Source organism: Benincasa hispida, chromosome 10 (assembly GCF_009727055.1).
Source record: "Benincasa hispida cultivar B227 chromosome 10, ASM972705v1, whole genome shotgun sequence".
Lineage (NCBI taxonomy): Eukaryota > Viridiplantae > Streptophyta > Magnoliopsida > Cucurbitales > Cucurbitaceae > Benincasa > Benincasa hispida.
Genome location: NC_052358.1, coordinates 17,673,732 through 17,745,820, shown reverse-complemented (window position 1 = coordinate 17,745,820; position 72,089 = coordinate 17,673,732). Strand labels below are relative to the sequence as shown.

The following is a 72,089-nucleotide window of genomic DNA, read 5'->3' as shown; positions in this document are numbered from 1 at the left end:
TACGCACTTTAAATATCATTATTGATGAAAATTCGACACTAAATATTAGATTTCTCGTAGTGATTCAACATCTTTGTAAATGTAAGATGCATGAGACAAGCTTAACATCATGGACATTTAATATACAAAAACATTTCAAATAAAAAAATTGTTTAAGTAGTCAAACTTTCATATTGATTTTTACTTTATTCATAATGAGTAAATATCAATATAAAATAGATAAATACCCACTTTTCGTTTTCTTGTCATTGTCATCGTTCACAGTCATGGGTTATGATACTATATCAAACTCTTGTTCTCAAAGATCCTAATTGTAAAATTTATTTCTTAAATGGACATCACAATTTTGCAAACCTTTTGCAATTCAATCTTTGAAAATTGGCTTGAATTTATGCAGATGCATTGAACTTCTTTTCATAAAAGAATTTATTTTTTACATATCTCATATCCAACAATGAATCAAATAATGTATAAAGAGTCTATTTTAGTAACTAGTGAGAAAATTGACTCATAGTCTATTTTCACCCACCCGTCCCAACGATGGTTTTCACCTTACGCCAAGAGTCTTACTTTGAAGATCTCTATCTCCAAGTTCTACACTTTCAAGTCTCTTTTCTATAGATCCATTTATATCCTCTGGGCTTTATCCCATCAAGAAAATCTACAAAAACAAATTGAGATTAAGTACAAATACTTTATCTCAAGTTTTATGGCTTTGACATAATTTCTTTTATCAATCTCCTTCAATTCTTGTCATCTAGTATGATAACTTTGACTTCTAATAAGTTATAGCAAAGGTTAAGTTATCTCATAACTCTCTCACTACTTTTGAGGTTTATAAGTTTTTATCTTGTCACTAAAATGACAATGTAGACTTCAAGTAAGCCTTTGTAAATGTTGAGTTATCTCATAACTCTCCAACTACGATGAAGACTTACCTGATTGAAAATTAGAATTTGACTTTCAAATGAAAATAATGGTAAACAACACTTGTTAACTATTAAGTGGTTTTACTTGGAACTAGTTCATCAACACAAATTAACCTTTCTACATGTTCGTAGTCTTTTATATGACATTCCTAATAAAATCAGTATTTGTCACACAAATACATTTTTTTTTATTTGAAGTGTACAAAAGGTCATTTTATAACTCCTTAAGGACTACCTACATTTAGGTGTATTTGCAAACATTTTTTTTGCCAAGTGTATTTGTTAAGGTTTGTATTGACACAAATATCTCAACTTACCCAAATACTGAAATATCGTAAATCAGTTTTACAACACTTTCATAATCCAAAATTGTTTCTCAAACCTTTTTTTTGGAGGAAACAATGTTCGAAAATTGCAATCTCTATTGCATGTCCTTAGTGGATTCTGTCATAAGTATAATGAATATGTTTAACAAAGTACTTAACATGTACTAAGTTTAACAAGACCTTCTCCTATACAGCACGATTTCATCCAAATTATACATAATGCTTGAAGTTGAGATCTTATCATATCTCTATCAATTAATCATCAATAAAATTTATTGTACTGATCATTATGATATGATCATAATGTCACAATAGACTTGCCTAATGACTTAAATTTTAGTTTAATTTCTTTTAAACATTTCAAAGAAAATAAGACTTAAGTTGCATTAGATCAGGATACATTAATTCATAAATACTCATCAATCATATTAATGACTTATTTATAAAGTCAGATTTAGTCTTTCAATTACTAGATCATCTGGGTCAAAATGCATAAGGCCAATAGATTCTTTGGCCATGTAGCTTTATCTAATAAGGTTCAATGACACCCATTACAACAAATATCACATACGATATCATTAAAAAAATGCTATCGTAGACTTTCTATAGCGTTTTTGAAATGTTGGTGTAGTTCATGTTATTGAAAATCCCTGTCTTTCCATAGCGTTTTTAACACTATTATAAATGCTATTAAAAATTCATTTTTGATTGATTAAATTTAATGCTATGAAAATTTTTCCTAGCGTTATCGGAAAACACTATAAAAAAAAAAATCTGCTATAGCAATTTTTATAGCAATAAAGAAATGGCTATAAAAAGTCTTTTATAGCATTTTTTTATAGTGGTAAACAAATGCTATAAAAACGTTCTATAGTATTTTAGGCATGTTGTCGTAGCCCATGTTATTAAAAGCCCCCAACATTCCATAGCATTTTTCTAACACTATAAAAAGTGCTATTAAAGACTTTTTATTGTATAATTTTAATGTTATGATTGTTGTTCAATAGCACTATTTATAAAAATAAACTTGTACTATGCTTGTTTCTATAGCATTTTTTTGTGTTTTCAATATTATATATGTTCTATAGCTTTTTAAAATACTATAGTAGATTTTATAACAATTTCTTGCTACTATTTATTATTAATAATAGCTATAATTATAAACTGTTATAACTTTAGTGTCACAAATAATTTCACTTGCATTCTTTAAAATATCATATAAAACTATTTAATTTCTAGCAAACTTAGTACAACAATAAAATAAATTCAACAAGTAAATTTCAACAAAAGATAGTTACAATATAAAATACACAATTTACTGAGTATAGAAGTATATATATAAAATACAGAAAGTTAGGTGAGTTATTATCCCCACTTGACATATTTAGTTGATTCTAATTTTGATTTGTCGGCTACTAGTTCATAACTGAAATTTGAGATTCTACTTTGGAGACGACAATACCCACGAATAATGCTCCAATTTTCATATTACTTTGGAATCCTTGAAAACCTACATTTCCATTCCAACATAGTTAAAAGTATACATTTATGCACGAGAGAACAATTTTTAAAATTTCAAACACAATGGAAAATCTAAAAAATTAGCCAAATTATAGGAAATGTAACCTAAAAACTCATAAATACATAAAACAAGGATATCCATTAAATGAGTTTATGAGAACAAGAACAAAGTGAAACTTAAATTAAGAAAGTTACACATGGTTTACTTATGTTCCATTAGAGATAATTAAACAAGAAAACTAAGTATTTATTACTAAAAATGCAAAAAAGAACATTACAAATAAAAGCAAACGCAAAATAGAACCTTACAACTTATTTTAATAGAACAACAAAAACCACAATTATACAAGAAAAATAAAAAGAAGGTTTCTCGAAGATCAAACAAATTCAAATTAGAACTAATCAAAACAAAATTACTAAAAAATAATTAAAAAGGGTGTCCTCTCTCTTACTTCTTGAAGAAAATTTCGTTAAAAATTATTGAAACTCAAATAACATTCCTAAATAAATAATATGAAATGACCTCATAGGGTTCACATCCTTAACTTATATATTTTTTAATTTTTAACAGAGTTAATATAATTCCACAAATAAAAAAGGGCAAGAAGTTGCATCAATAAAAACTCCAAAACTACTTAAATAAGTACCTAAACTAAATGAGATTCCTCAATAGCAAGTATTAGGCAGGACAAGAGCTATCTAAAATGTATGTCTTCTACAAGATCAAATACACAATGACATCACTTTTCACTATATTTCAACAATTTATATATCACAACCATTGGTCATTAGCTGATGAAATAGCTCCTATTGTTAACTATACAACATAGTGCTATGAAAGGGGAAAGAAAGTCGCTGGAACTATTTCAGTATCATTCCCAAACATGAAACATATAACTAGTCTTTAAGGACACTATAGCTCTAATGATAATATATCAGTAACAATAAATAATCATTATGGAGTGTTTATATAAATTATGTACCAAAATCTACAGCTTATAAATTGTGTACCAAATCTCAAAGAATCAATTCAAGATATTAGTTAACAGAAATAGTGAAAAAAAGATTCAAACTAGAACCATAAACAAAGAAATGACATAAAACAAATCAAATGATTGTTTACCTGAGGAGCAAGAACACTTCTTGAAAAAAGCTTGATAGGATCCCTTGCCTTAGCAATTGCAGTGAGAATAACTAAAAAAAAAAAAAAGAAAATCTTAAACAGCAGCATCGAAACCATCCATTCAGTATGATTATAAACTTTAATTCTTCTACTAGGAGTTTGCTTACCAAATAGAGTTCTAGAGGCAAAAATCAATAATGCTGGTTCTAGAGGAAAACTAGCAGAAACCAATATAACCACCATCTTAAGGGCTAGATAAAGATTCATAAGCAAACCTACATGATGTAAGTTTGGATAAAATAAGCAAACATTAGTTAGCATTTTGAGTTTATTATGAAAACTAGGTAAAAAGCCAAAGCAATAATCAAACACAGGACACTCCACAGTCAATCCAATAAAGATTTTGGACATACCTCCTCATACACAAAGGTCATTTTTAGCAGAAGATCAAGGGTCAACCCATCTTATCGAAGTGATCAGAGATTATAGTTATTGTTTAGGGATGCTTCTTCTCATTTTATCCAATAATACAACAACAAAAACAATCATTGATTCCCGGAGCTGTCTATTTCTTATTCATTCAGAGCGTTCGGCCGGTGCTCCTTTCTCAAACCAGAACAACAAAGTTCCTTTATCGTTAGGTCGAAGATCTCTACTAGGTTTAATACACTTTGGTAGTTGCGAATGTTGCCGTGGGCATGACCTTTTCGTCTGCAATGCGTGCAGAACCCACGGAGCGACTTCCTGAATATTGATCAACGTTCTCTCGATATTCAGGAATTGTCGGGACAATTCGTCGTTGGAAATAACGAAAGAGAAATCCGTCACATATCCAGTTTTTGACCGCTACGCCCTCTTTCTATAAAAAAGATTGATTAGGAAAAACGAACCGAACCATCTTTATTCCATTTCATATATGTCCGAGGACCTATGAACGAAACAAAACAAAAAATATGAAAGAATTCCGCAGAATGAACGGAAGGCGTCGGAGGAAGGACTGACGAACAGACCGAAGCAAGGGAGTTCCAAATTTGAGTAGTGATAGAAAACAATGAAAATGAAGAACTAGAGAAAAATGTTAGCAAGTAAAAGTGGGTTTCCATAGGGAAAATAGAAGTAGAAAGAGGTAAGTGAGGCAGAAATTTGCACCTTTCTCTAACCTCATTGTGTGCTTCAAAATTCAATATATGATTACCATGTTAGTTTTTGCAAACCAACTTCACTTTGATTGAAAATTTCACATTGGCATAAAAATACCTCATTTCCTTATAGGTTTGTGCATTAATTGGGAAACTAGAAAACAAGTTAACTTGATCCAAATCTCAAAAGAAACTGCAGGCAAAAAAAGTAAAAGGAATTGTCATTACCATCATCTCCCAAGGCATATAGTGGAAAAATGACAGAAAAATCCTAAATAAAATATGAAAGGACAATCTAAATTTGGATGAAAATTTTCTATTTGGAGACCTAAAATCATGCATGTATATTCAAGGGAGATGTGAAATCTCTAGTAAATAAAATAATGTGATTATCAACTTATTAATCAAGCAAATTATCAAAAGGCTTCACCACATGCAACATAACCTATGATTATCACTTCAAAATTTCACTCAGTATGCAATCTTTTAAATCTCAGTGTTTCTTTAGTTATTACCTTGACTTAAACTAGCACCTGACATATATGTTGTATAATAGTTCACAATAGAAATCGAAATGATATAAAAAAGAATAACCAGATAACACATTGACATCGACGAACAGACATCACGCCAATAAACAACTACATTCACCCACTTTAAGCTTAAGCTTTTCTTACTTGAAACCAAATTTCACAAATGAGAACATATAGAAGCTTCCTCAGATAGTAGTCTCTCAGAACTTCAAGCTGTTAAGTTTATAAAGTTGAAGAAATTTAACTAGAATTAACTTACCGATAATGTTTGGTTCATATTCACCTTTTGCTTTTCCAAGCCAATATTGTCAATGGATTCTATGGATCAACACAATACTTTTTGCAAAAATCAGTAGAAGAAATCCAATACAAATGATGAAAATAAAAGATGAAGGAGAAGAACATAAATGGTTTACATGGAAAACCCTAGAACTAGGGAGAAAAAAACCACGATAGAGACTTATTTTTATTATTGAAGTGATCCAAAATACAAGAAGACTTGCTCAAATAAATAGACAGATGGAAACCCTAGGCCCATAAGAAAATTACAAAAATACCCCTAGGGCAAAGTAACTATTTTCGACACTCCCCTCAAGTTGAAGCGTAGATATCAGTAAGACCCAACTTGCTGATACAATAATCAAAACTCTATCTCAACATGTTGGTTTAAAAACCAGAGATCTGCACCAAAAAAAATCTCACGCACTCTGATATATATTTGAAGAAATAGTCAAGACAAAATATTCTGGAAGCAAAATATATTAGCGAGAGAAAGAAAAGTAATGAAACTCCTATATTTTATTCAATTGATGGACTTACATTTATAGTCTAATAAAAAAAAAAAAAACCACAAACCACTAACTTAATGCTTATTAAAAATAGCAACGTGTGGACTTCTTCTTCCACACGATCCGGAAGATTCGGTCTTGAATCATGACCGGATTATTAGCTCACACTACTCCCCCCTAATCCTGACATGATTCTAAATCAAGCACACCTAGTAGCTGACGCATAGCAGCTAACTTCACTCCTGTCAATGCTTTGGTCAGTGCGTCGGCTCGTTGTTCTCCGGTGTTGACAAATTCAACGACAATTTTCCCCTTCTCGACACACTCTTGAATGAAATGAAAAGGTGTATCTATGTGCTTACTGCGGCCATGAAATACGGGATTCTTCATGAGAGCTATCGCGGATTTGTTGTCCACGAACAATGTTATCGGTCTTGGCTCCATTCCAGTTAACTCGCTAACAAGCCTTCTTAACCACAACGCTTGGCAAGCTGCGGTAGTGGCTGCCATGAACTCGGCTTCGCAAGATGAGAGTGCCACCGTCTTTTGCTTTTGCGAATTCCACGTAACCAAGCTTTCATTTAAGTAGAATGCCATTCCACTTGTGCTTTTCCTCCCGTCGAGATTACCGGCTAAATCACTGTCAGAGTAGCAAAATATATCGACTTCTTGGGGACCTTTCACATAAGTGAGCCCAAAGTGAATTGTCCCTCTCAAATACCTAAGTATTTGCTTGACCACCATGTGATGCATGGCCGTAGGCCTTTCCATATACCTGCTCGCCATCCCAACAGCATATGAAAGATCCGGTCTTGTGTTCAGCAAGTATTTAAAACAACCAAGGATGCTTTTGTACTCCGTAGCATCAATTGGTGCTCCTTCCATGTCTTTGTGAAGTTGTGCCTTGGGTTCCATCGGGTACTTCGTGGCATTGCAGTCAACCATTCCGAACTGGGACAAGATTATTTTGGCATAAGTTGGTTGTTTGAGCAAGATTCAACCCTTCTGTTGTTCCACTTCAATCCCTAAGTAGTAAAAGAGAAGACCCAAATCGCTCATTTCAAAATTTTCCATCATTTGTTACTTAAACTTGTTGACTTTTTCGGTGCTACTTCCTGTTACAATGAGATCGTCAACGTACACTCCAACAAGAACACTTTCTTCTCCTTCTCTTCTTGTGTAAACTGCTTGCTCTTGAGTGTATTTCCCAAAGCCAAGCTCTTTGAGACTCTTATCAAGTCGAATGTTCCAAGCTCGTGGAGCTTGTCTCAATCCGTAAAGAGCCTTCGACAACCTATACACCTTGTGTTTCTGGTTTGGAACCTCAAATCCCTCCGGTTGAGTAACATATAATTCCTCTTCCAATTCCCCATTTAGAAACGCCGACTTCACATCTAGATCGTGTACCTCCCAATTTCGGTTTGCAGCGAGTGCAAGAATGACTCGAATGGTGTTAATTCTTGCAATCGATGCAAAAACTTCTTCAAAGTCGATGCCTTGTCTTTGTACATAGCCTTTAACAACCAATCTTACTTTGTGCTTGACAACTTCTCCATTAGAGTCTTTCTTCAATCTGAACACCCATTTTAGACCAATGGGTTTGTGTCCCGGTGGAAGCTCGGTTAGACTCCATGTGTTGTTCTTTTCAATGGATTTCAGCTTGTTCTCCATTGCTTCGTAGTAGTGGGCCTCAGTCGTAGCTTCTTGGTAGCAAGTCAATTCTTCGGACACCACCATCATCACCACATTTTCTTGTTCTTCACCGCCTACAACTTCCTCTATGTTGGTGTAGATGTCAGCAAGATATCTTAGGCGGACTGGTGTGTTAGTCGATTGAGTAGATGGACTAGTCTCTCCAATTTCGGGTATCTTGGCTACTTGTGGTGCGGCATTTTTGACCCCGGTTTCTATGTCCTCCAAATTATCGGCCTCATTGGAATAAAATTGGTCCATCATCTGAAACTCCGGAATCTCCTTGTCGTCATTAACGCCTTCGTTCCAAACCCATTCAAGATTCTCTTGAAAAATGACATCTCTACTAATTTGTAGTTTTCCACGACTCGGGTCATATAAGCGATGAGCTTTGCATCCTTCTTCAACACCGAAATATACCATCGGCGAGCTTCGGTCGTCGAGTTTCTTGAGGTGAGGGGTTGTGTTTTTTACATATGCCACACAACCAAACACTCTCAAGTATGCAAGATGTGGCTTTCTCCCCATCCAAGTTTCAAAAATGGTGTGCGTTTTCCAAGGGCCTTCGTTGGAAGACGGTTTAACACATAAACCGCGTGTCTCTCCGCCTCTCCCCAAAACCTTGCTGGCACGTGCATGCTTTTAAGGAGTGATCTCGTCATCGCCATTACGGTTCGGTTACGACGTTCTATGACGCCATTCTGTTGCGGTGAATATAGAGCAGTGAGGTGTCACTTGATTCCTTCTTTTTCGCAAAATTGAGTGAACTCCATAGATAAGAACTCGCCACCTCGATCCGTCTGGAGCGTTCCAATCTTGTACTCCATCAAGAGTTTGAATTTCTTGAATGATTCGAGTGCGTCACTTTTTGCCTCCAACATGTACAGCCGTATCCATCTTGTGGAATCGTCAACGATCAGCAGAAAATACTTGTTGCCAGCGAGAGTACACGGTGAAATTGGTCCGCAAATATCAGCATGGAGGAGTTCTAGCGGCTTCTCTACTCTATAAGTTGATTGGCACGGGAACGACAACCTTGCTAGTTTGGTAATCACGCATGCTTCACATAACTTGTTCGGTTGAGTCACTAGTGGTACTCCAACTGCCAATTTCTTTTCGCCCATGAGCTTTAAGTCATGAAAGTTGACATGGCCAAGTCCCGCGTGCCACAACCATGCTGGATCTTCTAGGCACGTTAGAAGGCAGACTTTCTTGAACGTTTTCAAGGTTATCTTGTACAAGCGATTTTGTGTTCGCTTCACCGACATCAAGAGCTTCCCACTCCTGTCAGACACACTTTCATGGCATCTCCCACCATTTACACCTTGTTCCTATCTTCTGTCATTTGCCCGAGGCTTATGATGTTGCTACGTAGCTTTGGAATGTAGTACACCTCTTGGAGAGTCTTCTAATCACTGTTTTTGCACTCGAACATGACCGTTCCTTTTCCCATGATCTGAATGGTTGATCCATCACCGAACTTCACCCTCCTAGTGATGCTTTCATCCAATTCTTGGAACTTCTTGTGATGGCTAGTCATGTGGTTGCTAGCACCGTTGTCAAGGTACCAAACATCATTATTTTCTCCATTCTTGTCATTGTGATACATCTCTGGCAACAACCGCTCTTTGCTGAGTAGTACGACATCCTCTTGATCACGTCTAGTGCGTGTCCCCTCCTAGGACACGACCATTATCAAAGCCGGTTCTTCATCAGCAGTGCAAGTTAGATGAGCTTCGTCGTCACGACCTTTTCCACGGCATTCCGACGTGTAATGTCCCATCTTGTTGCAAGTGAAGCACTTTATGTGACTTTTGTCACGAGTGCCATTTCTGGTGTTGCTAGTACCTCCCGCACTATTTTGACGCTCCGCGCCACGACCTCGTCCTTGTCCTTGCCATCTTCCGCGATCTCTACCACCGGATCCGCGCCCTCTGTTTACCGAAGAGTTTTCACCACTATTCCCTTTTTGTCTTGCTTGCCACTCGGCATGGGTAAGTAGGAGTTTTCCATCGAAGTTATTGTTGTTTCATCGGAGCCGCGCCGTCCGTTCCTCGTACACCTTCATTCATCCGATCGCCTCTTCAAACGGCATGGTTTCGAGATCTAAGAATTGCTCGATTCCGGCGACGACGGGGAAATATTTTTCAATGATGAATTCTCAAGTGTAACACCGAGGGTGGAGAACTTGCTTGCTAATCTGCTGATTTTTCCCGTGAACTCATCGATTGTCTCGGTCTCCTTCATCCAAAGAACATCAAACTCGTTCTTCAAGGTTTGAACTCGCGCCATCTTGACCCACTCGCTGCCTAAGTACCTTGTCTTGAGACTATCCCATATTTCATTTGCGATCTTCTTCTTTGCGATTTGTAGAAGCACGTCTTCCAGGATGCATTGGAGAATGTACGCATGCGCCTTTTTGTCCTTCTTCACATCCACTTTGGCTCCTCTCGCCGGCTCTATCGCCTCCCAAACTCCTTGGGTGTCGAGGATTTCTTCCGCCTTTATCGCCCACATCATGTAGTTGTGAGGAGTCAACATCGGGTAGAGAATTAGCATTCCGTCGTTCTCCTTCGCTTGCTGCGAGATGCTCGACATCTTCGTTGGATGGTGGAAACTGCGATGAGAAGACAACCTAGAAGCTCTGATACCAAATGTTGGTTTAAAAACCAGGGATCTGCACCAAAAAAAATCTCACGCACTTTGATATATATTTGAAGAAACAGACAAAACAAAATATATTAGCGAGAAAAAGAAAAGTAATGGAACTCCTATATTTTATTCAATTGATGGACTTACATTTATAGTCTAATAACAACAAAATAACCACAAACCACTAACTTAATGCTTACTAAAAATAGCAACGTGTGGACTTCTTCTTCCACACGATCCGGAAGATTCGATCTTGAATCATGACTAGATTATTAGCTCACAAACAACCCCTTTGTAAGGACATCTGCAACCTGCTGATTAGAAGGAATGTAGGGAATGCATATGCTTCCATTGTCCAATCTCTCCTTGAAAAATGTCTGTCGATTTCGACGTATTTGGTTCTATCATGTTGGACCAGATTGTTTGTAATACTTATTGCTGCTTTATTGTCAAAGAAAAATTTCATCGAAAACTTACTGTCTTGATGAAGATCTGTCAACACTTTCTTTAACCAGATTTCTTCACATATCCTTAAACTCATGGCCCTGTACGCAGCTTCTACACTACTTCTGGCAACTATCCCCTGTTTTTTTACTTCTCCAAGTGACTAGATTACCCTAGACAAAAGTGCAATACCTAGACGTTGACTTTCTATCAACAACAGACCCAACCCAATCTGAATCAGTATATGCTTCAATGCGACATTTATTTGACTTCCTGAACAGTAGGCCCTTACTAGGAGTAGCCTTCAGATATCGTAAAATGCATTCAACAGCTGTCATATGTTCCTCATAGGGAGCCTGCATGAACGGACTGACAACACTCACTGCATATGATATATCAGGTCTAGTATGAGATAAATAGATCAACTTCCCGACTAATCGCTGATATCTCTCTTTACTGACAAGAGCTCCATTGTTAGTATTGATTAGTTTTGCATTATACTCCACAGGGGTGTCCACTGGTTTACACCTAGTCATTCCAGTTTCCTTGAGAAGATCAAGAGTGTACTTTTGTTGAGAGATTGAGATACCTTTCTTCGACCGAGCCACTTCCATCCCAAGAAAGTACCGCAATTTTTCCAGATCTTTAATTTCAAATTCTTCGGCTATCTTTGTTTTAATTCTCATAATTTCAACATTATCGTCACCGGAAAACATGATGTCATCGACATAAACAATAAGCACTGCGATCTTTCCTGAACCAGACTTCTTTGTGAACAATGTGTGGTCTGAGTGCCCCTGATTATACCCCTGTGCTTTAACAAATGTGGTGAGTCTGTCAAACCAGGCTCTTGGAGCCTGTTTCAACCCATATAACGACTTCTTTAATCTACAAACCCAGTGCTTAAACTGGTTCTCGAAGCCGGGTGGAGGGCTCATATAGACTTCTTCTTCAAGTTCTCCATTAAGAAACACATTCTTTACATCTAATTGATAAAGAGGCCAATCTTTATTAACAACAACAGATAACAAAACTCGGATCGTATTGAGTTTGGCTATAGGGGAGAATGTCTTAGAGTAATCTATACCAAATGTTTGAGTAAAGTCTTTAACAACCAGTCTAGCCTTGTATTTGTCAATCATGCCATCAGACTTGTACTTAACAGTAAAAACCCATTTGCATCCAACCGTCTTGTACCTTTCAGGAAGAACAACTTGTTCTCATGTCCCATTTTTCTCTATAGCTCTCATTTCTTCCATAATTGTAGCCTTCCACTCAGGAGTTTCCATGGCAACATGTATACTATTTGAAACCACCATTGTATCTAGGCTGGTAGTGAAAGCCTTGAACTTGGGAGATAAGTTACTGTACGTCATATAACTATGCATAGGGAACTTTGTATATGATCTAGTCCTTTTTCTCAGAGCAATGGGAAAATCGAGAGACGCATCACGACTTTCCTCCTTTCTAAGTTTCCTACTAAAATCAATCGTCTATTCCATAGGCCTTTCTTTAGAAGGAACTTCCACACAATCACCTTCCTTTGCACTGTTTTCATTTTTTGGAGCTTTTTCCTCAGTATTGTTCTTTCCAGCAGTCTTTTCATTCTTCTCAGTTCCTTCTATTTTCTCAGCACTGTCACCCCTTTCTGTATCCTTATCCACTCTGCAAAGTATTAGTCTCAATACAATCATCAATATTACAAGCAGGAATGCACATACCTGGAGCTGAGACCGAGTCAGACTCATGAATTGGAGCTGGAGAAATGACATGTGGCACTGTTTCCTTAGTGAGATTCTTTCTATAGTATGTCATCCACGGGACTTGATTGGTAGGAAGGACAGGATCAACATGTTCAGGTTCGACTGATAATTCTAAGGGAACGGAATACGTGGACTAATTAGCCTCTTCATTAATACTCTCCCCCCTGAAGAGGACTAATGGGAAAGAAAGACTGATCCTTAAGAAAGGTGATATCCATAGAAACAAAGTATTTTTGAGACGATGGATGATAACATTTATATCCACGTTGATGGAGAGGATACCCAATAAAGAAACATCTCTGGGCACGAGGGGTAAATTTCGTACGATTTGGACCGTGGGTATGAACAAAGACAACACAACCAAACACTCGGAGCAGTACGTCTGGGATTAGCTGGGTGTTGGGATATGACTCTTTGAAACAGACAAGGGGAGTGTGAAGGTTTGAAACACAGGAAGGCATGCGGTTGATAAGGTGGGTCGTAGTGAGGATAACATCCCCCCATAGATATGAAGGAAGAGAGGTAGATATCATAAGGGAACGAGTGAATTCTACCAAATGCTTATTTTTCTTCTCGACTACTCCATTCTGCTGAGGAGTGTAGGTACACGAGCTTTGATGCACAATCCCTTTAGAAGCTAGGAAGTCTTGGAAAGAGTTGTTAACAAACTCACGCCTTTTGTCACTTTGCAAAATTTCAATTTTTGTGTTGAATTGGGTTTCCACACTAGCATAGAATTGCTGGAATACAGAGGACACCTCAGACTTATCCACCAAAAAGAAAACCTAGGTAAGCCTGGTATGGTCGTCAATAAAGGTGACAAACCAATGCTTTCCTGTAGAAGTGGTGGTTGGTAAGGAACCCTAGACATCACTGTGGATAAGATTAAAAGGTCTAGATGGTTTGTAAGGCTGAGAATGAAAGGGGACACGACTTTTTTTGGCTTGGATACATACATCATAATGTAAGGATGATATATTTATATTATGAAATAAATGCAGAAATAGATACTTCATGTATTGAAAATTAGGATGTCCAAGACAGTAATGCCATAACATAAAATCAGTCTCAATAGTAGAAAATTTTAAAGAAATAAACTAGTCCTATAACAATCCCTAGAAAAAGTATCATCGGTCAGAAAATAGAGCCCCCCTATCGTGCCAGACATTGCCAATCGTCATCCCTGAGCTCAGTTCCTGAAATAAAACAAAATTGGGTGAGAAAACAGTCTGACAATTTAGGTATTTTACTGACAGATAATAAGTTGTATGAAATCTTAGGGACATGCAACACATCACGCAATATTAGACCCCCGAAAGGAGAGAGATTTCCTTTTCCTACAACAGGGGCAAAGAACCCATCTGCGATTCTAATTATTTCATTGCCGGCATTCGGGTTGTATGATATAAAGTGATCAGAAGAACCAGTTAGGTGATATGTGGCTCTTGAATCCATAATCTAGGGTTTTTTTTTTAACCATTAATGCTAATAAGGCCGAAGGATTGAGTTGTACCTGAGTGTGCAATAACACTGACCCCGACAACACTTAAGTTATTTTGACCATCTGCTTGAGTTTGAGCCTGGGTTTTGTCACTCGTCGAATCACTCACCAGAGTTCGTCTAGGGCCGGACTTGTCCTGTGACTGACGTCGTCTATTATTTGGAGGTTTCCCATACAGCTTCCAACATTGGTCTTTTGTATGCCATGGCTTTTTGCAGTGCTCACAAACAGGTGGAGGTTTCTTATCATTGTTAGGTCCAGAGGATTTCGTAGCAAAAGCGGCAACATCAGTAGATGTAACTACTAGATTATTCATCGCACTAGATCTATCTTCTTCCAAGCGTACTTCAGAATACACATCCCTAAAAGATGGTGTAGAACGTTGGCCCAATATCCTGCTATGAACACCATAAAATTTTGAATTTAGCCCAGTTAGAAAATCATACACTCGATCAACTTCTTCAATTTTTGAATACTGAGTTCCGTCATGTGTACACACTTCCAGATAATTTCACGGCACAGGTCAATCTCTTGCCATAATAGGAACAATTTTTTGAAGTATGATGTCACGTCCATGGTTCTTTGCTTGCATTCGTGGACATTTTTGTGTAAGGTATATAGACGGGATGCATTTTGCTTCTTTGAATACAGCTGCTGCACCGCATCCCAAATATCTTTGGCAGTCGCCGTATAGAGTAATGGTCTGCCTATTTGGGGTTCCATGCTATTCACTAGAACTGACCATAACAACGAGTCTTCCGCTTTCCAGATGCGTTCTTGAGGATTACCAAGTTCAGGTTTTGGTATCTATCCAGTTAGATACCCAAATTTTTGTCTTCCTTCCAGAACCATTTTGATGGATTGTGACCAGAAGAAATTATTTTGGTCATTCAACTTTTCTCCAATAATAATTCCTGCAGAATTTTCCATTGATTCAAACAACAAATTTGTAGTAGGTAAAGTATGGAAAGAATTTACCGAGTTTTCGAAATACAACGGAAGATTGGTTGGCTCTGGTTAAGCACTTTGTGGGTTTGTGCCAATAATTGTTCCAAGGTTCGAAATCTGTTGCTGAAGATAAGCAAATCACCTTTGAATCTCAATAGGGAAAACACTTATAGACCGCCCATTGCCCGTATCTCCATTCAAAGCTACCAAATTGAAGCTGTGAGCCGCATCGCTGCTGTTGGACGTGGCTGGACCACGGTGGCGGTTGCTCAACGGAAACTCGGCGGCTGGTCGAGTTGATGAGATCGACACGACTCGTCATCTGCAGCCGAGGGTTCGAGGCCGCCTGGGTTGGCGCAATCCACGGCTGAGCTAATGGCTGGGCGCTGTTGAAAGGTTGGGCGCCGTCGAATGGCTGGGTGTGATTCTTACCACGCGCATTCTAGGTATCGTCGAAGAGCTGGGCATGATCCACGGCTGAGCCCGATTCGGTCTGACTGTCAATCGGTTGGGTTATCTCCATGGCTGGGGTTGTCTGTCCGACAATGATCTGTTGAAAAAGACGCAGTAAAGCAACCTCTAGGTACTGTTAGACAACCTCCTTAATCGTGGCAGCCATCTCGAAGTTCGTCGTCGAAGGAGACTCATCTATGGTGGCTAGGGTTTCGTCGTCTGCTCTGATACCATGTTGAAAATAAAAGATAAAGGAGAAGAAGAACACAAATGGTTTACGTGGAAAACCCTAGAACCAGGGAGAAAAACCACGATAGAGACTTATTTTTTATTATTGAAGTGATCCAAAATACAGAAGCTTTGCTCAAATAAATAGACAGATGAAAACTCTAGGCCCATAAGAAAATTACAAAAAGGCCCCTAGGGCAAAGTAACTATTTTCGACAACAAAAAACTCAAATCAATAAGAAAGATAGTAAAGTTAGTTAGTTGGAATTAGTACCTCCGTTCTTCAGCAAGAATCACAATTCTTTTCTACTTTCTTCCCAAAAGAAAATCTTTGGTCACGATTCTTTCTAGTTAGAAGAGTATTCCCCAAGTTTGTGAAACTTCGTTTCAACCAATTTCATAACAAACACAAGGGTCAGTTTCAAATAAAATATGTACACACCTTCCAACAGGCTAAAATGAACAAGTAATTAATGTATTATATAGTTTTACTATTCATCACCAAAATCATTGACCCTAAACAGCTTTTTCGAACCCAGACGAGTAACCTAGAGAAATTTAATGATCATTATTAATTTTAATTCAAAGCAAAATTAGCCTAAAGAAATAGGGGTACCCTAGACAAAATTAGTCTACCTTGTTCTCCAAAACAGAATACTAGAGATATTACCCCATTTGAGTAGCGCTCAAGTACTGATAGACAAAAAGATAGTACGGTTAGAATCATGTATCATGATTTTAAAAAGAAACCTAGTAATTAGCAATTAAGTTAAGATATCAATACTCAATTGCACTTTTATGATGCAAGGTGAAATATATTTACTTGTCTTCTTAGTGAACGAACAAAAAATTCATATTTCACAATGCACTAAATAATTCTCTGCAATTCATTTAAGGAAAAAATGGAGATAAGATTGAACCCTTCTCACAAATTATGATAAAGCCCTAGTATAATTAAGAATAAGAACGAACTTTCCATTGTAAAATTTTGATCTTCCTAGCCTGCCTTGATTGACCTTAGATATTCTTCAAAATCAAGTAATATTCATACCATAATACGTCCCTTCATTTCTTGTATTATGAGAAAAACAAAATTAGAAGGCATTAACTTATACATTTCATACCTTTCAAACTGAGAATATTAATTCAATGAAAAAATGTTCTTAAGCAAAAGAGGATTTTGCAATACTGTTATGTCATGGGCACACTTATGTTGACTAGAAGTGCTAAACAAAGCTCTAATACCAATTTTGATGGCATGGTATCTTTGTTATTTCTTTATTTTGGTTAAAATTTTGTACCAACAAAAGGAAAAGTTATTCTTATATACCTTAGTTATAAAATTATGAAGCTAACAGAATAAACTCTAGGAAAAATGACAAATAAAATCAAACTAACAAACATCAGCTTACATCATTTGGAGATACTCTTTTTGCACCATACTAAAAGTGAGAGTTTATGCTTGATTTTATGAAACCCTTTAGAAGGTTAAATGCAAAAGCAAAGGCTTAACGCAACACACATAATTGGAGATGACAAAGCACAATTGAAAATAAGTGCATTGATAGATGAATAACCTTTCTTAGTCCTTACCTTGTGCTCCTCAACTAATATCAAAATGTGATAGTTCAATGATTACTTTGTTTTCAAAAAATGGTATAAGGAGCATTCGATAAACACCAACCATCTATATGGCATAATGGAGAAAATTGTCTTCTGTTAAACACAAAGTTTCATAGAATTAATTAATTGTGGATTTATTGTTCTTTTTTAAACCAAAAAGGAAACTTAAATACTTCAACTATAGAAGCAATCAAGCAACTCAAAGTAAGAGGGTATGTAAGACAAAGAAGGTAGCATAAATATTAGGTTAAAGAATGATTTGTTTGAGCAATTTGTAGGTGAAAAACACATTTCAACTCGTTAAACATCAGTGTTTCTAGCCAAAGTTGATAATAATATTTACTATGGCTAAACTATAAGCAAATAATCATGCATTCACAGGAGACTTAAAAAGAAGCTAACATTTAAGGGCAAAACAAAAGAAAAATGATAAAGCAATTATTCATTGACATCACATTATTAGAAACCGTCGGTAGCAGAACATAAGACTTCCTCAACATTAATTATGGAGACCAATTAGCAGGATACATAAGGCTTATTGTTGAAATTAGGGATTTTTACTCTAAGGGTAATTTTGTCTTTTTTCTTGTACCCTAGGATTTTCGTTTCTTCTATTTAATTTGGTAGTCTCTGTGTATACTTTGTATCAGTTTCTAATAAGAATCCTTTATTCTATGGTTTTTTTCTCCCTTATTAGGGTTTTTCCACGTAAACATTGTTTGTGCTACTTTTTATCTCTACTCTGTCTTTTTCATCATGATATTAGAGCATGGAGATGAAACCCTGATCACCATTGAGGAAAACCCAATAGAAGAATCCCAATTACCAGTAGGTGAACCCAATGGCACAGATATAGATTGTTATCCAAAATGCCATTGACCGATATTTTCAATCTGTTCTTCCCCACCTTCAACGTGATGACCAGTCGACCAGACCTGACCAGCCGATTAGCCAACTCCAGACGATCGGCGCTTCATGGCAAGTTCATCTGATTCCTTCCGCACCACAAAGATCAAATCCGATACAACCTCAGCCAGTCGACGCCTTCCAGGTCGCGCAACTATAAACCGGTGCCATCCCTCCTGTGCGGTCCAGTCCGACAGCATTTTCTGGCCGGTTCCAGTCGATGCGAATCCATCAAGTTTCTCTTTGTCGCTGCCGAACCGAGGTTCTCTGATTGACTCCGCCGTCAATAGCGCTGGAGCTCGTCCAAGCCGCAACCTGTTTCATCAGCAGAACCAGCGGGGAATGGATCCAACCAGTGGCTACCACTTCATCAATCGGGATCCCCTGTTCCAGCTGGATGTGAATAATAGTTCGGGATAGTCATCACCGATCATTGGTGGGTTCAGAGGGGGAGAATCATCGTCCCATCATCGAGATCAAGGGAGTATAATTCAAGACCAGTTTACTCAGTTGCAACTCTAGATTAAGCAGTAGAATGAGATGTTCCAGCAGCAGAACTGCCATTGGGGGAAGCACTGGGATCGATATTCAATGCCCAACCAGATCTAAACCCGAATCAACTGATTTACCCTGGAAATTTGGTAACTTCTTTCCTTGCTTTCTCTTCAAATTTATTCTCTGGAGCAATAGGAAACTCTTCTAACTTTATTGTACGAGAAAAATTAAATGGTGATAATTATTTTTCTTAGTCCCAATCCATTAAAATGGCCCTTGAGAGTCGTCACAAATTAGGGTATCTAACGAGTGAGATACCAAAGCCAAGATCAAGCGACCCCTAAGAACGAGTTTGGAGGGGAGAAGACTCTTTACTTCGGTTTATTCTAGTAGGGAGTATGGAACCTCAAATTGGAAAATCCTTACTATATGCAGCCACGACTCGAGACATTTGGGAGGCAGTCCAAAAGCTTTACTCCAAAAGACAGAACGCTTCTCGGTTATATACCTTACGTAAGCAAGTCTATGAGTGTAAGCAAGGGGCAATGGATGTTACAGCATACTTCAATAAACTGTCACTTCTCTGGCAAGAGATGGATTTGTGTCGTGAGATGATTTGGAATTGTCCATGTGGAGGAGTCTTGCATTATCAGTCTGAGGAAACCGACCGTGTATACGACTTTCTTGTCGGGCTAAACTCTAAGTTTGATGTGGTACGAAGTCGTACACTGGGAATCCATCGAATACCATCCTTAATGGAAGTCTGCTTTGAAGTACGTCTCGAGGAAGACAGGTCTAGGGTAATGAATAATACACTGGTGACGCCGACAGACTCTACTGCTTTCAAAACCTTAGGCCCTGTCCATGATAATCAGAACAACAAGCCGACTCTAGTGTATGAACATTGCAAGAAGCCCTGGCACACGAAAGATCTGTATTGGAAGTTGCATGGTCATCCACCGAATGGTAAAAAATGACAGTCGGGTCGGGCACTGGTAGATGAATCAACAACTGGAGGCCCGCAACCTCAAAATCAGGAAAACAATCAAAGCACTTCTAGTATAGTGGGAGTAAGTGCAATCGCCCAATCAGGTACTCTTCACTCATTTGGCCTTATTAGCATAACTGGTAGTAAACCATGGATGTTAGATTCAGGGGCTACAAACCATTTGACTGGCTCTTTCGACCAGTTTCTTTCTTATCAACCAAGTGCTGGGAATGAGAGGATCAAAATTGCTGATGGGTCATTTTCCCTTGTGGTCAAAAAAGGACGGTTGTCGTCTTTTGAGGGCTTAGTTCTTCAAGATGTGTTGCATGTGCCTAAAGTCTCTTACAACCTTTTATCTGTTAGTAAAATTACAAGGGATTTGAGATGTGGTGTTATCTTCTCACCCGATGCTGTTGTTTTTCAGGATATGAACTCGGGGATGACAATTAGCACTACCAGACATGATAGGGGGCTCTATTTCCTCACTGAAGAAGCCTCATTATGATAGGACTAGTTTACTTTCATCTCATTTTTCTGTTTCTAAAACTGATTATATGTTATGGCACTATCGCCTTGGGCACCCTAGTTTCCATGATATGAATTATCTATTTCCTCATCTTTTTCATAATGTTAATATTTCTAAATTAAATTTTGATGTGTATATCTAAGCCAAACAACCTCGTACATCATTAAAACCTCAGCCTTATAAGCCTTCCAAACCATTCACCCTCTTCCATAGCAATGTTTGTGGTCCGCCACCCATTACTACCACCATTGGTAAGCGATGGTTTGTAACCTTCATTGACGACCATACTAGGTTAACTTGGGTTTTTCTTCTGACAGACAAATTTGAAGTTACATCAGTCTTCCAACAGTTCTACTATTCTATAGAAACCCAGTTCATTGCAAAAATCGCTATCCTTCGTAGTGACAATGGTCGAGAATACTTTAATAATTCCTTTAGGGAGTTCTTAATCTCAAAAGGAATCATCCATAGAGTTCCTGTGCATATACTCCCCAACAAAATGGAGTGACCGAATGAAAAAACCTTCACCTTATTCAAGTTGCTCGGTCTCTTATGTTGTCAACTTCTCTTCTGTTCTATTTATGAGGGGATGCTGTTCTGACAACAATTCATCTAATAAATCGAATTCCGTCCCGGGTTCTAAAATTCCAAACCCCCTAGATTATTTCAGAGAGTCCTACCCTAATAACCAACTTATTTTTTATATTTCCCTTCGGGTGTTTGGGTGTGTTGTGTTTGTCCATACTCATGGTCCTAACCGAATCAAATTTGCTTCCCGTGCCTAGAAATGTGTCTTTGTGGGGTACCCTCTTCATCAACGTGGGTACAAGTGTTACAATTCTTCTTCCCGAAAATACTTTGTCTCATGGATGTGACATTCTTTGAAGATCATCTCTTCTTTCCCAATGGTTCCCTTCAGGGGGAGAATACTAGTGAAGAAACCAATTGGGGTCCAAGTCTATCCGTCTTACTTGAACCCATTCTTGACATAAGTACCAGCGAATCCATCCTGCCTACAAAACAAGTCTCATGGATCACATACTATAGGAGGAATCTTAGAAAGGAAATAACCCTACCTATTATTTCTTCGGCTTCAGTCCATGAGTCAGAACGGGTGTCAGTTCCAGGTACTAGTACTTCTATTCCAGATGATGGTAATATTTGTTATGAAACTGATGCTTCTGTTGAAAATGATGAGAGCAAAGACAGGGAAGACAATGACAACAAGTATGATTGCATCAGGAACAATATGACTGAGGTAGGGACTGATGATTGTGAGACACTTGCTCCAGTAGAGAACATTGTTGAAACTGAAAAAGAAATGCCACCTATTTCAGCAGAGAACACCGTTGAGAATGGAAAAGAAATGACAGAGCATGAGACCTATGAGCAGGAGGTTGAGTGCAGTTTGAAGTCCGAGGAGAATAAAGACCGTGATGCATCTCTTAACCTCCTGATTGCCCTGAGGAAAGGTACCAAATCGTGTACGAAATATCCACTGCAGAGTTACTTGTCTTATAGCAACCTATCTCCTGGGTTCAAGGCCCTCACTACGAGCCTAGTCATAGTTGTAATACCGAACAATATACACACAACAATGGAAATTCCCGAATGGAAAACAACAATCATGGAAGAAATGGGGACGCTTGAGAAAAATCATACGTGAGACCAAGTTACTCTTCCAAATGGACACAAAGAAGTTGGATGTAAATGGGTGTTCATAGTGAAGTATAGGCCCGATGGAATGATTGATAGATACAAGGTCAGATTAGTTACCAGAGGTTTTACTCAGAACTTCAGGGTTGATTATTCCGAGACATTTTCACCAGTAGCAAAGTTGAATACAGTACGGGTTCTGCTCTCAGTTGCAGTTAACAAAGATTGGCCTCTACACCATTTTGATGTGAAGAATGTCTTTCTTAATGGAGAGTTGGAGAAAGAAGTGTACATGAGTCCTCCCCCAGGATTCGAGAAACAGTTTAACCACTGAGTATGTAGACTAAAGAAGTCCTTGTATGGGTTAAAAACAGTCCCCAAGAGCCTAGTTTGGCAGAATCACTACCTTTGTAAAGTCACAAGGGTATAGTCAGGGACACTCAAATCACATTCTCTTCATAAAGAGGTCAGTATCCGGGAAGATTGCAGTTTTGATTGTATATGTAGATGATATTGTTATTTCAAGTGATGATCTTTAAAGATTGACTGCTTAAAGATGAAAATGGCTGAGGAATTTGAAATCAAGGACCATGAAAAACTGAGGTACTTCCTTGGAATGGAAGTAGCTCGATCGAAAGAAGGGATTTCAGTTTCCCAATGGAAATATACTTTGGACTTGCTTAAGAAGACAAATATGACAGGCTGCAAACTAGTTGACACCCTTATAGAAGTGAATGCTAAGCTAAGTAATACAAGTGAAGGTGTACCAATTAATAAAGAGAGATATCAGCGTCTTGTTGGAAAGCTAATCTATCTCTTTCATACTAGACCAAACATTTCATATGCAGTTAGTGTGGTAAGTTAGTTTATGCAGTCTCCTTACGAAGAACATATGAGGGTGGTAGAGCGCATCCTGAGGTATCTAAAAACGTCTCTAGGGAGAGGCTTGATGTTCAGAAAAACTGATAGACAATGCATCGAGGCATACATACATGTAGATTGGGCAGGTTCTGTGGTAGATAGAAAGTCAACATCAGGATATTGTACCTTTGTATGGGGTAACCTTGTCACATAGAGGAGTAAGAAACAAGGGGTAGTTACCAGAAGTAGTGCTGAAGCTGAGTACAGGGCCATGAGTCTGGGGATAAGTGAAGAAATTTGGCTAGAAAAGGTTCTAAGTGATCTTGATCAAGGTTACACGGTCTGATGAAACTCTATTGTGATAACAAAGCTGCAATAAGCATAGTAAATAACCCAGTTTAGCATGATAGAACAAAGCATGTGGAGATCGATCGACATTTCATCAAGGAGAGGCTTGACAATGGCAACGTTTGTGTCCCCTATATTTCTTCTAGTGAACAGATTGCAGACATCCTAACAAAGGGACTGCATAGACAGTTGTTTGACTTTTGTGTTAGCAAGTTGGGTCTTATTGACATTTACGCCCCAACTTAAAGGGGAGTGTTGAATTAGCATTTTTTTACTCTAGTGGAAATTTTGTCTTTTTCCTATACCCTAGGGTTTCCCTTTTTTCTATTTTAGCTGGTAGCCTCTGTGTATACTTTGTATCAGTTTCTAATAAACTTTATCCCGTGGTTTTTTCTTCCTTATTACGGTTTTTTCACATAAACTTTGTGTGTGCTACTTTCTATCTTTACTCTGTCTTTTTTATCACTTATTAATTACTAAAACAAGAAAGGCGAACATAGGTGCAAGATCTCTTGATTAGTTTAACACATAAACTTGACATACAATATAAGTTATCATTATTTTTTCCTCTTTCTTTTTTCTTAGCATGTTAAGTTTTAAACCTCCTTCCAAAACCTCTACACTTTTAAAAACAATCTTGTCCTCTTAAATCAAACACTCAAACTAATTATTATATTGATCACTTGACTCAAAGACATGTTGCTTGTTCTCCACTGGGCACTAATCTTGTAGAACTAAAACAAGTTATAGGAGTGTGAACTAGAAGGAAATAGGAATATAACACAATTTCACTTAGTATAGAGGTAGTAATGATGAAACAAAAAAGGTTATGTATCTTGCAAAAAAGAATACACCTTACAAGTGCAGCAGGTCCCAAAATGATGACACAACTTTCCTTATATGATTACAGAGTACCATCTGTAATTTTTCCAAAGCAACCATGTACAAGGTAATGAAGACCCCATCAAATTATGAATTGGAATGAAGAGCAACTTGAAAAAATTATGTTTTTCCAATTTTAATTCAATTTAAGAAATTAGATTTTGATATTTTAGGTTTGATTAATTATGAATTAATTAAGTAATTTTAATTAATTTTTGAATTAATTGAATTTTGAAATGAAAAATTGAAAAAATTGGATTAAGTGGGTTTTGCCCACAAACATCTCAAGTAGGAGGTGTTCTTCCTACAAGTATACAAAAATCCAATCTTTAGTTGAAGTAAGTGTTGGCGATTTGATGGCTGAGGAGTGCTTGCATATTGAAGAAATATAAAATTCTCTCAATTTGCTGAATAGAAAAAACTAAGAAGAGATTCAGCTGAAAAAATTAGTTTTCAGTTACTCAATCTTCTTCCTCACAAACTCTCTCAATTTCCTTCACCAAATTCACTCAAATTTGAGTTCTACCACTCAAATTCAAGGCTGAGAATAGTAGAGAAGATCTCTTGGTGGTTCACTATCGATTTGGAGCTGAATTGGAATGAAAAGTGGCTTGGATAAGGGAGAATTCATCAAAGGTATGTGAATAGAAACCTTCTTGTGTTTTTCTTGCAAAAGCATGCTTTTAGAACTGAAATTAAATGTAATTAGAGTGCTTATTGATTATGTTTGCTTCCATTGCATGCTTGTGTATTCCATCAATGATCTCATGGATAATGATCAGGGGCTCATGCTTCTTGGCCAAGATTTTAGAAAGGCTTGCCAAGATATATGCTCGGGCCTTTTCATTTGCCCGTACCGAACGCTCATATGCTTCTCGAACGTTTAAAGTGGCGTTTTGAGCTGGTACAGGAGGATAAATCTCCATATGGACAAATCATAGGTCGTCGATGGTTAATATTGTGTTGATAGTGTTTTTCCATCCAGTGTAGTTTTCACTGGTAAATTTTTCGGTGATAAGTAAATTAAGAGTTGTATAAGTCATTTTTTTAATTTGTTGAAATATACAATTCATATATATTAGTATTCAAGCATTACCCATTTGAAAAAACCAATTTGATATCTATTAATAAAATAATATAATATATCCTATGTGACATCTATTTTGCAATGATGTTTTAGTGAGGTAGGGTAAAAGCCACCGTAGGGTGATTGATACCCCTTCACTAAAATGAGACCATCTCAACCAATAGATAGAACAACTCATTGTTACTGTAAATATTAGTCACCATTGTTCGGTCCATAAATTGTTGATTAGCTTAACATTTTCTTGTAAGTGTAACCCTTCATTTTAGATTCTAGAGTTCTTCCCTAATGACCAACCGTGGGGAAAACCGATTAGGGCAAAAACTGAAGCAATCCTATCTAATTCTGAAGTTTGAGTAAAGAGTCATGAAAATGACATCGGTAGGGGGACACAAGCAAAGGTGCCTTGAGGACGAGCACGAAAATTTATTATAAACTAATGAGAGAGGCCGTGGAACATTTGAACACACGTCCTACTCTCACTTACTATAAATACTATCTTCATTCTCTCTTCATTAACCTTGATATTGACCTATACAAATACCACTCGTAGAGGGACACAAGCAAAGGTGCCTAGAGGCCGAGTATAGATATCACGTTGTGAACTTTGGGGGAGAAACATGAAAAGGAAAAATGAAGTATCATATACCTCATTTTCCTACCACTGAGTGTTCACATAGGGTTATTTAACTAAAAAAAAATACAACTACTTATTTAATATAACTTAGGGGACCTTATGGACCTTATGGACCTGTAGCTTGAAGCTCCAATGGTGCTTGAATAATTAATTAAAATTCTTTAATTAAAATATTCAACATCCATTAACTGTCGGTCACTCCATTAAAGATTGACAACTGCACTCTTCACATTACAGATATATTTCCCTATCCATTAGATATAACCAGTTAACAATGCGATGACCCTTCACAAATTGCTTGTAAGTATAGTTAAGCCAAAATTATCGTTTTACCCCTGTAGTTATATCTAACTTCTTATGTACCATTGATCCCTCTAATGAAAAATAAGTCATAGTCCAACTATGACCAAACCCTTCTCGGACCAAGAGATGGTGTGGCACCACATTGTTCAAGCCCCAGAATCAACCCTTAAGGGAGCAATTTATCTACTTACCCAGACGTAAGGGAAAGAGTGAATTCCGTCTTTTGTAATTGTGTTCCTAGCTTGCCATTCAAAAGAATCCTCAAAATGGTAAGCTTATTTAGTCGGCGAACTGGTCACTCTCACCCATACAAATCAAAGTATTGCCCTCAGGGGTAGGAGTTCAAAATTCACTCAGGATTCAGGTCATGTTACCTATGGTCATCCTGGTGAAATGTAAGTCTCTATTATGAACGATGTTATATAATGAGACTAATCATTCCGTGGTCTAGTCTTATATGAACTCTTTTGTGTAGAATATCCCCGATCACATGTCTACACATGAATGATCAGGATCAGATCATTTGTAGCACTTTACAATAATTGTAACACCTATAAAGCGGGTCATACTCGTAGTATCACCAGGATAAGATACCTAATCTTACCCATCTACTACAGACCATTTAAGTTATCACTTAAACATGATCCCCCGTATGTCTCCACATACATGTTTAAGCTATAAGATAACCTGGATGTTAGTTTATTGGTTTGTGGTTAATGCAACTAATTTTGAAATAAAACATCATATATTTTATTAAATGAATAATAAGTTTATGCAATACAATTACAAACTATAGAACCCTACGAGGAGTGGGCTTTGGTGAATTTGGATTGAGGGAAGGAAATTGAGAGAAAGTAAGAGGAATTTAGAATTTTCTCTCTAAGATTTTTTCATACATTGTGTTGTTTCTCTGGCTTGCAGGTTGAAGATGAAGACACTGCAAAAATCTAAAAACCACCCACTTATGTAGGTGGAGAGAAAAGAGGGGGAAGGAGTTGTAACTCCACCCCTCATTTAATTTAAATTAATTTTAAATAAAATTAATTTATTTAAATTATCATTATATATATATATATAATAACTAACTTATCATATAATATATACATTAAACTATATGTTATATCAAATATAACATATAACATATAACCTATAGTTTTAATATTGTATCATATACAATATAACCTATAGTTTCTTTTCTCACATATGACATTTAATATAAATCACATTAATTTAACAATTATGAATCCAGTTCCTATAATCAACATTTGAATCATATTCAAATATTTGCTTCCTCTCATAAATATTATAATGTATCAAATACATTATAATAATTATATCACATATAATTAAAATAACTTAATTATATCATATATAATCAATTCTCTCAATTAATTTGAACAATTCAAATTAATCAAAATACTGATTCTCATTTAGTCCTATTGAGCTACCAAGAGAATCTCATGGACCTGTAGCTTGAAGCTCCAACGGTCTATGAATAATTAATTAAATTATTCACTATTCGTCAACTGTCAGGCATTCTACTAAAGATCGACAGCTGCACTCTTCGCACTATAGATATATTTCTGTATCCATTGGATATAACAATCAATAGTACGATGACCCTTCACAAATTGCTCGTAAGTATTGCTAGGCCAAAATTATCATTTTGCCTCAATAGTTACATCTAACTCCTTAAGTACCACTGATCCCTCTAATGAACAATAGATCATAGTCCAACTATGACTAAATCCCTCTCGGGCCAAGAGAGGGTGTGACACCAAATTGTTCAAGCCCCAGAATCAGCCCTTAAAGGAGCAATTTATCTACTTACCTCGACCTTGGGGAAGGAGTGAATTCCTTGTGTAGTTGTGTTTCTAACTCTTTAATCAGACGAATCCCCAAAATGGTAGACTTATGGAGTCAGCGATCTGGCCATTCTCACCCATACAAATCGAAGGACCGCCCTCATAGGCAGGATTTCACAACTCACTTAGGATTCAGGTCATGTTACTTATGGTCATCTTGGTGAAATGTAAGTCCCTATTATGAACGATGTTATATAATGAGACTAAACATTTCGTGGTCCAGTCTTATACAAACTCTTTTGTATAAAATATCCCCGCTCACATGTCTACACATGAATGATCAGGATCAGATCATTTATGGTACTTTACAACAATTGTAACACCTACAAAGGGGGCCATAATCGTAGTGTCATTAGGATAAGTTACCCAGCCTTATCCATCTACTATAGACCATTTAGGTTATCACTTAAACATGATCTACCCGTATGTCTCTACATACGTGTTTAAGCTACAAGATAACCTTGGATGTTAATTTATTGGTTTGTGGTTAATGCAACTAATTTTGAAATAAAACATCATATATTTTATTAAATAAATAATAAGTTTGTACAATACAATTACAAACTATAGGACCCTACGAGATTTAAGGCATCAACCCAATCACATTATTCGTTGCATAGCCTATAAAGACACACTCAATTGTCTTAGATCCAAGTTTGGTCCTTTTTGGTAAAGGAACTTGTGCCTTTGCTAAATAAGCTCTTGTTGGGATTGTTGTCTTAATTATGTCGGAGTCTCGTTGTTTATAATTATACACATTATTTATGAATAAAATAATTGTTGTTTCATTCTGACATTTACTCATATCCAATAAAGTAAGCTCCATGGTTATCTTATGTAAACTTAAGCATGTATATGTGATATACAAGTGGATCATGCCTTAAGTGATAACCTAGATAGGTCTATAGTATAAGAATTAAGGTGGGATACCTGATGCTGATGACACTACAGATATGACTTGTTTTATAGAGGTTTGCAAGTGTTGTAAACTACTATAGATGGTAGATCCTGACCATTCATGTGGAGACATGCGAGCAGGAGTGTCCTATACAAAGAGTTTATATAAGACCAGACCACAAGATAACTAAACTCTGTATATAACGCCATTGATACTGGAGACTTCATCTCACCTAAACGACCATAGGTGACACGACCCCAATCCTGAGTGTTTTGGGAACTCTTGCCTTTGAGAGCAGTCCTTTGATTAGTATGGGTGAGAGTGGCCAGATTGCCAACCTAATATGGCTACCTTTTTAGGGACTTGTCTAATTTAAGAGCTGGGAACTCACTTACACAAGATGAAATTCACTCCTTCCCCGAAGTAGGGGTAAGTAGATAGATTGCTCCCGTAAGGGTTGATTCCGAGGCTTGAACATAGTGGCTACAACTTCTCTTTGGAAGAGAGAACTCAGTCATAGTAGAACTATGACTTATGTTCACTAAAGAATTCAGTGGTACTTAAGGAGTTAGATGTAACTACGGGGCATAACGGTTATTGGTCGAGTTATACTTACGAGCGACCTGTGAAGGGTTGTCGCATTGCTTATTGGTTAAGATGGACACATAAGATATCTATGGTAAGGAGAGTTCAATTGTCGGTCTTTAGTGGAATGCTTGGTAGTTAACAGATGGTGGATCCCGTGACTAAAGAGTTTAGTCAGTTATTCACGTACCGTTGGAGCTTCGAGCTACAGTTCCATAAGACCCCCTTGGTAGCCCAATGGATTCAAGTTGAGGATCAGTTCTTGGTGTTGATTTGAAATGTTCAAATTGACAAGTGGTAATTCGATTATATATGATATGATCGGTACGGTGTATGAAATACATCCAATGGATGATTAATGTAAATAAGATTTACATTAAGTGCCATGGAATAGAAAAAAAGCTATGGTTGATATATTTCAGAAGATGAAATATTAAAACTATAGGTTATAAATATATTATGATAAGTTAGTTATCATTTATATTTATAATAATATTAATTATTGGATAATTATCTCTTTTTCTCTAATAACCAATTGAGTGGGAGGCTATTGGTGGTTTCATGGTAACCGTGAGATAAAAGAAAAAATGTTTTCCTATTTTTCGTAAGGGATTTGCAAAATTATTGATTGGAGATTTCCAATCTCAGAAAGTTCTCATGGATAGTTATCAAGTAAATTAGATTTACTAAGCGACAGGTTGGAGTTAGCTAAACGATTGTGGAGTATTCTTACACGATAGACACTCAACTAAATGATGAGCTAAACAATCGCATAGTTTTTGCTAGACGATCACATAGCTTTTCCTAAATGATTGGACATTGACCTATACGATAGGTTGTTCCATCTCCCACTTGCTCAATCATTTATACGATTGTGGTTCCTCCGGTTTTCTACCACTAACCAAGTCCACACAGAGCCCACCCTCTAGATTCTCATATCGAGAATACCGAGTTAACCTTCTTGGTGGTGTCATACTCAATTCGACACAGTCGAGGTTCTGTAGAGACCGTTCGCGGTGTTTAGGGTGTTCGTGACCTTGGCGATCGCTTAGTTCAAGTGCGCGGCGATTGTGTAGAGGAGCGGTCATGTTGGACGAACGTTCGTGTGTTGCTGTGTTGCTGTGATCGAGCATTCGTGATCAAGGAACTAGAAGATGAGTCTACAAAGGTTTGTTGATTTTTCCCTTGATCTGTAGTAAAGCATGCTGTAATTTCTATTTTATGTAAAACCGCTTGTTTCTGTTTTTTATTGTAATTGTAAAATTCATATACAGTTGAAATTTGGAAAGATCCTTCCTCTGCTCATGGAAATCCTCGTGTTTGATTTTCTTCACCCCCCACTTTCAGTATTTTATATTATGGTAGCTTTCCACTTCCCATTTCATAAGGCGACTTATTAGTTTTCTTATGTGAAACTCTATTTAGTATAAAATTTTCTATCAGTAAAGCTTCCCCCCACAAATTGTGAGGTAAACCTGAACTATTTAACATACAATTGATTATGTCCTTTAAAGTTCAATTTTCTCTTTTAGCTACACCATTTTGTTATGGTGTATAAGGTGTTGTAGTTTGATGGATTATACTTCTGACTTCACAAAATTCATAAAATGATGCTGGTTCATATTCACTACCTCTATTTTCTTCACTTTCTTCTCAAGTTGATTTTTAACTTCTACCTTATATTTTTTAAAAGCACTAAAGGTTTCATCTTTACTATGTAACAAATATACATAGCAATATTTACTACAATTATCAATGAATGTGACAAAGTATCTCTTACCACCTCATGTGGGAGTACTTTTCATATCACATACGTCACTGTGGATTAAATCAAGTACCTCGTTAATTCCTTTCATAGATGAAAATGGCTTTCTAGTATACTTTGATTCAACACAAAATTCACATTTGTGTCTATTATCAATGTTAAAATTCGGCAATAGTCTTAAACTTACCATTCTATTTAAAGAACTATACTTGACATGCCTCAATCTAGAATGCCAAACATCACACAACTCAACAATATAAGCAGAAGAGGTGATATTATTATTATTCTTTAACATTTATGCCAGTACATTCAGTTTGAACATGCCATCACTTAGTCTTTTACCACATACATACCCCCCTTTGTCAATATAAATTTCTTTGACTCAAATAGAACCTTGAACCCATTTTTATTAAATAGAGTTCCTGACATTAGATTCTTTTGAATCTTTGGCACATGCCACACATCATTAAGGATAAGTATTTTTCGAAAGTCCATTTTAGTATAACCTTCCCTTTGCCTTCCACAGAGGCAGTTAAAGCATTTCCCATGTACAGTTTATGGTTGCCATCATGCTTTTCTATGTAATGAACAATGACTTACAAATTTTCCTAGTAGCACTAGTATTAATCCATCAACCTTTGGTCTTTGGAGCCATATTTACCTTAGAAATGATGGAAAGCAGATCATCATTTTTCATGAGTTGGCCTGATTGTTGGAACTTTGTCCCTTCTTGTGTTTGCACGTTGCAATGGTATGACCACTCCTACCACAAGCCCAACAATTTCCTTGAATGTGCTTGCTAGCATCATTCTTTGACCCATGATTCACATTTTTCTTCTTAAAATTCCATTTCTTGGGTTTATGCTTTGAAGTTTCAGTAATATGAGTTTTGGCTTCTACTTCCAGTAGAGTTTTATCTTCTTTTTTGTTATCCTCTTCTGTATGGAGTTTCACCGCAAGGTTCTCCATGGATAACTCCTTTCGCTTGTGTTTGAGATAGCATTTGAAATCCTTTTAGGAATGAGTACCTTCTCAATCACAACAACAACTTGGAATGGCTCACTAATGTCCAATCCTTCACTTTGCAAATCGCTAATGATAATTTATAATTCCTCCATTTGATTAACTACCAACTTGGTATCAACCATCTTATAATCTAAGAATGTTCCCATAAGGAGTTTCTCAGTACCAACACCTTCCAACTTGTACTTCTTGTCTAATACCTCTCACAATAGTTTTGATGTATTGTAGGCATTGCAATAGATATTATACAAAGTGACCCCAAGACCATTAGGTATATAATTACGGCACAGGAAGTCTAAATGCATCCACACTTGCTTTGTACCTTCTGTTTCAGGAGTTACAACTTCTAATAGAGTAATTGGACAATCTTCCTTGAAAATATGAGCAAGATTCAACGTGATGAAGTAGAAGACCATCTTCTTCTGCCATCTCTTGAAGTTGTCTCTTTTGAACTTCTCTAGTTATTCAACATGGGATTTGATAATGGGTGATCCATCATGGCAGAAGTGAAAACATTGGTGTAGGAGATTGCCACCACTAGTTTAGATAATAATAATTGTCTTCAGATTGTTGGGGGAAAGTTAATATATAAACTGAATATACTAGTAAATGAATTACACCTTAATTGGAAATAGTGCACTCAATGTATAATATGTATAATATTCAGACTCAAACATAAGTCAAATGATGTAACAAGACTTAGATATGGAAATAATCAAAGACTTGAAAAAACCTCAAAACCTTTGGAGACTCAAAACATAGTTGAGGTACGCTTCTGATAAACGATGTCCTAAAGACAATTATTCACTCTGAACGGGTTGTAAACAAACTACAGTGATCGTCTCAATAGGATACAATGACTAACTTTGATAAAACTACAACCTTGAACTACTTGGATTTGGTAGAACTCTTGAATACTTGCTCAAAACTCAAGAAAAGATCGAAAGAAAGAAAGAAAAGAACTCTTCAATTTTGAATGGGATGTCACAAATGAAGAACCAAGTTACTATTTATAGGCAAGCAATTTAGTAACTCTCCAAAATATAAAATAAAATCAAATAAATACAAGAATTGAAAAATTTGTCAAATTTAACTCAATTTAGTTGTTATTGATAAAAATCAAACATAACTTCTTCAAATCGAAGAAACTACAAATTTAACTATCATACATGTTAAATTTGTACATGAAACATCATTTGAATTTGAAGTTTTAATCCAATTTGAAAGTTTTTAAACAATGAATTTAATCTACACAATTAAATCCATTTTTATATTCACTAAACTTTCACTTTCTTTCAATATATATATATATCCAACGATCACTCCCCACCAAATTCACTCTTTCATAAAAATATTTTACAGCCTTCATGTCAAACCACAAATAGATAGAGTAGAGGAATCCACATTTCAATGGGGGAAACAAAATCTCGTTGTAGGGTTCTTGTTTCTTACCTTGTACTTTCTTTTGTAAATATCAAACACGTGGCATGAGAGAGGAGAATATCGTGGTAAACAATGTAAGGCTCGGTTGCAGAGTTGCCATTCCGACAGGTAAGATGTTGAAGAATGGAGGAGTGCCTTGGCGCCTGGAGACCGACATCGTAGCTCTATGTAGCGAATGTGTGCAGTTCATTGAAGGTAATCCATTACTTCACTTGATCGTCATAAAAAATACTCCTTAACCAATCAAGAGAGGAGTTTAGCTAGCCATTCTACAGTCATGCTTTCTATTCTAGCTCGTTTAGCTAAAAGGTCAACTGGTGCATTATAAACTCTAGGCGACATCGGGTAGATCTATTTTGCAGCTCTTATGGATCTGTGTTAGAATCTCTGCAAATCATTCCAAGGCCAAAGCCGATGGAACTCCAAGAATCAAGTTGCATCGACGTTTATCTTTAATGTGCTAGGAGGAGGGAACTTTTATGAGGATATATAAATTGAATAAAGTTTATTTACATACATAAATTACACTGCATCTGTAAATGAGGATGAGGACTTTTGGAAATCCAATGAGGGCAATCTAAAAAAATTCTTCTTTTTTTTTTTTCCATATTTTTAAATGAAACCTTCAAAATTGCTATATACTCATAGTTTCTTTTTACAAAAATCTTAAATATTAGGAGATGCAAATAGGAAAAATACTTCAATTTCCCAATAGGATTGGGCTTCTTGAGAAATTACGATAGAGAAATGACCCAATTACTTTGAGAAAGCAATTTGAATTGGTTGACTTTTCGTCCACGGCCCAACCCAAAATTACAGGCTCTCAATCCGATAACAGTAACATTTGGGCTCAATTTCCAAGATTTAAGCCCATAACTTTGGTTTATTGGATTAATAAATCTCACAATTTCCCAAACTCAATCTTTCAAAACTAAGACCTATTTAAAAAATTCGTTGAAATAGTTTTTCTCGATCCATCTTGATCGGGATTGATCATTGATATTGATATAAAAATTTTCATTATGTTGAATATTTTGGACTTTTTCGATTAAATATTGGACAAGATGAACATTGAAATTCTAAATATTTGAGCTTCTCTTAGTGAAATTTCGCCCATGATTAATTATGAGATTCTATATATTTTTTTTTCAAAATTTGATCTTTCCCAAAATTTAAAAAGCAGCATTGCAATCACTAATTTTGGAAAAAAAGATTTAAAAAATTTGGTCAGATTCGATATAAGATTTGGTAAAGATGACCAAATTTGGAGAAAATTTGAAAAGATATAAGATTTGGTATATAAGATTTGTAAAGATTATGTAATATTTGAAAAAAATTAATAGAATCTAAGTGTTAATAGATTTCACCGAGAAAGATCAAAACAATTGATTAGATGAAAAGGTTAATTTTCTTTTATCCACTCGTTCGAGATGAACAAAAATTACTTCAACAAATTTTCTAAAAAGGTATTAGTTTTGGTAGATGAAAACATTGGAAGGATATTTCAGACAATTTCCTTTTAGATCAATCTATTTGAATTTTCATATACATCTATTAATTAATTAATTATTTATTTTTTTAGGGAAATTTAAGTTGTTATTATTATTATTATTATTATTATTATTATTATTATTATTATTATTATTATTATTATTATTATACCTTAATGGGTTAATAATTTTAATTAATTCTTGAGAAAATATGAAATTCTACCTTGAAATTTAGTAGTTGTATGAATTTGACATTAATTTAATAATTATATCAATTTAAATTTTGATATAGAATTTAGAATTTAAATTGATATAGTTATTGATTTAAGATTTTAATTAATATTCTTAAAATTTAGGGATATAAATTGATATTTGTCCTTTGTTTCCCACCTTTCACAACTTCATAACCTAAAGAAGAAATTTGTTGAGAGTTTAATCCCTCATGACCCATTATTAGTCAAATAGGAAAATAATTATTATTCTGAAAATAAGAAAATTATGATTAATTGAGATGGTGTGCTCAAATTAAAGGAAAAAAACAAATATATATATATTATAAGAACCATAAATATATACATATTAATATATAACAAGTTGAGGTTGAGTAAAAGTTATAGCGTTGAATTTTACTTACTTTGACAAACGAAAGAATCACAGATGAAAAGTCGAAACGACTTAAATCAATATCAAATAATCTTTCGAGTACAACAACTGTAGAGATAGAGATCAAAACATCGATTTCTAGAAAAAAAATTATGTCAATTAGTGTCGAGTTAAGCTGATTTGGGTCGTTATCAAATAATATAAAGTAATTTAAAAATTATATTGCACTATGTATAAATCTTACAAATTTCAGAAAGATTACTCTCAAACAACAACGGCGCCACCAAATTCCTTACTAGTCATCAGTATATTTCATACTTTTACCTTTCAACTAAATTACCCACACACACAAGTAAGATAAAAACCCATTATTGAGTTGCTCAACGTCAATATTCAAATCCATAGTTCCACAAAGATCATCATAGATCAGTTGGGTTTGCTGCAGACCTTCCTGATCTCGCCTTGAGATCCGATGAGCGGTTTGATGTCTCCCATTTTAATCATTGCCGTCACAAAATCGGCATCGAAAATCTTATTGTTTTGACTGTACTGTTCGACCAAGGAATCAGTGGATCCGCCGTTGTGGAGGATCTGATCAGAGTGGAGTAGTCCTTTCTTGTTCAAAAGATTCTTGTAGTAATGGTTGTCGAAAAGCTTCGGGGTTGTGACATCTAGAGGTGCAAGATTGTCATCTCCTCCACTTCTTGGGCAATTCCTTTGTGTTAGCTTTGCAAATGAAGTGTCTATGTTACTCTCGTTGTATATGCGGCTCCTAAAGGATACACACCTTGCTAGGCCTATCGTGTGCGCACCTACACGCACAATGCAATTTTCCATTTAGTCTTTGAATTTTCAATTTTGTATCTAATAGGTTCCTGACCCATTCGAAAAGTTTGAAAATGTAACTTTATGTCTAATAGAAAATTCTAAACCTCAAAGTTTATTGACTAAATTTTTTATTTAACTTTATATTGATTAGACTACGTTTGATTTTGAATCTCTTTTGTAAGTGCTTAAAAAGTTGTGTTAAGTTGGCCTTCTAATTAAATCAAGGATTGAAAGCGAGTGAAAGGGAAACAATACCAGACAAGGCAACCATGTCTTTAGTTGAGAGGCCTACAGCACTGAATCGATTGATGAGGTTGGCGAGGGTTGAACTAGGTGGAGGGATGACACCACTGCTGGCAGCGGAAAAGCTGGCTGTTTTTGAGTCTCTTCTTCCTAACCTCACTTCCCAAGTTGGCCCTCCCAACTAAAATAATTAATTATGGTTAAGAATATAAAAATATGGTATTAATTATGAGTAAATATTGAAAAAGTATTCAACAAAACTTACAATATTAACAGAGTCACGTGCAGTAAGAGTCAAAATATCAGTACAGGAGACCACACCTGGACAAACTTTTTCTACATTACTCTTGATGGCTTTTATGACATTAAAACCTCTAACAGACCTATTGTTAGGAGGTGCAGTTTGCTCTCCTCTAAAAGTAGCAGTATCTTCTAAAAGAATTGATCCATCACATCCCTGTAAAAGAAAATGTACAAATTATAGAGACAACAACTTAAGTATACTTTTGATCAAGAATTATGATAAACTTAATAATGTATGTATACGTTAACGAAGCAGTCATGGAAGTGGAGACGAAGGAGGGAAGCGCCAATGCGGGTTTCCTTAGCGATGGCAGATTGAACGCCGTAGCGGACTATAGAGAGGAGTTTAGGGCAAGTCTTGGAGTAGAAAGAGACAGAGAGTTGGGCTGAAGAAGTGCCCATCAAAAGGAAGGTTAGCTGCAAAGCTAAAGCCAAAACCACCACATGTTTTTGAGTGTGAGAAGTAGTAAAAGCCATTTTGCTTAGGAAACAATGAAGGTTTTTTTAGGTCAAAGAAGAGGAGTGTAGTGGACATGGATTGTTAGTTTGATTAAGGGGGCTATTTATACACTTCAGACATGGACAATAAGAAGGGAAAATGGGGAAAAAGATAACATGGAGAGAGAAAATTAGGTATTATTAATTAACATGAAAATGAGGCCAAATTTTGGCATTGGGTGATTGGTAGATTACCTAATATTCAAAGACAAAGACTAGCAATTGCATGGATTGGATGTATGACTAGAAAATTATCAGAGATTTTAGATTTACAAAAGGAAAAACAAGACTTCTTCTTTGATGTGACTTATTGATTGATGAAATAAAATTAATTTTAACACAAAAAGAAAAGTAAGATTCTTGATTAGATTTAAGGAATTAATTATTAAGTTTTTTCGTGTTTCGCACTCTAAATTAAATTGAGGCATTCTATAAACAGGAGTCAAAAAGTTTCGCATATGTTCGTATGAGTTTGTTTGTTTTAAGTTATGAATTTAATTAGAATTTATTTACATAACTCACATTGAGAATTAATCTTTACAAATCATATATGTACGAACTCATATTTTAGTAACTCTCTCTTTTGTACCATTTAAATACATGTTTTTTTTTTTTTCTATTAGTATAAATATGGTTGATGTCAAAATTTAAACTAAAGAGAAAATATACTTAACTTTCACTTGACAACAATAATAAATTTATTTGATAGGGGAAAACGTGACCTACAAAATACGAAAATCAACACATCAGTGTAGTGCTTGCTATACATGTTCTGATACTTATGTCAAAGAGTGGATAAATGTAGCAAGTGAAGAGTTTATGAGTGTAGAATGAACTTATTTTCTTTAGAACTATAATGATAAGTTTATAGGAATATAGAAGACATAGGCCCCGGATGAGGCTAAGAACTTTTTTATAGGCTCATACATCCAATTATGCATTTTAGTAGGCTTGGCCTAGCTAGGGCTCACATTAGCTTGGGTCGAAGCTCAATCAAACCCTCCCCTTTAAGTCCGTTTTGGCCCTAGAATGCTACTTTAGCCCAAATCTTTATTTTATTATCACTTTCATTTATATTTTATCTGGATTATGCCCTATAGTTCAGAATCATCCTAATTGAATATATAATATGATAAATAAATCGTAAATTTCGAATACTAAATTGTGTCGAATCTCATATATTGTGATATAAAATAAGTGTGGAATCTCATATATTGGGATTTAAAACTCAACATATATATTAGAAAAATTATATTTATATTAGTCTTTTCCCTATCAATTATTTTGAAATTCAACGATGAATTTCACCCAAAATAGACATGGGATGAAAGGATGGGTTTAGGAAGTGACAGGGTGTGGTTGGAGTGTAACAACTTGAATTATTAAAGGCTTCATCCATTAAATTCAAATTAGAAGGGTCCACACAAGCAAACTTTAGAGTGGTTTATTTTCAATAATACATAATTGGTTTGTGAAATCAAATTTTAATTGTGCGAATCTTTTTATTTTATTTTAAATAAGTTAATTTATACAAATCTTAAACAACCATGATGATTATGCATGCACGGTAACTATTTGGTATGAAAAACATTTAGGATTGCTTTGTTTTTTGGAAATGTAGATAATCGAATCTTTAAATACTCGAAATTAGAGATATATGACGAAATTATAGATATTTGGCATCTCTAGATTGTCGTGTTTGTTTTGTAGGAATACTTTTGCAGATAGATGAAAATATTTTTATAATTGTGTTTGTTCCGTAGGATTACTATTAGAGGATGTCTTAAATTTACTTAATGTTTTAGAATGCTCTTACAACATTAATTAATTTATAATTTATTTAATATAATTTGAACTTATATAATATATTTGTTTTTATCGATTTGAATTTTTTTTAAAGTAATACACTTTATATTATTTTATAAGTAATTTTTTTCAATAAAATAATATATCATAATTTAAAATTTTTTATAAAATAAATATTAATTGAAAATTAAATTTGAATATCTTAAAAAATTATAAGAACTGCGATATAACAAAAAAAAAATTGATATATATGATTAACAATATATTTTTTAATTATATAATGACAAATGGAGAGTGATAATTACATACACAACGACACATATACACACATATATCAGAAAAAAGGAAGGGCAAAAAAGTAAACTAGAAGCGCCCTGAACTCGAGAATCTGAAAAATCCATGTTACATGAGGGTATCAAAAACTCTCAAGGTGCCCTCTATAAAGGCATCTTAAGATGCTCGGAAATCTCTAGATGCCCAAACATCTTATAATTCTGCCAAAAAAAAAAAAGTGTTAATCTAGTATCGCAAAACAAATATTATAATCTGGATGGTCACTTAGTGGGAATCTAGGATGTCCACGAAACAAACGATCCCTTAAGTGTATCCTAAATTATATTTATTTTTGTGCATCTCACTCAATTATTCAATAGAAAACGCTTATGGTTTCTTTTATTTTTATTAAAAAAAAACACTTTTACATTTTTATTTGTAATTAAAGTGGGATGCACAAAGATAAATTGCATAATGGATGATGCTCTTTCTCCCGAGAACTTTAATAGAATATCTGTATTTTTTCCTTGAGAAAAATATCCTTTTGGTCCTTAGATTTTTAGATCTAGTTTCTATTTGATCCCTAAGTTTCAAAATGTTACCCTTTTAATCTTTAAGTTTTAAGTTTTGTTTGATTTTAGTCCTTAAATTTCATAATATTATAATTTTACCCTTGAGATATAATTTTTTTTTTCAATTTAGTATCTATGTTTCTAGATTTACAATTTGAACCTCAGTTTTTTTCCTAAATACTCACTTCCAATCTTTAAAGTTAATGTCTATTAATTAATTAAAAATAATTAGGAAGTGAAAATTTAAATTTTATTTAAATAGTGATAACAAAAGATGAAACTTAAGTCATTATAATTCTTTTAAATTAACTAATGAACATTATCACTCAAGATGAAAAGTGAGTATTTAGTGAAAATTGAATTTAAAGTCGGGGACCAAATTGAAACAAATTTCAAATTTCAAGGGTAAAATTGTAAAGACTAAATTGAAGCCAAACTCAAAATTTAAAATTTAAAAGTATAATATTTTGAAATCTTAATATTAATTTTTTTTCCTTACTTTTTTTTTTTTTTTTAGTACTAAAGATACTTTTGAAAATTCATTGTTACTTAATTGTTAGCAATAATGACAATTCTACATGAAAGTAACGTAAACTATATTCGATTAATTAGAAAGAAAGTTTCGTCTAAAGAAAGCATTTTAAATATTCGTTGCTTTCATTGATGTAAGCCAAAAAGTTTGACTAAAAATAATTAAGTACTTTCTTCAACCATAATAAATAAAATAGTGAGCCTCAAAAAATAAAATAATATATTTAGTGATTGTATAGTTGAGCGTCAATTGAAGGAATATCTATAATCTACCTACTTGGATACATTTCCTCTAAACTAGAAAAATAATATCATTTTATACTCTAAATCTTGGATTTATTTATATTATAAAATAAACTAAATGATTGCATCCATTTAAACATGTGAAGTTTTGTAAGTGCATTTATTTCATTTCGTAGTTTTATCATTTTAATCTCTAAATTAAACCCTTAGTAAGAATTGGTCTATTTTGTTAATCTGACAAGTAAATAAATCTATGCACATGTATGAATTGATCTGTGAATGATTCTCAAAGAAAAATCTGATTGAGAGTCTAAATTGATTCACTTATGATAATTTAGGAGTTTAATTGAAACGATTATAGATCTCACACGATGTTTTTTGAATGAGCATGTATAATTGATACAATTACAAATTTAAATTGATATCATTCTTGGTTTAAGGTTTTAATCGATTGAACGCTCCAAATTTAAAGGTGGAAATTGATATTTTTGTTTTCAAAAATGGATATGCAAGTATTGGGTTTTGAATATTTTAAAGTTTAATTTCAATTTGATTTTAAAGTTTGTATTGTTTTGTTTTAGTCTCTTTATTCATAGCCTTGTCATTACTTTTTTTTTTTTTTAATATAAATTAGGGTAAGATATAATTTTGGTCAATGAAGTTTTGAGTTAATGTCTATTTGGTCTCTAAAGTTTGAAAAACTACACTTCAGTCCTCGAGGTTTGTAAAATGATTATAAATGGTCCCTAAATTAACATCAAAATCAAGATAGCCAAAAGATAATCGTCAAGTTAATTCAATGACTATTTAGAACCATTTTTCAAACTTCGAGGATTAAAATATAGTTTTTCTTACTTCAGAGATTAATACATTAACTCCAAACTTCAATGACCAAAAGTGTATTTTGTCATATAAATTATTAAACAGGAATCCGACAAAAAACACTTTTTTTTTGTTTGTTTTTTCCAAATAAATAAATATGTATGCAATAATGATAACAACAACAATAGTAAAATATGAATCTATATCTATAATATATATAGAGTAGTATAAGAATCAAAATGAACGTTTGGAAAATAGAAAGAGGAACATTAAAACAATCAGAAATGAAAAGTGTTGAGACTAAAATTATATTTAATATTATAAAATAGGAAAAGTTTATGGACTAAAATTGAATTTTAAACCCAACCACCGTAATTATAGTGTAAATTTGTCAAAGGAGGATGGATAATGTGCATAAAGTATAGAAAGGCAAGTAACGCAAGGCTCCATGTGGTTCATTTTTCCAATAATTTCTCAATGTAGACCGTATTTTTCTATATTAATTTCTTTTGGAGAAAGGTCACGCAAACTTGTAATTTAAGGAAAAAAATATTAGAGCCTTTCCAAATTGACCAATAGAAAGTATATATAAAATAGTCGACTATATATATATATATAATTTGAAATTTATGTCTATTTAGTTCATAAACTTTTAAAAATGTCAAATATATTCCTGAATTTTTAATTTTTTGTCTAATAGATTAGTAATGAATATATATTTTTTTAAAAATAATTTATAATACATTAAATACAAATTTGAATTTTATGACTACTAGAATCCAAAATTTACAATTTTTGTGTGAATTAAAAAAAAATTAAAATCAAGACTAATTCATCATTTTGAAAGTTCAATAATTAAGGGTGTGTTTGGTTAACTTTTCAATTATTTAATTTTAAAAATAAATCATTTTGAAAAAAATTGAAGTGTTTGACAATCAATCAAAATAGTTTTTGAAACACTTTTAAGGTGTATTTAAACCTTTTTATTGAAAGCGTTTAAATAAAAAGCAATCATTTTAAATAACAAAACTGCTGAAAATATTTTCAAATATAGCAAAATATAACTAATAGACACTAATAAAACCTGATAGCGATGATAGTAGTCTATTAGAGTCTATCACTAATAGGCAGTAACATTTTACTGAATTTGAAAATATTTTCAATAGTTTTCTATATGTTAAAACAATCCTTAAATAAAAAAAAATGGATATATTTTAAAATTTAGCCGGGTAATTTGATTTAAAATCAAAATAAGAAATTTCAAGAAAATCTTTATAGTACTTGTTTCTCTTTATTAGATAATATATGGATATTAGCTAGCCCATGTGTTAGGTATCATACTAATAATTTCTAATAAAAATAAGGAAAGAAAATTATTTTTAGAACGTAGTCAATTTAATGTAATTAAAACTAGATTAGTTAGTACACGTCATATCATATAAAATAAATAGTTCTTGAACATTATAGAATTATACTTTACCATATCATAAAAATTAATGTATAAAAATGAAAATTGTAACTTTGAAAGATTAATTAAGGAAATTTGAAAGCTCACCTTAATTAAAATAATATAAATTTTAGCACATTTATTATCCATTAAAAGCAAGCCAAAGTCAAAAAAAGAAAAAGAGAAAAATCTTTTTTAAGAAGTGATAAAAAGTGAGAAGGTGAGAGATTAAGTCAAAGTTAGGAACATATATTAATGATTAAGTAGTTAAAAGAATTTAAAATTAGGAATAATAATAAACAGAGATTATTCCTTCTCAACCAATCCAAAGCTCTCATTGGTCTGTCACCGTCGCCATTGTCACCGCTCGGTATTTTTATATTGAGGAAGTGAAAATGAGTTGTGTTTGAAATTTTCATCTGAATTGGATTTGTTTCCAACTTTTCCTTTTTAAATGTATGAAGGATAAAAGAAATATCTTCTAATTTGACTTTAATTATTTACTTAAGTGGAGAAAAGAACATATAATTTGATGCTGGCAATTTGCAAGACTTTTAGTAAGATTCATTTCCAACATTTATAAAAACAAATCAAAGTTATTGGGATAAAGACATAAATTATCATCGTTTTAAAAGTTGACGATTTAATCTTCCACTCTCATAATCGTTGAACCTCAAAAAAAAAAAAGATCCTGTTTGAAAATAAGAAATATCTAATAGGTTCTTGAATTTTCAATGTTGTATCTAATAGGTACATAAATTTCAATTTTGTGTCTAATAGGTCACTAAACTTTTAAAAAATATATATTAGGTCCCGAACTTTTAAGTTTATGTCTAATAGATTGCTAAACTTTAAAAAAAAAAAAAAAAGAATATCTGGTATCTCAAATTTCAATTTTATGTCTAATAGATTATTAATATCTTAAAAAAATTAAATTTAATTGATCTATTAGATATATATTTAAATGTTATATGTATTACTAGATCTGTGAATTTAGAAAATATCAAATAGATTAGTCACATATTAAAAACAAAATTGAAAATTTAAGAATTTATTGAATACACAATTTAAAGTTAAAAAAACTATATATTAAACATTTTATAAAGCTTAAGGATTTATTTAGACATAAAATTGAAAGTTCAAAAACCTATTTGACACTTTTATTAAAAATTTGAACCAAATAGACTAGACCTCAAATTCTATAAACTAAATTTGTAATTTAACTTTTATTATACAAATCCTTTAAAAAGTTAGGGGTAATTATAAATTTAATCAAATTTAGATTCAAAAGAAAAAAAAAAAAAAACAGCTAGACAGATGGAAAATACTATAAAATGAAAATATGTAAATCAAGAATTACAATTAGTCACTACTTATTTTAGCATGATATTAAAACTACAGACCTCTTAATTGCTAACATATATTATATTTCAATTGAACTATTCTGGTTTTAAGTTTTAATTAACCATTATAATCACCATTGTTAAGATTATTAAAGTTAATTTACATATCATATCTCATGCAACAAAATTTTGTTAATAAATTGATCAAGAATTAAAAAATGATAGCATTAATCTTTTATTTTATTTTATTTTATCTTTTATAAGTGGAGGAAAATTTGGACCTTGACTAAAAAAAAAGAGTGCAGGTCAATTGCGAACTGAACTCACTCTTATGGTACATTTTACCTAGTATACATATATTCAAAGCCTTTTAATTGATATTAATAATATTTTGATATATATAGTACTATTTTTACACAACATGATTAAATAAAATTTGGTTAAAAACCACTCTTAATCCGTGAATTTTTTCATGAAAGTAACAAATTAGTCCCATAACAATTTAGTCAATGTATTTTCAAATTCGTAACAATTTAGTCTTTGTAATTTAATTAATTTAGTCCTTGTCATGAAAAATATTATTTAAATTTAATAAAATTTCAAGTCCATATAGATTGATAAATTGGTTGGAAATCAATATTTATCATTATTATTATTATTATTATTTGTAAACTGTCACATAATAAAATTGACACACTTAATTTTGAAGAGATTTTTTTTTTCATAACAAGTTTAAATTATTTAAAAATTTAAAGTCAGAGACTAAATTGTTACTCATTTAAGTTTAAAGATTAAATCTTTATCAGCTAAAGTGTCCGAATTAAAATGTTATTTATATAAAAATTTAGAAACTAAAAATATTTTTTAACTCTATTAATTTTCATGTAGTTGTGATTGATTGTAACTGTCTTTCATAAGAATTGAACTATTTGATTGACATGGTCGAGACTTAAGAGATTCATTACAAATATTCTAAAATTTATATTGTTATTTGTTAGACGAGAAAAAGGTAATTGGTTCACTATTTTCAAAAGAAAAAAAAAGTAATTCGTTTATAATTTAGTTTTACAACTCTCTCTATTAACTTATTTGTCTTTGTACTCATTCTCTGTTGTGAAATTGAGGAGTACAATAGGAATACAGATATGGAGAAAATATAATATAATAATAATAAAATATAATTTAAAATAAAAAAGCAAAAATCATAAAATAACTAAAAACATAAAATTGGATAATAGAAAATTTCATGGAATTCGAAGTGGAATTCTTACCAATGTATATGTAATTTTAAGATCCACCAAATGTCACTATTTATAGGCAAAGTGACAAATAGGATGTTGACTTACATGGACACCAAATATGAATAATTACAAGGTACATGGACAATATAAAGGGTGACACATGGCTTTTGAGACACTATGCGATGAGCATCTATTTATTATTATAATATTCATAATACTCCCCCTAAGATGCCTATATATATAGGTAATTACAATTGATAGCATTTTTAGGAATAATAACTAAGTGTATAATATCATTTAAAAAAATTGTAAATATAGACAAGTCTATCAGCGTTTAGACTTCTATCATTGATAGACTCCCAAGTCTATCAACGATAGACTTCTATTGTTGAAAGACTCTTACCAGTGATATGGTCTATCACTAATATACTCCTACCAATAATATGGTCTATCACTGAGAGACTATTTAAATTTGACCATATTTGTAATTTTTTTTATATTATGTTATATTTGTTAATACTTTGGGTCTAATGTCTATATTTGCAACTGACCCATATATATATATAGATATGAAATATGCCTCGTTAAAAGCTTACTAAAAAAACCTAGTAAAAGAAAAAGAGTACATATTTCATATAATACATACTCCTAAAAGAATACAATATATTTACTCCCTCTCATGAAAACATCACTTAAGATCTCTGAGTCGCCGCATTCAAATGTTTTACACCAATTTTTCAAAAGTTGCGGTTGGTAATACCTTTGTAAATAAGTCTGCCAGGTTATTCTTCGAACAAATTTGTTATACAATGATGTCATCATTTTCTTCAAGGTCTTGAGTGTAGAAAAGCTTCGGTGAAATATGCTTTATTCTATCTCCTTTGATATATCCTCCTTTTATTTAGGTTATGTAAGTCGTGTTGTCTTCAAATAATATTGTTGGAAGATTTTTATTAGAAGACAAGTCACACGTTTCACGAATGTGCTGAGTCATTGACCTTAGTCATACACATTCTCGACTAGCCTCGTGAATGACAAGAATTTCAGCATGATTTGAGGAAGTAGTAGTTATAGTCTATTTCACCGATCACCATGATATAACAGTTCCTCCACATGTGAACATATAACCTGTTTGAGATCTAAATTTGTGTGGATCAAATAAATATCCAGAATCTATATAACCAACTAGATCAAAATTTGATTTATTTGAATAAAATAAACTCATATCGATCATTCATCGGAGATAATGTATTATATGCTTAATTTCGTTCCAATGTCTTTTTGTAGGAGAAGAACTATATCAACTAATAAATTTATTGAAAATGCAATATTGGTCTTGTATTATTAGTAAGATACATAAGTGCACCAATTGCATTAAGATATAGAACTTCAGGACTAAGAAGTTTTTCATTATCTTCTCGAGGTCGAAATATATCTTTCTTTATATTCAATGAACAGACTTCCATTGGAATATTTAATGGATGTGCTTTGTCCATATAAAATCTTTTCAAAATTTTTCCTGTATAAGTTGACTGTAAATAAATATTCCATCTGCTAAATGCTAAATTTACAAACCAAGGTAAAATTTTGTTTTTCTAAGATATTCCATCTCAAATTCTTTCTTAAGATATTCTATTGTTTTTAAAAGCTCTTCAGGAGTTCCAATTATATTCAAGTCATCAACATATACCATTATAATAGCAAATCCTGATTGTGATTTCTTTATAAAAAGACAGATATATTAGATTATATTGATATCTTTCTTTCAATAATCATCTACTCAGGCGATTGTACCACACCCGTCCCGATTGTTTCAATCCATATAGTGATCTCTGTAACTTTATTGAATACCATTTCCCGGGAATTTGATATATATGTTTCAGGTACCTTAAATCATTCTCATATAAATATCTTTATCAAGAGATCCATATAAATATGTTGTGACTACATCCATAAGATGCATATCCAGACTTTTATACACAGTCAAACTAATTAAATATCTTAATGTAATTGCATCCACTACTGGATAATATGTCTCCTCAAAATCAATACCAGTTCTTTGTGAAAAACCTTGTGCAACTAGTCTTGTTTTATATCTTGTGACCTTATTATTTTCATTTCTTTTCCTCATAAATACCCATTTGTCCCATAGGTTTAACACCTTTTGGTGTTCGGATTACTGGTCTAAAAACTTGACATTTTGAAAGTGAGTTTAATTCTGCCTTGATTACTTCTTTCCACTGAAACCAATCTTTTCTATGTCGACATTTTTCAACAAATTTTGGTTCAGGATCCTCATTTTTATATATAATATAGAGAGCAACATTATACGCAAAAATGTTGTCAATAATTACATTAATTCGATTCCATCTTTTTCCTGCCATGACATAGTTTATTGAAATCTCATTATTATCTTTAGATATTTCACCTTCCTCACTAGTCATGTCAAGGATTTCTTTATGAATATTTACACTCTCAACCCAGTCTTCTTGACTATTAATTATTTTTCATTTCCAAATATTTTTATCTTTGGAATCCGTTGGTCTACCACGCTTCTGGCATGTTCCAAATTCATTAACAACAACTTGTTGTGTTGGAATATCAATTTTTATGGAACATTTGCAAGTGGTATATGTGGTTTAGTTACTTTCTTAGCATCTATAAATGCATCTAAATCGATTTGCTATACTTTGCAAATGAATCATTTTCTGAACTTCAAGTTCACATTGATCTGTACGGGGATCAAAATGAGACAAAAACGATGTATTCCATGTAATTTATTTTTCCAACTTCTTAATTCCTCCCCCTAATGTTGGAAAATTTGTTTCATTAAAATGACAATCAACAAATCGTGCAGTAAATACATCACTCGTCAGAGGTTCAAGATATTTAATAATTAGGGAATCATATCCAACATATATTCCTAATCTCCTTTTGAGGACCCATCTTAGTGCGTTGTGGTGGAGCAATTGTAACATATACTGCACATCTAAAAATTCTCAGATGGGAAATATTTTGTGCATGACCATAAGCTAATTGTAATGGCGAGTACTTATGATAAGCTACTTACCTAATGCGTACAAGTGACGCTGCATGCAAAATACCATATCCCTATACAGATGAAGAAAGCTTAGCTCTCATAAGTAATGGTTTTGCAATTAATTGAAAATGTTTTATAAATGATTCTGCTAAACCATTTTGTGTATGAACATGAGCTATAGGATGTTCAACACTTGTCCCAATTGACATACAATAATTATCAAAAGCTTGGGATATAAATTTACCAGCATTATCAAGACGAATGGTCTTAATTGTATAATCAGGAAATTGTGCTCTTAACTTAATTATTTGAGCAAGTAATCTTGCAAATGCAAGATTTCGACTTGATAATAAGCACACGTGTGACCATCTACTAGATGCATCTATTAATGCCATAAAATATCTAAATGGTACACTTGGTGGGTTAATGGTTCACATATATCACCATGAATTAGTTTAAAAAATGCAAGTGATTCAGTCCCTACTTTAGCTGGGGATGGTCTAATTATTAATTATCCTTGAGAGCAAGCATCACATGATAATTCATTAGATTGAAGAATCTTCTGGTTTTTCAATGGGTGTCCATTTGAATTTTCAATAATTCTCCTAATCATTATAGATCCTGGATGACCCAATCGGTCATGCCAAATTGTAAATATGCTAGATTCATGAACTTTAGGTTCATTGTTGCATATGTTTTAATTACTCGTATATGAGTATGATACAATCCAGAAGATAAAGCAGGTAACTCTTACAATATACGTTTTTCATTTGAGACAGTGGATATGATATACAGATATTCCATATTATTCTTACTATCAGTCTCAATATGATAACCATTGCAGCGTATATCTTTAAAACTTTGAAGATTTCTCTTTGATTGACTAGAGAACAATGTAATGTCAATTGTAAATTTTGTTCATCTAGGAAAAATAATATTTTCTTTTCTAAAACCTTCGATCAAGTTTGTAGAACTCAATATTGTATTTACTTTTGTTTTCAACATTGTCAATTTGAAAAAATATTTTTTACTTGTAAGTATTGTATGTGTAGTTGCACTGTCTGCCAGACATAGATCTTCTTTACTCATTTTTTAATCACCCAACATATGAAAATGATCCATGTTGCTTCATTAAAAGAAAATAATTACAATAAGAAAAACAACGCTTAAAATATATAAAAGTTACTAAAAAAATATGAAGATAGGTAAAAGAAAACAATAACACTAAGTCTAGATATTTCAAAATCAAAAGAAACACTTAGATGGCCCATCAACTGCGCCAATCTTCTCTTCCAGAGACTCAAAGAAGTCCGCCACATCCAAATTTGTCATATGGGATGGGTCAAATATATCATTATCCTGGTATGCAAAATTTTCTTCCACATTTTTCTCTTTTTCCTTCAGAGAGGTTTGATAAAGGCCAACTAAGTGTTTTGACGTACGACAGGTACGTGACCAATGCACAGTCATTCTACATCTGAAGCATTTATTTTCAACACTTTTTGAACTCTTATCTTGTGGAGTTTTTCCTTTGTGATCATCATTTTGTGTGGTTCTTTTGAAATTTAAATGGTTAAAACAACCACCACAAAAATAATAATTATTTCTTCCTCTGCCACGGTTACGACCTTGACTGCGACCATGACCTCAATCACGATTATTATTAAAATTCACAACATTCACTTCAGGGAATGATGTCAATCCAGTTGGTCAAGATTTATGATTTTTCATCAATAACTCGCTTTGTTCAGTCATAAGAAGACATGAAATTAATTCAGAATACTGTTTAAAACCTTTCTCTCGATATTGCTGCTACAGGAGCATATTCGAGACATGAAATGTAGAAAATGTCTTTTCTAACATATCGACATCAATATTTTTTTCTTTGCATAACAATAATTTTGAACTGATTTTAAATAATGCGGACTTGTAATCACTTATTGATTTGAAATCTTGTAGCCTCAAGTGCATCCACTCATAACGAGCTTTAGGAAGAATAACTATTTTTTTATGATCATACCTCTCTTTTAAATTTTTCCACAAGATATAAGGATCTTTTATTGTAAAATACTCTATTTTCAATCCCTCGTGGAGATGATGACGAAGGAAAATCATAGCTTTTGCTTTGTCCTGACTGGATGTCGTATTTCTTTCTTTAATAGTCTCCCTAAGATTCATAGCATCCAGGTGAATTTTGGCATAAAGTACCCATGACAAATAATTATTGCCGTTAATATCAAGGGCAAAAAATTCTAAGGGCGACAAATTCTAATTTTGTGAGATTTTTCATGGTAGTATGATCATAAAATATTTTACTTATGTTAGAAATCTAATAGATATTGAATATGTAAAATAACGTTAAATTTATTAATTATAATGAAGAGGGAAAAACTGACATACCTTTAGAACTTACCTTTAATGGGGAAAACAACAGGAGCTCGTATCGATAACGTGTTGTGAAATTGAGGAGCAGAATGAGAACATGAATATGGAGAAAATATAATATAATAATAAAAAATATAATTTACAATAAAAAACCAAAATTATAAAATAACTAAAAAAATAAAATTGGATAATGAAAATTTTAGTGGAATTTGAGATGAAAATCTCACCAATGTATGTGTATTTTAAAGACTATTTATAGGCAAAGTGACAAGTAGGATGTGAACTTTCATGGACACCAAGCATTGAATAATTACAAGGCACATGGACAACATGATGGGTGACATATGGCTTTTGGGACACTAAGTAATGGACATCTATTTATTATTATAATATTCATAATTTCTTAACAATATATATTATTAATCACCAAAATATTGGTAAAAAAAATTGGGAACAATAATTTGATTATTTCTCATTTTTATTATGTAGACAATTGGGTAATTCCTATTAGTAGGGGTGTTCAAATGACCTGACAACCTGAACAACCCAGGCTATCTAATCCAAATTATAAGGATTGGATTATGTTAGTTCTGTTTTTGGGTTGGGTTAGTTGAATATTTTCTATTTTTCTTGGGTTAGATTGGGTCTAGGGTTGAATAAAAAAAAGATTGGATTGACCCAACTCAACTCGAGTTACATATATATATATATATATATCTTTTAAAATTGATGAATGTTTTAGTTCTTTATGTTTTTCTTTTAAGAATGTTTATTTTTGTGTAAAGTTTGTAATAGATATTACAGATATTTGATATGTAATAATTTAATTTTATGAAATTTTAGTTATCAATAAGTGTTTTAAATTAAGAAGAAAAATAGGGCGGATAAGAGAAAAAGAAAATTTTAAAGTTTTATTTGGAAAAATGGCAAAAAGGTTTAAAAATTAGAAAAATAACAAAACAAATTTATATAATAGAAATTACTAAAGAGTAAATAACAAAACTATCCTAAAACAACAAAATGAAGTATAAACAAGAATGTAAAGATACACTGCTTCAAAAACAACTTGAACTCCACAAATACACTCTACCTAAATATTTTAGAACCACAAATAAACAGTATCTAAATATTCCAAAAGAAAAAAATTAAAAATCACCCAATATAGTTCTTAATGTTTCCAACTGCCTATAGAACATGTGTATGCAAGGGAAGATGATGACCAGGCGGTGGGGGTTACTGGAAACTTATGGATGTCTACAATGGCGGACTTCCTCCAAAATGAGAAAGAGCAAAGTTGATTGTACCAGTGAAGTTGTTATTGGCAAGTGAATATTTGAAAGAATTACAACTTCAGGACGATGTGACTATTGGAAATATGATTGCGTTTGACATTAAACCAGTTGTAGGGAGTTTCATCGTCTTCATTCCATGTGACCATTTTGCTCATAGGATCTTGAAAGCCAACTTTAAACCCTATCAATCCCATAACGTCATTGTTGAAAGCGATGTTCAAAGTAGAAACAAAAGGAGGAAAGATGTATGCGAGCGAAAAAGGTCGGTGACCAGGTGATGGTGGTCATCAAAAGATAGCTAAGACGATAGAATTCAAGAAATGGTTGCTGAACCAATGAGATTAAAAACGAGAAAAAGAGATTTTGGGAGGTGTCTAAGTAAAGAAGATGAATGAAGAAGATGAGATTTAGAGTTTTTTTGTTATCTTATTTTAATAATAATAATAATAATAATATTATTAATAATATTAATAATAAATTGAACTATATATATATATATATACATACATGTACACGTTTCAAACATTTAAAGTCTAAAACCCATTTATATGTTTCTTTTTAAGTATAACAAACCATTTTTACGTGTTTTTATATGAAAAATTGAAAACATAAAAAATATGGGGAAAAATCAAATTAATTTGATAACAATATGTATAAAATAATGAAAAGAATATTTAGATACAATGGAATTTGTAAGAAACATTTAAACAAATTGAAAGTTAGTTAGATAAAATCAAATTTGATAATAAAAGATAAATTCAAATACAAATTGGAGAGAAAATTCAGAAAGTTTTTATATATTGTGATCAATTCGATAAATAGTTAGATAAAATCTAATTTGATAATAAAATATAAATTCAAATATAATTTGGAAGAGAAACATCAAGAAGGGAGCTCGTTTATTTACAATTATAATGTATTCATAATTCCATTTTCATTTAAGCTTAAACAATTACACTATATTTATAACTCCATCAACGATGAAACTTACAAAAGAGAGAAGCCTGACTCGTTGTAGAGGCATGGCAAAAACAGTAAAACTCAAAAGTGAATATTTATTTGTTTGTCAAAAAAAGACAAAGTAATGGTATATTAATATAATAGGATGATAATGAATAAAAGGTGATTAAAAAATACAATAAATGATAAAATTTAAACGAAATATACAATTTGTTAGATGATAATATGTATAAAATATTAAGTAAAAACCTAACCAGGAATTTTTTTTTAATCCGAATTTAAAATAATAAAAATGAATAAAATAATGTAAAATCTAAATATATATTATAAATTAAAATCAAAATGGTTATAAACAAATTAAAGATTGATTAATTCTGAATATTTTCGAAAAATGGTTAAATCAAATAAAAACATATAGCTAATTTGAATCAATTAGGGGAGACAAATAATCGTAAACCAATTCGTGGAGTAGTTATCACAATTTAATTTAAATATTAAAAATAAATTTAAATTTCAAAAGAGGGCGAAAATAACATAACGACGCTCATTTTCAGTTTTGAAAATTGGATTTTAGATTTTAATATATTAATTTGGTTATTAATCAAGCTCTCCAATTACATTATATTTATATCCCGATTATTAATCAAGCTCTCCACTTATACGGTATTTATATCTTGATTATTAATAAGCTCTACACTTGCACTATATTTTAATATTTTTGGACATACAAACCAACTAAAGGCAAGTAAGGTATTGTCAAAATGTCAGTTAAAATAGTGACTAAACATGAAATTGAAGGAATCGATCACATTCCATTAATTATTAAATATTAAATTTATAGTAAACATACAATTAAATATACATTTAAAATAAATTACAGCATGCTTTATAAAGAAATTTGGTTCCAAGAAACCTCACCTTTGAAGAACTTTTCTTCCAGGAATCCCTCATACGAGCCACGCACGGAACTCCTTTCTCGCAAATCTCTTTCTTCATGCACGGACTCTACCAGTCGAGATCCCTCTGTATTCTCTTTCGGGATTAAAGAATTCAAGCAGGAGTTGTGGGCTTTGCTTGAATCGTTAGAAGAGGGAAGGAGATGGAGAGGATGAGAAGGAAGTTTCTTCAGAGAAGCTTTCTCCTTCTGAAAAGCTCTTCTCTGTTGTGAAAATTCTTAGGAAGGAGATGATCCTATCAACTTCTTTTATCACACGTTAGTTATTGAGAGAATGCGGGGAGTGAGTTATAACTCCTTCCATTTTTTTATAATTTCAAATAAATACCTTTATGTTATATCAAATATAACATATAGCCTATAGTTTTATATTGCATCAAATACAACATAAACTATAGATTTTTTTTCTCTCTCAACTATACATGACATTTATATTAAATCTACTTATATAAATCCCATCCATATAAATGATATTTGGATCATACCGAAATATTTAATTCCTCTCAATATAAATCATATTTATATTTAATTACATGAATCTCATTCATATAATTGGTATTTGAATCATATTCAAATTCTTTTTATATATAATGTATCAAATATATAATTAATTATATCATATATAATTAATTCTCTCAATTAATTTGAACACTTCAAATTAATCCAAGGATTAAATCTTTGTTAAGCTACAGTGGGGACCTTTATAGACCTGTAGATTGAAGCTCCAACGGTAGTCGGATAATTAATTAATCTCTTTAATTAAATTACCCAACATTCGTTAACTGCCGGTCATTCCACTAAAGACTGATAGCTGTACTCTTCGCATTATAGATAAATTTTTGTGTCCATTAGATATAACCAATCAATAGTGCGACGACCCTTCACAAATTTCTTATAAGTACAGCTGGGCCAAAATACCGTTTTGCTTCTGTAGTTACATCTAACTCCTTAAGTACCACTGATTCCTTTAATGAACAATAAGTCATAGTCCCATTATGACCAAATCCTCTCGGGCCAAGAAAGGGTGTGGCCACTATGTTCAAGATTTGGAATCAGTTCTTAAGGGAGCAATTTATCTACTTGTTCCTGCATCGGGAATGGGTGAATTCCGTCTTGTGTAGTTGAGTTCCCAGCTCTCAGTCAGATGAATCCCCAAAATGGTAGGCTTGTTGAGTTGGCAATCTGGTCACTCTCACCCTTACAAATCAAAGGACCGCCTTCATGAGCAGGAGTTCTCAGGATTCAAGTCATATCACCTATGGTCATCCTAGTGAAATGCAAGTCTCTATTATTGACGGCGTTATATAAAGAGACTAATCATTTCGTGATCCGGTCTTATACAAACTCTTTGCATAGGATATTCCCACTCGCATATCTCCATATGAATGTTCAGGATTAGATCATTTGTAGTACTTTACAACATTTGTAACACCTACAAAGCACCATAGTGTCACCAAGATAAGGTACCCAACCTTATTCATCCACTACAGACTGTTTAGGTTATTATTTAAACAAGATCCACTTGTATGTCTCTACATACTTATTTAAATTACATGAAATAACTTTGAATCTTAGTTTATTGGATTGAATATATGCTTATAAAATAACACTTATTTTATTAACAACAATATTTTTATACAGAGATTACAAACTACGAGATTACAAGGAGATTTAAGACACCATTCCCAACAGAAATATGTACAATTGAATCTAATAACATATAAAAAATAATTTAAACATTAAAAATTATAGAAAAATATTCAATTAATTTATTAAGAATATGTATAAAATAATGAAAAACAATTCAAACATTTGAATAAATTTAAAATTTATTCAAATAAATGAAATTTGATAATATATGAATATTTAAAATATAAATTTGGTAAAAAAAAATGGATATTTAATTCAAGTGAGATTAATTTGAAAAGTGATTAAATAAAATATAAATTAATAATAGAAATCTACAATGAAACGTTAACTACATGACAAAAATCAAGAAGGGTGGTTGTTTTGAGGAAGATGGTTATTTTTAGTTTTTCAAATGAATCAATTAGAGAACGTCTGGATAACTAAGATATCAACAATTACCTGTATATAAAACATTATCATTGTTTATGATTCTATACTTACCATGTATTTGTAGTTTCATCAATAACAAAAGCTACAAACAAGGATTTGAAAATTCGTGGTCATGTGCATGTCACATGAGTTACCATAAATCTTATTATTTACCGGTTTTTTCATTTTTCAAAACCAAACCCTAAAATTTTGTCATCTGTTCCAATCCCCCGACAAAATAATATTAACTCGAAAATCCATCCAAACCCAACCCAAATTTTGAGGATTCGGTTGGGGTTGGGTTGGAGACTATGTGTTGGGTCATTTAAATTGCCAACTTGACCAACCTAAATTTTTGGGTTGGTAAAAAGAACGGTATAACCCAACCCAACCCATGTACACTGATAGACTCCTACTGGCAATATAGTTTCACTTATAGAGGTCGAGAGCTTGATTTAAATTTTCATATATATGTAAATTTTTTTTGTATTGTACTATATTCGCTATAATATTTTGGATTCTGATTGCTATATTTGCAACTGTCCCAAGATAATATTACATTGCATATAGATTAAAGATTATTTCAACCTACAAATTTTTATAGCAAATAGAGATAATGTCTTTTACATTGAGGCTCTGTTTGGACCGTTGTAGTTTTTAAAATAATTACTAGCAACTGTGCTTTTAGAAAAAGTGTTTAGTAAATTTTAATTTTTAATAAAAAACTAGTTACGTTGTTTGGCAAATTAATAATAAATTTGTTTAATTTAGTTATATGAATCAAACTAGGCTTATTGTTTCAATTATTTTCACATGGATAATTAATTTATAATTTATTTAAAATTTTGTGTGTTTTAAATTTTAACTAATTTTATTTAATATAAATTATTTGATATTTTTTTAAAAAATAATTGTTATAAAAAATAAAAAAAAATTAGAATTTGAAAATAGACCTAATAAATTAAATTAATTTGAAATAATATTATTATATTTAAAAAGTAAAGAAGTTAGTAAATTTTTAGAAAAGCCAAATCTGAAAGCTAATATCTATTAGATTTTACAAAGAAGTGATTTGATAGATTATTAAATAATTCATTACCAAACAAGGAAGGTAGTTAAGATTTTCCATAATAGCTTTTTACGATTTCAAATGCAACCTCAAAGGGAGCCTAAGTCAATTAGCTTAATCTATTAAAAATTAGGATCAATTTGTACCCGTAAACTTTGGAGGTTATATCAATTAACACTATGGATTAATAACTATACCAATTTAAATCATGAACTATCATAAATCATAAATGTATAAATTTACACCATTCTTCATATTTCAATCGACCAATATTGTGTGAAACTTATAATTTGAGTAAATTAAATTCCTAAATTTTCATAGATCAATCAATTTAGACCTGATTACTTTTAAAAATCATCCATGCATAAATTCTCAAATGCATGATTTCAAAGAAAAATCTGTCTAATATTCTAAATTGATTCATTTATGAAAATTTATGGATTTAATTGATACAATTATAAGTTTCACAAAAAAAAAATTTAAAAACATTTTATAATGGATGGTGTAAATTGATATACATAAGAAAGCTCGAGATATAAATTGATATAATTATTAATTTAGGGTTTAAATTGATACAAACCAATATGTATATAAATTGATATTTCCCCTAGAAATTAATTAGATCTTGCATGTGATTATTTGTAATTTTAGTACGGTGATTAAGCGAAGTTGGAACCATGAAATATTGTATTTTTAAATTAATCACAAGGATGAAATCTGATAAGTAGGACTCAGGCCAAAGATTAAACAATAAAACTAAATCATTAATCAGATTTTTTTTTTTTTTTTTTTAAAAAAAAAAACACAACTTCATCCACACTTGCAATGACTTATTTTTGCTCAAACAAATTTCAAATGAAAAAAAAAAAAAAAAACAAATTTATTCTCCATCATGAATGTGAATGAATTAGTTGGGTCGGCTGCAAATTTTACGAACCTCACCCTGTGATCCAGTGAGCGGCTGAATGTCACCCATCTTGATCATAGCCGCCACAAAATCGGACTCAAAGGCATCGCTATCGTCGCTGTAGAGTTCAACCAATGAATCGGTGGATCCTCCGTCATGGAGCACCTGATCGGAGCGGAGCAAAGCTTTCTTCTCGATGAGATTCTTGTAGTAGTAGTTGTCAAAAAGCTTTGGGGTTCTGAAGTCCAAAGGAGCACGATTGTCATCTCCTCCATTTGTTGGGCAGTTTCTTTGTCTCTCCTCGGCGAACGACTCATCAATGTTGCTCTCGTTATATATACGATTCTTGAAAAACAAGCACTTTGCTTGCCCAATTGTGTGAGCCCCTGCATACATCGATTAATTGGTAATTTAATATGATATTAGAATAAAAGATCGTACATTATACAAATATAGAAATTTTTTTAAGAAGTGAAAGTGAATAATGAGATAGCGATATTATGATAGTACCAGATAAGGCAACCAAGTCTCGAGGGGAGAGGCCTTTGGTGTTGAATCGGTTGATGAGGGTGTCGAGGGTCGAGGTTGGTGGAGGAATAGCACCAGTGACGTCAGAGAAGCTGGCTGTTTTAGAATCCTTTCTTCCTAATCTTACCTTCCAACTTGGCCCTCCAAGCTGTAATAATTAATTGGTAAAAAAATAAAAGCCAACATGATTAAGTACTCAAACTAAAACAAGTTTATGTAGTCTACGACATTTAGAAAAACTAGTGAAATTAACAAAATAACTCACAGCTACGACGGAGTCACGAGCAGAAAGAGTTAAAATATCCGCACAAGAGACAACACCAGGGCAAATTTTTTCAACATGTTTTTTTATATTCTCAATCACGTCGAATCCTCTTACAGATCTATTGTTGGGAGCTGCTGTTTGCTCTCCTATAAACGTAGGAGTATCTTCTAGAAGAATTGATCCATCACAACCCTAAAAGATAATTATTTCACACAAAAATTAAACAAATGATAAATGTCATGAAAATATACAATAGAAAAATAGAAAAAAGATCATTTTTTTGCATACGTTAACAAAACAATCGTGAAAGTGAAGGCGGAGAAGGGAAGCGCCCATGCGAGCTTCCTTAACGACGGCAGAGCGGACACCGGCTCTGACGATGCTAAGGAGCTTGGGGCAGCTTTTGTAGTAGAAGTTGGGAGAGAGCTGAGCTGAGGAGCTCTCAGTGAACACGGCCAAGAAGACTAATGCTAGAGCCACAACCATTTTATTATAAGAAGAAGAAGTAATAATCGCCATAGATTTCAAGTAATGGAGATTATTAGAAGAAAATGATTGATTGAAGATTGGAAGAAGCGAAGGCTTATTTATACATAAGAAGGAGAGATATATTGTAGCTAATAAAAGATGGTAGAAATCAAATTTGGTAATAGATGGCCTAAAACTTCAAATGAGACCTCGTAAAATAGTTGGTATATCCTTGAAGAAATTTCCAAAATCCTAATTATTTAATCATAAAGAACACTTAAAATACAAGGCTTCGCCTTTTGAATGGGTTGCCAAGGGCAGGTGGATTATGATTACAATTATTTGATTAAATTATGACTCAAATTTGAATGTTTATTTAATTATTATTTTTCTTTTTTCCCCTTGTTGAACTATTTTGAATAGTTCGTTTTTCTTTTCAAAGTATCTTTATGGTACTAAATTTCCATATAAATCGATATTTCCACATTTTTATAAGTTTTTCATTAATACAATGAATGAATTGACCTCTTTTTTTTATTATATAGTAAATACAATGAGTGAATTTGACATTTTTTTTATTATATAGTGACAAACTATATAGAATATAAAAAATAGCAACAAAATGTTGATATAAAATAAATACAAAATATATTTTAGCTTGTTTAAGAAGGTATAATATCTATTTATTAAGAATTAAATATTTTCGTAGACATTTTGTTTATATAGTTTTTAAGAAATATCAATCGGACATTTATTTTGTGAAAATAGCATTTTGACATTTTTATAAACATAGATAATTTAAACTTTGGTCGTACTATAAAGCCGCCGACTTTTTGTCCGTGACATTTGATGCTAGGAATTATTAATAAGCCAGCCACCTTGGAAATTTCAACATTATTTACTTAGTCTGACAAGTTTCGAAATTTTAGTACGTATCTTAAACTTTAATTTGCGATGGTTTAGGATAAGAGATTCTAGACTTTATTTATTCATTTATTATTATTAAAGTACAAAAAGTGCATAGATAGTAGATAGAATCTTCGATTTCTAGAGGAAGATGTCACGTCAATTATCAATGAGTTAACCTTATTTTAACGATTTTAAGTTTAAATTTAAGAAAATATCAATTTATATAACTAAAATTTGAGGATGGTATTTGAAATAATCAGACATGAGGATTTCCATGAGCAGCGGAATGATTGTTCGAAATTTCATTCGATATTGAACATACACAATTACAGTCAAGCAACGGAAACTAAAAGGTCATGCACAGTACGAAATTACAGCATGCTTAAATATAATCAAAGGATAAAGTATCATACCTTTGAAGCCTCATTCTTCAAACTCCCTCGATCATAAACGCTCGTTCAATCTCCAAGACAGCAATACACGAACGCTTGAACACCAACCGACCCACAACACAACACGATCCACAGCAAACACGAACCCAACGATCATAAAGATCATGAACCCAACGAACACCTCCAAAACCTCAACTCAGTCGAGTTGAGTGGAGGACACCACAAACATGGTTACCTTGGTATTCTCGGTGTGAGAATCCAGAAGTGTGGGCTCTGTATAGACTTGGTTAGAGGAAGAGATTGGAGGAACAACAATCGTGTAGACGATTGAGCAAGTGGGACGAATGCTCAATCGTGTAGAAGAAGGCAGCCTATCATATAGCCAATGCCATGCGATCGTTTGACTATAATTAGCTGAGTGAACTATCGTTTAGTAACACTCCACGATCGTTTAGTCTCTCTATCAACTATCGTTTAGTGAAACAATTTCACTCGATAGCATTCCGTGAGTTCCTTTCTGAATTAAGCAACTTTCCTAAAATTAGGAAAATATTTTTCTTTTTATCTCACGGTTACCATAAACACCAATAATCTCCCACTCAATTGGTTATTAGAGAAAAGGAGATAATTATCTAATAATTAATTATTGTAAATATATATGATAACAACTTACCATATTATTTTATAACTTATAGTTTAAATATTTTATCTCATGAAACATATAAACCATAACTCTTTTTCTATTTTTATGGTAGTTAATATAAATCATATTTACATTAATCCTCCACTTGATGTATCTCATACATCACACCGATCATATCATATATAATCGACATCTTGTCAATTTGAACATTTCAAATCAACCCAAAAAACTGATACTCAACTTGAATCCATTGAGTTACCAAGGGGACCTTATGGACCTGCAGCTTGAAGCTCCAAAGGTACGTGAATAACTGAATAAACTCTTTAGTCACGAGATCCACCATTCATTAACTGTCAGGGCACTCCACTAAAGACCGACAGCTACACTCTCTTTACTACAAATATATTTTGTGTCCATATCAACCAATCAACAGTGCGATAACCATTCACACCTCGCTCGTAAGTACATCTGGACCAATTTACCGTTATGCCCCTGTAGTTACATCTAACTCCTTAAGTACCACTGATCCCTCTAATGAACATAAGCCATAGTCTTACTACGACTGAGTCTACTCTTCCAAAGAGAAATTGTGGCCACTATGTTCAAGCCCCAGAATCAACCCTTAAGGGATCAATCTATCTACTTACCCCTATTTCGGGGAATGAGTGAATTCCATCTTGTGTAACTAAGTTTCTAGCTCCCAAATCAGACAAATCCCCAAAAAGGTAGGCATGTTGAGTTGGCAATCTGGCCACTCTCACCCATACTAATTAAAGGACTGTTCTCAAAGGTAGAAGTTTCTAAAACACTCAGGATTAAGGTCATGTCACCTATGGTCGTTAAGGTGAGATGTAAGTTTCAAGTATCAACGACGTTATATAAAGAGACTATTCATCTCGTGGTCCCGTCTTATACAAACTCTTTATATAAGACACTCCCGCTCGCATGTCTCCATATGAATGGTTAGGATCTATCATCTGTAATAGTTCACAATACTTGTAAGCCTCTACAAAGTGGGCTGTATCCGTAGTGTCACCAAGATCAGGTATTCCTCCTTAATCCTTATACTATAGACCTTTTTAGGTTATCACTTAAGGCATGATCCACTTGTATATCTCATATACATACTTAAGTTTACATACAATAACCATGGAACTTTGTTTATTGGATATGAGTAAATGCAAAATAAAATAACTCTTATTTTATTCATAACAATGTGTACAGTTTACAAACTACGAGACTCTGGGAGAATTAGGACACCAATCCCAATAGTATTAATAACAAATTTGAAATTTTATAAGTTTATTAAATTATGCTCTCATTATGATTTTGTTTAAATAATTTGGAATTAGGCTACTGGTGGAGGAAAATAATTTGTTTGCATTAATTGTTATGCATTGATGGTCATGTGATGATCATGCATTGGTCTGACGAATATGCATGTGTTCTTATCACAAGTTTTCTTGCTCTTTCGCTAAGTATAACGAGACCATAAGTTTCTCGAGATGATTTGAGGTCAAACATGAAGGAACTCTTAAACAAGAGTATCCATGAGAGGAAGTGGATCTTTCCAATTTCATTGTGATAGAATTACCACACATACATTCTAACATACAGATATGCATTGTAAACACTAATACTGGCATGCTTTAACAAAAAATACAAGAGACCGAGAAAACGTACCAATTGAAGAATTTCTTCAATCAAACTCGGTCCAACGGAAGCGAACTCCTCAAGCTCCTTATCATCCAACAAGCAATTGTCTAATAGCACCACGATCGTCTACACGATCAGCAGTGCACGAACAAACAACAACTGGAGACGACACCACCACTCGAAGCTCTCGGTATTCTCGGAGTGAGAATCCAAAGAGTGGAATTTGATGGAATTGGTAGAGGGAAGGAGGAAAAGTGGTCGTGTAAAATGAACAAGCAAGTGGGAGATAGTAGAAGACTATCGTATAGTCGGGTATGCTTGATCGTTTAGGTCAGGGTACACGATCGTGTAGGTTTAGCTAAGCGATCGTCTATCAAATGGTAAGCGATCTATTAGTTTCGCTTAGCATGCTAAGCGATCATATAGAAAATGTAATGTCGATCATTTAGTACACAGATGTGCGATCATTTAGGAAGACGGGCACGTATAGGATCTCAATGCTAAGTGATCGTATACTTTCACACCGTGAGCAATTTTTTGGATCTCTTTCATAACCTTTGCAAAATGAAAACGATTTTCATTTTATTCTTCAGTTACAAGAATTGAATTGAACTTTGCACTTTCACACGAATCTGGAGAAAAACTCGATCAATTATCAAATAATCGTCCAATTAATTAATTAATGAATATAATCATATTATATTTTTAACCTATAGTTTAATATCATATATCAACTATAGTCTTTTCTCCTCTACTTGATATAAATCATATTTATATCCAATTTCCTCCAAAATAATATATCTCATATATTTAGTAAATCATATCATATATAATTAACTAGTTCAATTATATCATATATAATCGAACTCCCTCTTGTCAATTTGAACATTTCAAACTGATCCAAAAACTGATTCTCAACTTTATTCAAGCTACCAAGAGGACCTTATGGACCTATGGCTCAAAGCTCCAACGGTACATGAATGGCTGAGTAAAATCTTTAACCACAAGATCCACCATCCATTAACTACGAAGCATTCCACTAAAGACCGACAGCTGAACTCTTCTTACCACAGATATATTTCTGTGTCCACTAGATATAACCAATCACGAGTACGATGCCCATTCACAAATGTTCGTAAGTACAGCTGGGCCAAAATACCGTTTTGCCCTTGTAGTACATCTCACTCCTTAAGTATCAGTAATCCCTCTAATGAACAATACAACATAGTCCAGCTATGTGTGAACACCTCTCGGGCCAAGAGAAGGTGTATGATGCCACATCGTGTTTAAGCCCTGAAATTAGCCCTTAAGGGAGTTATCTATCTACTTACCCCTGCTTCGGAGAAGGAGTGAATTCCATTTTGTGTAGTTGAGTTCACAACTCCTAAATCAGACGAATCTCCAAAGTGGTAGGTTTGAGTCGACGAACTGGCCACTCGCACCCATGCAAATCAAAGGATCGCCCTCAATGGCAGGAATTCCCAACTCACTCAGGATTGAGGTATGTTACCTATGGTCATCCTAGTGAAGTGAAGTCTTTGTCATGAACGGTGTTATATAACGAGACGTTAACACTTCGTGGTCAGGTCTTATACAAACTCTTTGTATAGGACGCCTCGCTCGTATGTTCCCTACACGAATGATCAGGATCAGACCATCTGTGACAAGTCACAACACTTGTAACTATTTCACAAAGCGGGCCGCATCCGTAGTGTTACTAGGATAAGATTTCCCTCTTATATCCATATACTACAGACCATTTTGGTTATCTCTTAAGACATGATCCCCTTGTATGTCACCAAATATATGCTTGAGTTACATAAAGATAATAAGGGATTTTAGTTTATTGGTTGTTGGTAAAGCAAATAAAACATTCAACTGAGCAAAAACAAGAAATGAAGTAAAATATCATATATTATACATCACAAACGTCCGTACAAACTGTTTATAAACTACAGGACACGAGACTTTAGGGCATCAACCCCAATAGAACATGAGAACTTGCAACTAAAAGATGATTGTAAAGTAATGTGTTTGAGGCGGAGAATAAAAATAAAAAGAAAGAAGCTTATTAACTATACGCTACTTCTACTCCTAGCTAAACAAAATGAACAATTAAAGTTTGACTATGAGAATCGGTAGAGATGCGACAACTGTTAACGTGTAAAGAGATGCATGGAGAAGTAGAGTTGTGGAGGAGATATCACTAAGTCCTTAAGTTTGGTCGCAAGGATAATCCTAGCTCGTTACACTAACGCATCGCACATCTCTCAATAATCAGCCACATGCTTTATATCTCTATAACGCATGGTTGTGTTGAGCATAAGGTTATTCCTATCTCTAGGAACACTGCTTACTTTGCTCAACGAGTTTCATTACTTACCCTCTCGGACAGTTGGTTATAGCTACTCCGCTTATAAACAAGCATTGCGATAGCCTCGCACTAAGCAAACAGGATTGATTCATTATACTCTGCAACGCACACCTCTCGGTGGTTTGCTACATGAGTCATATCTTTATGCCAAATGATTGAGTATGCGATAACTCTTGCAGTCTGCGTTTAACTCATTGCGGTGAAAGAAAAAGATGATAACATAGAAGAAGATGATGAAAATGATGTTGAAGGAATTAAAGAGATGCACTGATTACAAAATGTATTAATGTCTTAAGCTAAAATGTAATACAATGCAAAGGTGAGAAGAGAGATGGATGACTAGATGTAGACAATCTCTTGCTTCAATTAGATATGTGTCAAGGCTACCGATGGTGCAATGGATGCCCGGTGGAGTAGTCCCTCTCGAGATCTATCTCCAACGAAACTCCGATCGTCAATCGGAGGAAGTTGTGGAAGTGAAGAACTTTCAAGGAATTTCTTGCCCATGCTCTCGTCTGTTATTATTTAAGCTCCCCTCACTACAATATTAAAACCCTCCCATGTTCTATATGTGATTTGCTACAATTAAAATAATTAAACCAAGCCTCATGGAAGGCTAGAAGAAACTCATAATCAGAAAAGATAATTTTTTTTTAACCAAATACATGAAGGTTAAGGCTGAGACAATCCTTAAGCTCAAAACTCACCGTACACACATTTTTTGAATAAGGAGGCTAACCTTAAAAAAGAATAAAACAACCCCTTATACATACATGGCATAAAGAGAAAGTCAGACCATCACCAAATCCTGTCGAGCCCAAAAAAGGACAAAATCATAGAAATAACACAAAATAATTTTCAGATAAAGAAAGAATTTTCAGACAAAACTTACATTTTGAAAGACATCGTATAGGACATTACAAGAGACAGGATGACAAACATCAATTAGAATAAGATGAAGCACACAACTACCAACAACCACAACCAACACCAAAACTCTAATAATTTCTATTAATCGTAGTATCAAAAGATTATATTAAAAAGTCAATTCAACGATGGATAATCATTGTTAAAATTGTGGAAAAGTCCTCAAAATCTAAATAAAAGAAAGGGTCAAATTTATCTCGTCTACTCCTACCCATAAAATATGCTGTGAAATAAACTATTGGAAAAGTGTTGATACTCGTAATACAAAGTTTTCACACTATACCTCATAGAGTGCTTACTCTTATTTAATTAGGTTTATTCAATATGAAGTATAACGAAGGACAATTTTATACATTAATTTATACATTAACAGACTGATCATTATTGTCTTTGGCCAAGTTTTGAAAATTTATACATGCTTAATTTCCTTTTTATTCGGTAACTATTTAATTTTAGTTTTTAATTTTTTACAATTATTTCATTAAAAAACACTCATTTCACCTCTAAATTTTATGATTTATTATCTACTTTTTACCATTTCTTAAAAAATTAAGCCAAATTTCGAAAACTAAAAAAAATAATTTAAAAAAATAGATTTTGTTTTTGAAATTTTGATAAGAATTCAACTAGTGCACATAAGAAAGATGCAAACCATGTTAAGAAATTGAGAGAAAATAGGCTTAATAATTTTCAACAACTAAAAACAAAAAATCAAATGATTATCAAATGAGCTTTCAATTTTTCAAGTATGGTTTTCACTTTTTTTAAGAAATATTTGATCTGAACTAAATTGAGAAAACAAAATAAAAAGTTTAAAATTAACTGATGTGTTTGATAATTATTTATTTTTTGTTATTAGTTTTTAAAAATTAAATCTATTTTCTATCCGTTTCTTATAATGTTTTTTATTTATTTATTTTTTTAAGTAGAAGAGTTTCATTCTTAGCCAAATTCCAAATTCCAAATACCACATTTTTTAGTCTCCAAAACTTGGCTTGGTTTTTGAAAATATTTATAGGAAGTAGCTAACAAAACGATAAATGGTTATATTGACTTGATTTTCAAAAACAAAATCGTTATCGAACATGATTAACATTTTTTTAATTTTCAAAACCTGACTTGATTTTTAGAAATATTAGTAAAAAAAATATATAACAATACAATTTTAATGGACAGAATTAGTGTTTAAGAAATTTAATTTTAAAAAATCAAACTGTTATTAGACCGACCTGATAATCTTTTCTTCCATTTTAAACAAAGATTTTCAGTTTGAAAAAACAAAACAAAAAACATAGATTCGAATTTTGACTCAAAAGGATAGAAGGGTTGTAAGCAATAAGCAATAAGCAATAATAAATAAGAGAACTTTGCATAAAAGGCAAGTATCCGTTTGAAGAAGGAAGCAAATGTTGAATTGAGTCAACTAACAAAATTAGTTTTTTTTTTAGTACAACAAAATTAGTTTAATTTAATCTAAATTAAAAACATTAATTTATTTCCATATGTACACACACGAGGCAAATGTGTTATTTTTTTATTTTTTATTTTTTTTATATATAGAAGATCAAATTGAAAATTTCATAATTATAGAAATTAAATTGAAACTTTTTTTTATTATATTTATTACAAAATAGATGTTCAATGCTTAGTGTCCTAAAAAGAGGTGTTTTATCTCCCCTTTAAATACCCATTATCTTAAAGAAAATGACGATATTATTATACAACAAATTTGTTCTAAGATAACCTAACAGACTTATTTACAAAAGTAGTACCTACTGCAACCTTTGAAAAATTGGTGCGTAATAATAGAACACGGCAACTCAGAGATCTAAAGTGATGTTTTCATGAGAGGGATCAAATATATTGTATTTTTTTTAGGATTATTAAATTATGTGAAATATGTACTTTTTTTTTCTTCTCTAGGATTTTTTTTTTCATTGGATTTTTTCCAGTTAGGTTTTAACAAGACATATTTTATATATAAATGACATCTAAGGGGGAATACTATATATATTACAAAATAGATGCTCAATGCTTAGTGTCAAAAGGTGTCTTACCCCCCCTCCCCCTCCTACTCCATGTGTCTAATGTCAAAGCATCCTTAGTGTCTATAGAACTCTTAGGTTTGAGAAAATTAGAATAATGTATTCCATTCACTAAAGATATGAATATATACAAGTGTATAAGAATGACTAAAGAAGGAAAGCATAGAAAAAGCCATAAAAGGAAAATATAACAAAGATATTTATTACAATAGAAATCCCTAATATTAAAATTATAACATTCCCTCTCAAGTTGGAGCATATATGTTAATCATGCCCAACTTGTTACATAGATAATTTATACGTGTTTCATTCAATTCTTTCGTGAAGATATCTTATAATTGTTCTCCAGTCTTCAAATATCCCGTAGATACTAAACCTCGTTGAATTTTCTTATGTACAAAATGACAATCAACTTCAATATGTTTCATCCTTTCATAGAATACTAGATTAGATGTGTACAAAATAACACTCCCTCTCAAGTGTTGCTTGATTATCATATCACAATTTTGTCGGTGTAGTGATTTCAAATCTCAACTCAACAAGAAGTTGATATATCCAAATAAATTCACACACAGAATGTGCCATTGCTCTATATTCTGAATCTGCACTTAAACGTGACACCATATTTTGCTTCTTACTCTTCTACGAAATCAAATTAAAACACAATATCCTGAAGTTGATTTTTTTTCTTTTCTAGATTCTGCCCAATCGATGTTTGAGAAACATTCAGTATTATAACCATAATCATTATATAATAAACCACGCCTGAGAGCAGCCTCCAGATAACACAGAATCTGCTCTAATGTAGCCCAATAATCAACTGTAGGGCATGACATATATGAAGGGATGAAAGTCCTAATGCAGCAGAAATTACATAACCAAACTCGTTATTGATTTAGGATTTCTGAAATACCCATATACTGAAAAATTCAGAAAAATTATAGAGACTAAAAAAATTACAGCTTACTGTAAAATAGATTCTAGGTTAAGCATGCATTGAAATTATAGAGAAAAGAGATAGAAATTTTACCTTTGTAGAAATCTTGATTGAATTTGCTAATTCTCTAATTTGATTGAATTCAACACCACCACAAGGCTATAATCATATTCTTTGAGAGTTGAGGTATGGTTTGTGGGAACCAGAAAACAATTGAGATTGGAGAAGGAGAAATTGAGAGAGAAGAATTACATAACTCTTTTGTATCGTATCCTCTCTGTGATGAAAAAACATAGTTCTTTTTTATCAACAGAGAGAGAGAAAGAGAGGAATGTGGGATCACCCACGTTTCAGATAACTCCCTTACGTGGGAGTTATCTTTTTAATTAACTAAATTAACTAAAGTTAATAATTAATAATTAATTAATTAATTAATTCATTTAAATCATATTTAAATGAAACATCTTTCATACAACCTATAGTTTTAATTCAATTAATTAAATTAAATAATTATTTAAGTCTCTAATTAAACAACTACCAAATTAAATATCAAATATTTAATTTAGCCTAGATTGGAATCATATTCAATTGTATTTCTCTTGTAACCTATAGTTTAATGTGCATCAAATACACATTAATTTTCACCTATAGTTTTAATGTGAATCCAATTCAAATTAAATTAATATTTGAACTCCTTCAAATATTTAATTCTCCAAAAAATTAATTTTGAATCATATCCAAAATCAAATTTATATTATAAAGTTGAAATAAAATATAAACTTTATATTATAATGTATCATTATACATTATATTATTTTCCTAAGTGAATTTGAACATTTCAAACTCAATTCAAGACATAGTTACCTCAATTCCCTTTATGAGCTAGGAAGGGGACCTCATGAACCTACAGATCAGAAACTCCAATCATATGAGATTAATTGGCTAAACTCATTAACCAAATTAGTCAATATTCGTTAATTTTTTGTACACTCCACTAAAGACCCACAACTATGGTGGTTTCATGGTAACCGTGAGATAAAAGAAAAATTATTTTCCTAAATTTAGTAGTTCTTGAATTGAGAATTCATTTCTTTGGAAATTACTCACGGAAAGGTTGTCAAGTAAATAAGATCGTTGCGTTTGTTGTGTTCATAATCTGGGTGATCGTTGTGTTCGAGATTGTTGTGGATTGTGCAGTGTAGTAGTTTGGTGTACGAGTGTTGCAGTCTTGCAGGTTGATCGAGCGTTTATGATCAAGGATTCTTAAAGATGAGTCTTCAAAGGTATGTGAATTCTTCCCTTGATCCTATAGTAAAGCATGCTGTAATTTCTGTTTTGTGCATAACCTGTTGTTTCCATTTGTAATTGTAATTGTGTATGTTCATATATGAATGAAATTTGGAATGATCCTTCCGCTGCTCATGGAAATCCTCATGTCCAATTTCCTTTAATTGGTATCAGAGCCAAGTTGTTCTGATATTCCAAATTTCACTTCTATTTTGAACTTCTTTTACAGTTGTAGTGGGTTTTCTGCATTGTGTTTAATTGTTAAATGCGTTTATGAATGGCGTTGATGAATGTTTTTGGGTTTAATTGCCTTTGGTATAAAGCTTTATGCAAATTACAAAGTGTTAATTTGTAAGGGCCCCTATGTTTTTTGGCTTAATTAACATTCTATCGAGTCTGTAATTCAAAGTATTTGAGTTAGTCGAGTCGTTCGTGATGAAGTTTCGAAGTATGGAGATACGGTTCTCAGTGAAGAAGAAGATCAAGAGTTGGTCATGTCGTGTAGCCTCAGGTAAACGATCGTTGGGATTTTTCTATACAATCATGTAGTATTCATTAAACGATCGTTTAGCTAATACTAAATGATGGGATAGATCGTTTACTCTATCGCATAGCATTGGTTGCTCGATCACATAGACGCTGAAGATAGACGATCGTAGTGGGAGCATTTGATACTTATCGTTTAGAAGAAGGTGCACGCTAAACGATCGTGTAGTTAGCATGCTCATCGCATAGTCACTAACTACACGATCACGCGGTATACGATACCAAGGCGCTCGCTCAGCGATGTTTAGACGATTTTGCTTCATTGCATTGTAGTC

General features: G+C 33.0%; 2 protein-coding genes across 2 annotated transcripts; both read right to left on the bottom strand.

Annotated features, from left to right (window-relative positions):
- Positions 1-36,222: 36,222 nt before the first annotated feature.
- Positions 36,223-37,917, bottom strand: LOC120088665 (peroxidase 4-like). Its single transcript, XM_039046081.1, has 4 exons — positions 37,639-37,917; positions 37,358-37,549; positions 37,105-37,273; positions 36,223-36,833 (listed from the first exon to the last, which is right to left on the bottom strand). Exons 1-4 carry the CDS (start codon positions 37,870-37,872, stop codon positions 36,448-36,450), a joined length of 981 nt encoding a protein of 326 aa, XP_038902009.1. The 5' UTR covers positions 37,873-37,917; the 3' UTR covers positions 36,223-36,447.
- Positions 37,918-58,837: 20,920 nt separating this feature from the next.
- LOC120088879 (peroxidase 4-like) lies at positions 58,838-60,149 on the bottom strand. The gene is made up of 4 exons (XM_039046320.1): positions 59,919-60,149; positions 59,631-59,822; positions 59,348-59,513; positions 58,838-59,223 (listed from the first exon to the last, which is right to left on the bottom strand). Exons 1-4 carry the CDS (start codon positions 60,147-60,149, stop codon positions 58,838-58,840), a joined length of 975 nt encoding a protein of 324 aa, XP_038902248.1.
- Positions 60,150-72,089: the final 11,940 nt, after the last annotated feature.

Excerpts from the sequence above, each read along its gene's own strand:
- LOC120088665 (XM_039046081.1), bottom strand. The coding sequence starts at position 37,872 with ATGGCTTTTACTACTTCTCACACTCAAAAACATGTGGTGGTTTTGGCT. Across the intron at positions 37,550-37,638 it reads TCCATGACTGCTTCGTTAAC|GGATGTGATGGATCAATTCT; the intron begins GTATACATACAT and ends TTTCTTTTACAG. Across the intron at positions 37,274-37,357 it reads CACGTGACTCTGTTAATATT|TTGGGAGGGCCAACTTGGGA; the intron begins GTAAGTTTTGTT and ends TAATTATTTTAG.
- LOC120088879 (XM_039046320.1), bottom strand. The coding sequence starts at position 60,149 with ATGGCGATTATTACTTCTTCTTCTTATAATAAAATGGTTGTGGCTCTA. Across the intron at positions 59,823-59,918 it reads TTCACGATTGTTTTGTTAAC|GGTTGTGATGGATCAATTCT; the intron begins GTATGCAAAAAA and ends ATTATCTTTTAG. Across the intron at positions 59,514-59,630 it reads CTCGTGACTCCGTCGTAGCT|CTTGGAGGGCCAAGTTGGAA; the intron begins GTGAGTTATTTT and ends TAATTATTACAG.